Below are 72,089 nucleotides of genomic sequence, written 5' to 3'. Positions count from 1 at the left end.
GGGTGGTTCCTACTACTTCATGACACTGATCGATGACTACAGTAGAAGGATATGGATATACTTCCTAAAGACTAAACATGAGGCTTTTAGTAAGTTCAAAGAATGGCATGTAATGGTCAAGAAAGAAACGGGGAGGACGGTGAAGAAGTTGAGATCAGACAGAGGTGGAGAGTTCACATCAACAAGTGAATTCGAAAAGTCACAAGACCAAGAGGCAGAAACCCCCACCACATACATCATAGCAAAATGGAGTAGCAGAGCGCAAGATGTGCATCATCTACGAAATGGGTAGGTGTATGATGAAAGGGAAAGATTTGCCAAAGACTTTTTGGGCTGAAGCATGTAACACGGTAGTTGACATTCTAAATCATAGCTACACGAAGGCTTTGAACGGGATGACTCCACTATAGGCCTTTTCTGGTAAGAATCCTTCAGTTGCACATTTCAGAGTTTTTGGATGTGACTGTTTTGTGCATGTCCCTGATGCTAACAGGAACCCATGTCTTGAAGAGGCACAGGGTGATGATAGGTATATGGAGGCTATGTAGTCGGAGTATGGCTCCATAATGAAGAACAACACTTGGGACCTTGTGGATCGACCACCAAAACGCAAGGTAATTGACACCAAGTGGGTGTACAAGAGCAAGTACAAGTTTGACGGCACGTTGGATAAGTACAAGGCTCGGCGACTCGTGGAAAAAGGATTCGCACAGGTACATGGTTTTGATTATCAGGATACTTTTGCTCCCACAGCTCGATTAACCACAATTCGCAATGTTTTGTCCTTAGCAGCATAGGAAAGTTGGCCCATGTTTCAAATGGATGTAAAATCCGCTTTTTTGAATGGAGATCTCAAGGAGGAGGTATACGTGGAATAACCACTAGGTTTTGTGATCCCCGGTTCAGAAGGTAAAGTCTATAAACTAAAGAAGGCACTTTATGGGCTGAAACAGGCCCCACGAGCATGGTACCAGTGGATTGATGCCTACTTTCTGCAAAACAGGTTCAGGAGGAGCCCATCTGATGCAAATTTGTATAACTACAGAGAAGGAGGCAGGTGTATGATCATGGTCCTTTATGTGGACGACCTTGTCATAACAGGAACCATGAAAAGAAGATCTTGCAGACAAAGCATTTGCTAGGAAGACAGACCTCGGATTGATGCATTTTTGTTTGGGGATTGAAGTTTGGCAAGAGCCAAAACAGATCTTCATCTCACAGCTAAAGTATGCTGGAGAAATACTGAAGGCATTTGGCATGGCTGAGTGCAAGACAGTTGGCACCCCTATGGAGGTTGATGTGAAGCTCTCAAATGAGGATTCATCACCACAGGTGGATGAAGCGAAGTACAGAAGGCTTGTGGGTAGTTTGATTTACTTATGCAACACACGACCGAACATCAGCTTTGCGACTGGTGTACTAAGTAGGTTTTCCAATAAGCCCTGGGAGAACCATTAGAGGGCAGGGATGTGGGTGCTGAAATACATCAAAGGCACATTTGATTATGGCATCACCTATACCAAGGGCAACATCTTGACCGGATTCTGTGACTCGGATTGGGTAGGAGACATGGACAGCAACAGATCAGTGACAGGCTAGTGTTTCTCACTTGGATCTAGAGCTGTGTCATGGGTCAGCAAGAAGCAACCCACAGTTGCTCTTTCTTCTACCGAGGCTTAGTACAAATCAGCATGTTTTGCTTCTTATGAGGCAATGTGGTTGAGGAGGATTTTAGGGGACATGGGTGCAGTGCAGAACAAGCCTGCGTAGTTATCATGTGACAATCAGAGTTGCATGGTGATTGCAAAGAACCCTGTGTTCCATGCTCGCATAAAACACAATGAGATTCAATATCACTTTGTACGCGAGCTCATCATGGATGGAGAGGTCGACTTGGTGTATCGTCCGATTACAGAGAATTCTATAGACATCTTCACAAAGGCCCTTGGAAGAGACTGTTGAGATATCGAGCTCCACTCGAGATATGCCAGGGTGACCGTTGTGTACTTATGTCACCGACTTGTTAGCTGCCCTGGAGATGCGGTTGGTACACCACCCACGAATAATAGCTGGATGACAGCTATCCTTATCTACTATAGTTTGTGGCTCAGTTAGTATGCCACCTTAGTTAGTTGAGTTTGGTTTGAGACCCACATATAGGGTTCTTCTATTTCTTTGTACTAGAGTTCTTTTGGCTTACACAACTAAGAAGAGGAAAACTGTTTTTCAGCCTCCACCTTCGTGTGTATTCCCCCATTGTGCATGTGAGAAAGCCTCAAGTGAGACTCCTTCCCTCTCTCCCACAATCTTCACATGGTATCAGAGCCTTGTTCGTGGTAAGGAGCTCAAGAAAGCAAGCCAAGTTCGTGGTGTCCTGGTAAGAGGACCAGTGTTGCTTTCCTATTTCGAGTTTGGAGCAAATCTCTGCAGGTAGCACAGCCAGAAGTGCAGGAGTGCATTGTTTCAGATTGAGACGCCCTTCGCGGTGTGGTGAGAGCGTAGTATATGCTGCGGGTAAGGGCGAAGCCCTTAGTGACTTTATTTTTCTGATTTGAGGCCGTTTCGGGGCCCGTTTTGAAGGCGGAAGTTCTTCGCAGGCACTCAGAAAAAGGCCCTATTTTTTGATGTGCGACCACTGCGCGGCTAGTCGGTGGAAAGGTGCCACAGAAATTGCATCGTATGCCTGTGTGCAGAGATATTGGGAGTTGCAGATTCATGCCTATTGCCTGTTGATGCAAAATCGTCACTAGGAAGTGACTGTGTGGTGAAATACCACTCTCGTCGGTTTTGCAGATCTGCCCGTGTGAGGCAAAAGCTATGTTTTTTGCAGTGACAGAATATTTTGCAGTGTTCTATAATGGCATCTGATTCTCTTTCACAGATTATCACTGAAAAGCTTGACAAGAACAACTTCCAGGCATGGAAGTTTAGAATGACGAATTTGTTGATGGGAAAAGGCTATTGGGAATTCATTACAGGAAATGAAGAAGAACTTGTTCTTCCTAATGTTCCCAATCAATAGGAAATGCAGGCATTCAAAGGATGGCATGAGAGAGCCAGGAAAGTTATGTACTGGCTGTCTATCAGTATTTCAGACTCCATGATTGTGCATATTCAGGATGCAAATACGCCAAAGGAGGCATGGGATACTTTGGCAAAAATGTATAGCACAAATACGCAAGCCAGGAAAATGCAACTCAAACAGGAGTTGCACAATGTGCAGAGAGAAAATTTGAGCATAAATGACTACCACATGAAAGTGAAGAAAATTGCAGATGCACTTGCTTCCATTGGGTCGCCAGTGGATGATTCTGTGACCTTGAATGGTCTAGGAAAGGATTATGCACAGTTCCAGACATCCATTGCCATCCGTGAAAACTTTCCTAATTTTGAGGATTTGATTGCTCTTCTAATTTCTGAAGAGCAGAGAAATGGGGGTGCATCTTCTTCAGCAGGAACTTCAAAAGAAACTATCTTCTACTCAAATGCTGGCAGAGGTAGAGGCAGAGGTAGAGGAGGCCGATCTGCAGGCCGTGGTAGAAATCAGAATATGCAGCAAACGCAAGAAAACCAGTCCTATGCAGGAGGACGTGGTAACTCTAGAGGCAGGGGGAGCCAAAGAGGCCGTGGTGGATGGCAGAGAAGCCAAAATGCAAACAGCAATGTTGAATGCTACTATTGTGGCAAAATGGGTCATATGGCTAAAGACTGCTACAAAAAGCAGAATGACATTATGAGTGGAAAATTGCAGCAAGGCAATTATGCATCCTCTAGTAGACAGGGCGATGACAAAAATGAGCATTTGTTTATGGTGCAGCATATGACAAATTCTGTAACAGGTGCAGAAGAAAGCAATGATGTGTGGTATGTTGACTCGGGTGCGTCAAACCACATGACAGGTCACGCTGAATGGATGCAGGATGCAAGAAAAATGGAAAAACCAGGATTTCTGGAGACTGGTGATGATACTGCACATCCTATTGTGCAGATTGGCAAAATTCCTTTGTCTATGCAGGATGGGAAAAAGAAATACTTGTCTGATGTATTTCATGTCCCGAACATCACCAAGAACCTGGTTTCTGTTGGTCAAATGGTTGAGCAGGGCTTGCAGGTTAGATTTAATCCTCATGGATGCTTTGTTGAGGATATGAAAAATAACGGTCGCTTGATAGCAAAAGGAAAGAAGAAGGGCAGGATGTTTACGTTGGATGCAGACATGCCTGAATTGAGTGCAGCAATGTTTGCACATGGGACCGGTGTAGTTGCAGATATTGATATCTGGCACAAACGCATTGGTCATGTTAATATACAGCGACTAAAATCAATGCAAGCCCAAAATATTGTTGCAGGATTGCCTAAATTCAAGGTTGCAGAAATGCACAAGGTTTGTGAAGCCGGTCAATTTGGGAAACAGGCAAGGAAACCTTTTCCTAGGCATGTTCAAGAGAGTAAAAAGCCATTGGAATTAATCCACTCTGATGTGTGGACTACAAAAGCTGCATCTATTGGAGGCTGTCACTATTTTGTCACATTTATTGATGACTTCAGCAGAAAACTGTGGGTGTATTTTATGAAAAAAAAAAGTGAAGTGTTTGGGCACTTCAAAGCTTTCAAAGCTATGGTTGAAAAAGAAACAGGCCTGCAAATAAAATGCCTAAGGTCAGATGGAGGGGGAGAGTACCTCTCAAATGAGTTTGCAAGGTTCTTGCAGGAGCATGGTATAAAGCAGCAATATTCATGCAGTCATACCCCACAGCAAAATGGAATTGCAGAAAGAAAAAACAGGCATATTGGAGAGGTATCTCGGGCTATGATAAATGAAAAAGATCTACCAGATTATTATTGGGCTGAAGCAGATGCTACAGCAGTCTATATAATGAACAGGACTCCCACTGCAGCAATACATGGCATGACGCCAGAGGAGATGTATACTGGTAGGAAACCAGATATTTCTCATTTGAAGATTTTTGGTTGCATTGCCTATGTCCATGTGCCAGATGAGTTGAGGTCTAAGTTGGATCCAAAAGCTGAGAAGTGCATCTTTATTGGTTATTCTCTACAGCAAAAAGGTATAGATGCTATAACCCTTCTACACGTAAGTTCACAGTGAGCAGAGATGTTGTTTTTGATGAGATGAGCAGCTGGTATAAACCAGTAAATGTGATGATTGATGTAGATGCACAAAATGGTATTGCTGCACAGAATCCACAGCAGCAATCACAAAATATCAGTGGATCTGCAGTGTCCTCTAGCAGTGGTTCACATACTTCACCATGGACAGGTAGATTGAGATCAGGAGAATCTCCTCAAAGCAATGCAGATAGTGGTACGCAGGTATCACGAAAAGGAAAAGAGAAGGTAGATCAGCCCATGTTTGATGTGAATGCAGGTCACTCTTATGTGGATGGTGAATCCAGTGGCTCAGAACAGAGCATTGATGATGAGTTGGGTATTCCTTCTGTTGTTACACCTGGAGTAAGGAAGACCAGGGATGTTTTGAGAGCACCTGGAAGTGAGCCTATTTTGCGCAGGTCTACCAGGGTTAGGTATCCTGTGGATAGGCTGAAATATGATGGATTTACAGCCATTCACTATGCCTATATGGTCAAAGTGATACAGGAACCAGAACCCACTTCTTTTGAGCAAGCCATGGGAAATGAAAAATGGGAGAAAGCCATGGATGAAGAAATGGATGCCTTGGATGCTAATGCTACATGGGAATTGGTGCCTTTGCCTAAAGGCAAGAATGCAATTGGTTGTAAGTGGGTTTATAAGATCAAGCACAATGCAGATGGTTCTGTGAATAGATACAAGGCAAGATTAGTTGTCAAGGGGTATGCACAAACATATGGCATTGATTATGAAGAAACTTTCAGCCCGGTTGCAAGGATGGCAACCGTAAGAGCAGCCATTGCTATGGCTGCATCAAAGGGATGGTCTTTACATCAGATGGATGTAAAGAATGTCTTCTTGCATGGTGATTTGCAAGAAGAGGTCTTTATGGAGCAGCCAGCAGGTTATGTTCATGCTACTCATCCTGAGTTTATTTGCAGGTTGAAGAAAGCCTTGTATGGCTTGAAGCAAGCACCTAGAGCATGGTCTGACAAGATAGGACAGTATCTTGTCACTATTGGCTTTCAGATTTCCAAGGCAGATTTCTCACTCTATGTGAGAAAAACAGAGAAAGGGATTATGCTGCTGGTCATTTATGTTGATGATTTGATCATCACAGGTGATAGTGATGAAGATATCCTTCATGTGAAAATGCTATTGAGGCAGAAGTTTGAGATGAAGGATTTGGGAGAGCTGCGTTATTTCTTGGGCATTGAGGTGATTAGATCACCAAGTGGGATACAGCTCTTGCAGAGGCAGTATGGATTGGACATGCTGTCCAAATATGGGATGACAGGCTGTAAGCCTATTTCAGTTCCTTTGGAGCAGAATGTGAAGCTGAGCACAGATGCAGGTGAGCTTCTGGAAGACCCTACTATGTACAGACGCATAGTAGGAAGTTTGATTTACATGACTATTACCAGGCCAGATTTGAGCTATGCTGTTGGGTTGGTAAGTCAGTTTATGCAGGCTCCAAGGAAACCGGATTTGGATGCGGCTAGACGCATATTCAGGTATGTGAAGTCCACATTGCAGTATGGACTATTTTATGAGGCTGGGGTTCAGATACAGTTGCATGGATACACTGATGCTGATTGGGCTGGTAGCATTTCTGATAGACGATCTACCAGTGGATATGTGTTCTCTTTTGGGAGTGTTGCAGTCACTTGGAGCAGCAAGAAACAGCCTACAATTGCCTTGTCGAGCACAGAGGCTGAGTACAGGGGTGCAGCAATGGCTGCATGTGAGTGGCTGTATGTGAGGTAGCTTGGTTGCATAAGCTACTCTATGATATGCATCAGTCTACAGCAGATGGGCCGGTTGTCATTTATTGTGACAACATGAGCAGTATACACTTGGCAAAGAACCCAGTCTTTCATGCCAGAACAAAGCACATTGAGGTGCATTATCACTATGTGCGGGAGAAGGTTTTACTAGGTCTTATTGATCTAGTTTATGTCAGCACAGAGGATTAGGTAGCTGACATATTCACAAAAGCATTGGGCACAGAGAAGCTGCGCAAGTTCAGAGACCTGCTTGGTGTGCAGGATTTGGGATTGAGCTCGAGGGGGAGTGTTGAGATATCGAGCTCCACTCGAGATATGCCAGGGTGACCATTGTGTACTTATGTCACCGACTTGTTAGCTGGAGATGCGGTTGGTACACCGCCCACAGCTATCCTTATCTACTATAGTTTGTGGCTCAGTTAGTATGCCACCTTAGTTAGTTGAGTTTGGTTTGAGACCCACATATAGGGTTCTTCTATTTCTTTGTACTAGAGTTCTTTTGGCTTACACAACTAAGAAGAGGAAAACTGTTTTTCAGCCTCCACCTTCGTGTGTATTCCCCCATTGTGCATGTGAGAAAGCCTCAAGTGAGACTCCTTCCCTCTCTCCCACAATCTTCACAGAGACTTGCTGGAGAGGCATGTTCATCGACTTGGTATTGGGCTGAAAAAGTAAGTTCACTTGTGGGTGGACATTGAGGGGGGGTGTTAGATATCAATGCTCCACTCTTGTGTAACTACCAGGAACCAGCTAACTCTACTTGTAAGCCCCCCATATGAGGAGAAGGCATTTGAGTAGCTCGATTATCCGATAGGTCCTAGTTTGGATACCAGATGGGGGCCATGTGTGGCCCGATGGTTGGACGGCTTTAGATAGAGTTGGCACACTACCAACTAGGCTACATGCAAGTGTGGGAAGACATCCCATGACTGACCGCACTGAGGGTAGATGAAGCATTTTCAGGGGAAGCCCACTCTCGGGTTGCAGGACCCGTTTGGAGCCCCAGATGATCTCGGATGGCTGTGGGTGGAATGGCGTCCATAGGTCAGTTGCTCTATTCTCTGCACCACGGTTCTATCATGTGGTCGGTGGTCTATTTCGAGACGGACCTCCAGTCGGTCGGTTTAGGTGGACTGGGTCAGTCTCCCAATTGAGTCTAATCAACTACGACTGGTGGCTATAGAAGAGCAAGCCCGTGAAGCCCATTATCATCACTAGCTACAACAACCCTGATTCCTTAGCATCTAGAATCCATCCTCTACTGTTTCTAGAAGCTTCTCACATAGGAGCGCACGGCTAAGAGGCAGTGCCATCTATTGTATCAGTTTTACAGTAATCAAATTTTTGATTCTCCATACTATCTGCTTTTCTCTCTTGCATACGAGATCCTGTTATCTATTGAGCACAGACGTTGTATTGTTTTCTTACAGAAATGTCACTTTTGGGCTGCCATTTCTACCTAGTTTTGTAGTAGTGAATGATGAAAGGTTTGTCATTATGTACTGATCGATGAATTCTGCAATGTTGTTTTTGCTGGATCTGTGCACGGTTGGTGCATCTTTAATCGAGATTTGGCCATGGTCATGTTGGCTCCCACAATTTTGGAGTTCAGTAACAAAGAAGTAGTCTTTCACGTCCCCTATAATTGTTGCATCAATTTTAAGGAAATACTTTAACACATTGAATTTGTGAACATAGTATTGTGCAGTTCTAACTGGGATTAGTTGTCTTACTTGCACACTTGTTTGTATTGGCTTGGCCATAGTCAAAGGTGTTTGTAACTCATGTAAGCATTCCACTAATGGTTTCCAAGCCTTTCAGTAGAAGATAGTGTTATGAATAAAGTAGGTGCTCCAAGTTGTCTCAACATTGCAAACATGTTTTTCTTCAAGCAATGTTTGTAGTCCATTGATGTTCACAAGCAAACGAAGTCCTTGTATCCAATGTTTGATTGCAAAAGCTTCTTTATGTTAGTGTTGGCTACAACATCCTTTGCTGTTAGCTCTTTATCTTTTATTTTTCCTTTGCGCATTCTTACCTACATTGAGGAGATAACTTGTCGCACTATTATTTTCATAGTCTTAAAGAAGAGGTTCTCAATTGATATTGCAAACCTCCTGTTCTCGTTTGTAAGTTCCCATTGTGCTATTGTTTGGTATGAAGTATTTTTGGGCATTGTGTATGTTTGTGGATATCCATAAAAAGTGTAGGGAACGCCAATTCCTCAGAATGCTTGTCTTTGAAAATGATGAGTGGTGAGAATCCTTCTAAAGGTGCAACACAAATTGTTTTGTCCTCAAAATTGACAAGTTGTTGTGCTGTGTACATGCTGTGCACTAGAGTGTCGGTGTCTACATCATCCTCCGTGGTTTCTTGTGATAACATTACCTTCAGGATTGGCTTTTCTTTGTAGTGATTGAATGTGCTCCGCCCATACACAATTCAACTGTACGTTTGCATCTTTATAGAGTGGTGACTGCAACAACTCTTGTAGAGAACACATTGTCAAAGTTGGTCTGACAAGGCCACTCATGTAACTGTGCTTGTACTGCACAACTGCTGCAACTACAGGAACAAGGAGTGATCATGGAGCAGATTCAAGTTCCATAGCTATTTCCAAAAAGAGAGCAAAAATAACTCCTACTCCATGTGCAGATCGTTCAAGTGCAGGTTATTTAAAACCAGGCAAAAAATTGGATGGTGATGATTAGAAGGATCGGCAAGAAGAAGATACAAGTCTCGCAAGCTTTTCTATAAGTGTGCCATACTTACATCCTCCAGAGGATAAGGGGTACATTTGGGGATTTTCACAATTCAATGTGGCCACAATGCTTATTGATCGAGCTTCGTTGTTCACAAATCAAAGAAAGCTAGATAAGATATTTGCACGCAAATTGTATGAAGATACGAGGAAAACAAGAACTCCAGTTGCCACTAATATCACTGTTCGTCGTATGGAGAGTCTTTGTACCGAAGCCGATATGGGACTGACATTGAGAAGAGATACATGCTGGCAAAGAATAGATTCTTGGAAAGATGCGGGGTTGAGCCCATTGATGGGCAAAACTTTTGTGAAGCTTGCAGGATCGCACTTGATGAGGGAAGAAAAGGAAACTTGCCACAGATTGAGTGGATGGAAAAGTTTCAACGGGTCATTTGTCATGTATGCATATTTAACGATGACTCGAAGTACATTCTAGAATCAAAAAGGCTGAATTCTGATCCATTTAGGTTGAAAAAAAGCTCTTCTCTTTCTGAGATCCTGATAAAGGCAAGGGAGTTATGGGTGGGCTATGGAAAGCCACAAACAGTGAAGGGCAGGAGACCTACATCTGAGTACATGACAAAGAGGACTCAGTTCTATAGATGCTTGAAAGGTGTTGTAAGCAATACGCAAGGCATACCAAGTAATAAGGTTGAGGCAAAGGACTTGAACACCACTGTTGCAAGATACAAGGATGTTACTTGCATTGTCTTCTGCGAGGACTCAGTGTTTCAGAGCATGGTGGATGTTTGCTAGGCATATGAAACAAGAAAGATATCCTTTGAGGCACTAGAGCACACTACAACTCAGAGGACAGAAATAATGAAACCGATGTCTATTGTTTGGTGGAGAGCATTGAGGTTTGTTCCAGATACAATAATAGAAGAAGTATGCAAGAAGATCCTAAGCGGTGACTGCTTCTTTGGAAAGAAGAGCAAGCATAGCAACTTGGATGAAGTGGTCACTCGAAGGATTTAAAGTGAGGCTGCTCTCTCATCACTATTGCATTTATTGAAATCTGATGATGAGTTAGCTGGCAAGTCAATTAATGTGGATAAGAAGAAAGCACTTAGCCTAGGTCAACTCCTTAATAAGACATGGGCTAGAAAGTGGTTGGCTTCAATGGTTTCAGATGCCACACCAACAAAGGATCTAAGAGCTAAAATGCCAAAGGTTGTTGAGACAGAATATATGGACATCAAGAAAAAGGCCTTGCAGTCCACTGCCCACGGTAGAGCAATTCGTGGTTTAGATGATGGTTCTTCATTCAGCTTCTCCTATGATATCTTGCTATCAGAGAATGATACAAATTTTGCACACATCAATGGCATTGATACAGAGCATTTCATAACAATGAGCGGTCATGCTTGGGAGAAGCCATGTGTATTTTTCATAGATGAATTGTAGTCATAGATAGTTGAACTTGTGCGGTTTATCATAGAAGTCCTATGGCAGATAAGAAAAGATCAACATTGGTCTTGTTCATGATAGAATCACAAAGGGATGCCTTGTATGCGAGTTTGACATCTGCATTTGGGTATTTACTTTCAAAAGTATACCATGGTATAGTCCTACGCAATCATATGACTGTCTTGGAAGGCACTGCCATTCAAGTCTTGCAGCCTTTCTTGATGTGCTTCTTATCCAGCGGTGGTGGCAATCTAATCAAAATTCCTTTAAGGACTCTCCAGCTTCATTACTTTGAGGACAATAAGGTTAAACTTGATGCAACAATGGTGGATTACAGAAAGCCGATGGATTCTGATGCGATACTAGAGATGACAAAGAATTTATTGAATGATGGGTGGGAAGTAGCATTGTATCGAATTGGTTTTGCTGTTGAGAAATTGCTACGCCAAGGTAGAAATGTAAATGTCATTGATACCCCCCATCAGATTGAGTTCTTTGACACATATTACAGTTGCACTACCTTCTTTGAAGAGGAAAATGTCAAAGAAGAGGGTAGTGAGGAAAATGTCGAAGACGAGGGTAGTGAGTTTGAGGGTGATGATTCTAGCTCAGGTGATGATGAGGATGAAAGCTCTGCATCCGATGACTTACGCTAAGAAGAAATATGCACAAAGAATAAGGGTGATCAATTGTCAACTAGAGTCAAGGAGGTTCCACTCATCATACGGGAAGGCTCGCGGTAGCAAGAAGTAGTAGTACAGCACGTCATAGGAAAAGGTAAGGCTAAAGAAGTGGAAATTAAAAGTGAGAAAGGCACCTTTGATCTTGGGTGAAGGACATGCAAGTGGATCAAGCAAGGAAGCCTTACCCAAAGAAGGTATGGATGAGGCAAAGCATGACAAGGAGGAGTTACCAGGAGCCATAGATGGTTCTTCAACCATGACCTTACAGACTCCAGAGCAGTCTACTAGTCAGGAACCTAGTAGCTAGGACCCTACTCACCAAGAACTTGGACATCAGACTTTAGAGCAGCCTACTAGTCAAGTGCTTGGAACTAAAGAGCAAACTATTGAGGACCTTGCTACTGAGACTCCAGTCTTAGAGCAGCTTATTAGTAACGACCCTGGTAGTTAAGGGCGCATTGAGGACATTGGTACTGTCTTAGAGCAGCCTATTAGTTAGGACCATGGTAGTCAAGGGCCTAGCATTGAGGACATTGGTACTAAGGAACATGATGGCTGATGGCTTTGTAATCACAAGTTTTGAACTTCTATGTAAAGCGAATATCTAATAAAAACTTAACTACTTTTTTTATTTCTTTACTCTCATTATTGTGTATAAAGATTGTTTATAAGGTCCATTTTATACTTAATGGTGTATTTTAAAATTTATGTCAATGTATTTTTATAGTTAAGGGTGTTTTTTAATACCAAGTGAGGTGTACATGTACACCACTTACACATAAAAGGATCTCTGTACACTACCTTTCTAAGGGGTTTATGTACACCACCTTTCTAAAAGAAATGGTCATAAAGGTGTGTGCACACCACTTATACATAGAGGTGTTTATTTACACCACCTTTCTAAGAGAATTGGTCATCTATTGATGTTCTTAGGTGATAGTAGCTCAATTCATAAGAAGTTATGAAGATGTTTATGTAGACCACCTCTGTAAGAGATTTGGTTATGCATTGATGTTCTTAGTACTTAATCACCAAATCTTTTGTTTGGAGTTGTCAAATCTAGTTCAAAAAACAACATTACTAGTATATTCAAAATTTTTGGACTGTTTTTTAGTCCATTTCTCAAATTGGACTTTACACAAGTCCAAAAATTTTGAATAGTGTGTTCGCAGCAGGCAGAAAGAAAACAGATGCGACACGACAAAATAGGTTCTGCTTTTAAAGGAGGCTAGGTGGTGGTACTCCATAGAAGCAGGAAGTACAAGTCGGAGGCCATTCTCAGGTGGTGAAGAAGCGGTGTGGATGTCCACCATTTTGAGTATGTCAAGGGGCACCACCACACCTGGTATCCTTATAAGAAAGTTCTTTCATCCGTCATCCTACACAGAGAAGGTTTCAACAACAAGAAGAACAACGAACACAAAGCCAGCTTCTTCCACCACAATCAAGGAAACTTGCCAATTGCAGTCCACCGTTGCGAGGCCTCGACGTTGCTTCAGTGGGCTTGACAACCCTTCAATCTCGATGAACGACCTTGCATGAACGAAAACCCTGGCGCTGTAAAAAAAGACGACTCTCGATGCAACGACAGGATCCATAACAACCAGCTAGCATGCAACTCCAATGTGGAGTGAACACGTGTCATAAACCATGCAAAGCAAGTTGCCAATCAAGACAAGACAAGTGTCACTTACACTTGGCATGCGGTGTTCAAATTAACCAATCACAAAAAATACAAATTCAAAATAAAGAAAATCACGACTTTTCCCTTCACAATATGGGAACACCTTCACTTAAGCCTACCCCCTAGGGGAGGCCAAAAAAATAGTTAACTCCACATCTAATCATCTAATAAACATGGAATTTTTTGCGTTGTAGCTGTAATTTCAAGCTGTAAATGTTTACAATGTTCAATTTTCGACTCAGTAACAATCAAAACAAAGATTTGCGAAAATTGTTGCAAAAAAAGCCTTCCATTCCATTCATAATTACTTGGCCAGCACTAGGACGTTTTTTCAAATTCTGAAATCTTGTGCTTCCACATGGCACAATATGCACCCTTAGATTTTTTAAATTTTGAAAGCCCAAAAGCTTTGAAAGCTTTTGAAAAGCTGCGCGTGGCAGACTAATTCAGCTCTGCTCTCGTCTCCTTTCTTTCTTCCTTTACTTGAGAAAATCTCCACGCTAACTGCTCTCATCTCCTTTCTTTCTTCCTTTACTTGAGAAAATCTCCACTCCAACATGCAGCTCCTTTTGACGTTGCCTGGCTTGCTTGCATGGTGCCTTCCCTTCCCCATGGCGCTACCTCTCAACCTCTCCATCACCCTTCTCCCTTCGCCTCACCTCGCTTCACACCCGCCATCCCTCCGTCACTGCCTCCTTGCCGTCACTGCCTCCTTGCTCACCAGTTGTTGCCTCCTTTGCCGCACCCATTGCCTCTACGACCCCCACCTCCGAATTCTATCGAGTCAGTGAAGGATTGAAAGCAGTTTGGAAGTTGCGTTTGCGAACATGATCGCTCAATAGTGGTCGACACTCAGGCAGAGAAGGGACCCCCACCTCCAAATTCTATCGAGTCCGTGAAGGATTGAAAGCAGTTTGGAAGTTGCATTTGCGAACATGATCGCTCAATAGTGGTCGACACTCAGGCGGAGAAGGGAATGCGGTCGTTGGAATTACGATTTCGTCGGATTTCTTAGATCTTTGCAAGCGATTTGATTGCGACTTGGTAAGCGAAAAGGCCGCACTGGCTATATTTGCATCCACGGAGTAGAATTCCATCTGGAGGCGGAGGAATGCAGAGGAATAAAAAACGAAGTGGGACGAACGAATTCTTTATGCGGCGGTTGGTGCTTTTAGATTTGTTTAGGACAAAGGAGAGATTCTGTGAAGTCCAATAGATTCTGTCGAGGTCCTTTGCTCTACCCTCACGGATTTCGTTCTTTGCTGTGCCTCCAAAGACTCCCCCTTGCAAAAGCAGACCTCCTTTGCCGCACCCATCGCCTCTACGACCCCCACCTACATTCCAGGTACCATTCGTGTTTAATCGAGTCTTACTGGCTTGAATTGTAGTCTTTGAAGTCCTACAAAGAGACACACCCTGAAATAAGCTTTTTCCATTGAATTTCCCGCAGGCATTTGTTTCCTTGGATTGATACATCCTGGGCTTATCGGCACCACTCCCTCACAGGAGCTTCTTGAAATTTGGAATAAACGAGAGAGAGAGTTGGTAGAGAATGGAACCAAGGCTGCCACCTTAGCAGGCGTTTTACATACAAGACATCTGGCATTGCTTCCAATGGAGAAGGGTGCGCTGCTTGCACACGTACTCGCATCTCTTACCCTCTCGATATCCCCAGGATTCACAGTTTATCCTCACGGATTTCCTTCTTTGCCATGCCTCCAAAGACTCCCCCTTGCAACAGCAGACCGCCACGACGGGCTAGTTGGATGCAAGATAGCTGGGGACTCCTCGGCAGCACCAAGAAAGGCCACAGTGCCTGGGGGCACGACACAATTGTGGGCAATGGTTTCTACTAGAAAGTCAGGGTGGAGATGAGGAAGATGAATTGCTCCAAGCCTGTGCCTCAGGTTTCATTATGATAAGCTCAGTTATGCGATGCACTTCGAGCGACCCCCATGTTCAGGGTAGATTAACATGAACATCGTGGCACCGAGCTATATACCTTTGATCGCTAGCTGCATCACGTCTATGCAAGACACGTTCTCATTCCCTATGTTCGGGGTGTGATTCTTTAGTTGCGAACAAAATTTCCAAACTCAATCCGCATCGGACAATCAGCACAACCATATTCATATGCAATTCGCTTGAACAAGTCGCCCTCACCGAGGAGAACCACAAGATCCGTCAAGCTCAGGCCTTTCTCGGTAAATACTACACTGACTTGATCGATGCTGAAGCTCGGTGAAGACAAATGCTATGTAATTAGACATAACAATAAAACAAAGATTTGTCATGTGAATAAGAAAACATTTCAAGTGTGCTTCATTTCTTGTATACCTTCATGACATATACAAGACATATCTTTTTACATTTGCAACGTAGGCTCTGGAGATGTGACTTACGATCAATCAACACAGCTTGTCATCTACACCAATTGCAAACAAGTGATACGGGTAGTTATCTACACGCACATCTAAAGACGAGGTACTTTTATATTCTAATTTACTGTCATTCATAGAAATGAAGTGAACATTTACTAAAAAGACGATTATACACTAGTTGTCCATCATGGCCATTCATTGATATATATTTAGAAGAGTGGCAAAACATGTTCTCTAAATCCTTGCTCACGTTGATCACTTCGAGTGCCTTGCCCTTGTCCCTGTCTTCAGGCACCTTTGAGGAGGAAGGTTGCTTCTTATCTTGCCAGTGTTTCGGCCTTGGAGAAGAGAATCGGTGATGCTGCTTGCTCCACGGCAGTTCTTTCTGAAGCACTGGTTCTCCTGCTGCCTCATGCAATTGTTCTTTTTCCAGCATTGGTTCGACTCCTCTTTCCTTATGCAGGTCTTCGTTTTGAGGCGCTGATTCGTTTCCTGTTGCCCCGTGCAGTTTTTCTTCACGAACCTCTCATGCAGTTCTTCGTTTTGAGGCGCTGGTTCATCTCCTGTCGCCTGGTGCAGTTTTTATTTTCGAACCTTTGGCTCATCTCCTGATATTGTGGCTTTTTCTTCTCCTCCTACTGTCCGTTCTTCATGTGCTTCGGGCAACAAAGCAACCCTTAACTCATTGTATTTAGGGGATGGCATATTGATGCATACAAACTCAAATTCGACCCAGCAACTTCAGAAACATCTGGCCACCACATGACCGCAGTGCTTCCCGGAAACAAGAGAGACGGATTTTAAGGGTCAGGGTTGAAACATAGTACCTTATCCTGCTTCACCCAATCGATGAATGCATCTTTCTTCATCTCTTTTCTTTCAGCGTCTCTAAGATCACCAAAATCAACCGTTTCGGTTGATGACGGCGCCTCCCTGGTCTTCTTCTTCTCCCCCCTCCCCATCGGTGTCTCTGCCTCAGATCTCAGCCCTGATTCGCACCGCTTCTCGCAGCCAACGATTCAGCTCTATCTCCTCCAGTTTCCAACCTGTTTTCAGTCTCAGTTTTCAGCATCGAGCCCCCTCAGATCCTACCTGTTCTCAAGCATTGACGGTCATGACACTGGGATCACCCTGTGTGATAACAGATCCGTTGGACACAAACAGAAGGTCGAGGATCGCTTAGTTACCTGGTTTCGTGGCCATTCCTTTTTCACTCTACATCCACCCCATTGCAAGAAGGTTTTTGTACCATGAATTGCCCAATCCAAATGCTCACTATCGACGAAACGGACGAACGAAATCCTTGCTCACGTTGATCACTTCGAGCGCCTTGCCCTTGTCCCCGTCTTCAGGCACCTTTGAGGAGGAAGGTTGCTTCTTATCCTGCCAATGTTTCGGCCTCGGAGAAGAGAATATGTATTTTTGTTCCCCTCTTTCTTGTTGTTTTTCTATCTTGTTTCGCAAGCCCTCTTCCCCTATTGTTGCCCCCTAGCCCGAGTCATCAAAGCCTTCTCCAAATTGAACCGGAGTTTAGATATAGAGCTCTAGGACCAAGCGTAGCCAAGAAAACCGCCAAACGCTTTCCCGTAAGTCGAGCGGCGATGCTGCTTGCTCCACAGCGCGGGTGGGCCGAGGGGAAAGCCGTGGCTTTCGCTTTTAGGCATAGCGATTCAAGGTGAGTAGCATCCAATTCCTCATCCATACAACAGATACCCATCCTTGCCAATCGAATTGAATAACAGAGTCCCATGAGGCGGGGCGAGAAGTAGTTGCACTGCGGGGACGATGGGCTCACTCTGTAATTTGATCCTATAATTCAGAGCTACGTGGATGATTTTCCTCTGCGTAGCCCCTCACCTTTCCGTTGCATATATATATTTCTATCTATTTCTGTATATACATCGATCACTACAGATATACATTCGGCTTGAGCGCTTTATTCACCCACTTCATTCTGTAAAATTGTAACTACAACTGCTCGAAGATGATTACCTTGATGGTTTGAACATCTTTGATCGTTGGATTGTGTATAGCTTTTGTGCTTGAATTTATCATCTTTAGGAAATTGCATATATGCTAACCAACATATCCAAACATGCAGAACATGAGGAATGCATATTGACTAATCATGATTGTTTTTCAGATTCCAACATTCCAGCAAAGAAATAGGCGACTTCTCGTCGAGCTGTGGACGTCACAAAGGATACTCCACGTAAGTAGAATGTACGGTCATTTCAATTCTGAAATGTTTCTGCATCGCCTGTTGCTCTGGTCCGCATTAATGCGCTACACCTCCAACACTGGAGGTGACTATTCGAAATGGGGGGATGGCACGTTCCCCTATGATATATAATTTTTGGAGAGACATGTGCCAGCTCTCCACCATACATTACGTATGGTTTTTTTTTTTTTACTCCTCATCTTGAGCACGCACACTTCTTCGCACATTCTGTTTCCGCAAGGGAACATTACATTTGCTTGGTTCGACCAACATACTAATCATGTCTGCAACACTTCTGTTTTCGAGATGTTTGCACCCTCCAAACGAGTGTCTTCTCCTAAAGGTACGCACAACAAAATTTATTTGCTTGATTCAAGTTATTTTATCAATTCTTTCACCTTCTAAAGATAGAGGTTCAGTCCATTTTGTTTTTCCTGTTGCGTTTAGACAAAACCACGTGAGTGAAATTGTAGCAAAGTTTCGGATGGTTTTTATTATTAATCCCTGTAGGTGTTTAAACCCGAACATAAGACATCGATTCATGTCACGATGTAGAAATGACCACCGGAAACTCCTTTGAACATGACCATTCGTCAACGCTCAGAGCAGCCAGAGGTGGAGCTATTTAACTTGATATAACATCAAGAAAGATGTCCTTGAGGCCAGCTACGTCATCGTGGTTGACCATCGCATATAGATACAAGCAACGGGTTAGTAATTGCGTGGCTATTTTCTCTAGCCTTCAAATCTACGGTGTCTGTGGCATAACCACGCTACTGTCTGCAAACCAAAGGATCGTTTCTTCGCAAGGCATAGGCATCTCGAGCCACAGCGCCGCACTCGGAAACATGATACTTTTGGATGCCTGCGAGAATATGGGCATGCAAGTGACTTACTCCAAATGCCAAAGTTGCACACGAGATGCCCAACGGAGCAGATACATTGTGCGGTTGATGCCACAGTACTCTCGGCAGTTGCTTAAAACAAACCACCTCCACACGCAACTGCTAAGCATCACGGGTACAACGTATCCTTGGAGTTGCTGAGGGACACGACGCGCGATCAAGGAACGGCTATACTCAAACAATTCATGGAACAATTTGGAGGGACGCACGATGCGACGCATGATGACAATGGAGAAGCTTACGTATATTTTCGACAGGGACTTATACGAGGAGCGCTTCGGTATTGGAAACGATCCTTTAACGCCAACAGAGAAAAACCAGGGCAAGTAGATAAATGCATTCTATTATGGACGTCAAACGAAAAAAAAAAGACCGAAAACCTCGATGTTAATGTTTACGCAGGTACGACATTGAAAGACGCGAGCCTCGAGATGAAGGAGGAGCCTCCACTGAAGCGCCCATGCAAGGGAATCGTGCGAGCCTTGTCGTCTACTGCATCACGTGCAAACCCAACAACAGAAAATACATAGGGAGCACGACGGACCTGCCGCGGAGGATCAAACAGCACAATAAAAAACCACCGGCGAAAATGAAAGAGGACTTGCAGCGTTACAAGCCCTTCAAAGAAAATTTTGAAATCAAAGTTTTGGAAACAACAGACACTGTAGACAAAGCACGAACTTTAGAGCAGTACTACATAAGGAGCCACAACACAGTAGGTCCATTAGGTTACAACACGCTCGAGGGCCATCCGGCTAGAGCGCGGAAGTACTATTTTCTAAAGCGTAGGAACATAATTTGACCCAAAAAATAAACATTTGTGCCTTCGAAAAAAGGGATCCAATGAAGTTGCAAATGGTGCTGGAACTTTTGTCGTACATGCAATGCAGCTTTGGGTTTGGATTATTCCTGTCACAGTTGCATGCTTCTGTCTCAATTTGGTTTTGATTTATTATTTATACATTTCTGAAATACATCTCCCCGTCGTTCGCTCGAAGTGGAATGACAATAGATTTGCTTATAGTGCAAAGAATAGGAATTTGTCTTCCTCCAAGAAAAAGAAAAACTACGTTTTACTGTCGACATGAACAACATCAAGTGCAAGCAAGACTGGATGATAACGAAATCTCTAGAAAAGGTTGCATGCAATTAAACATCAATCTTCTGCATCATTTCTGACAACGTCACTCATGTGAACCTCAACAAGATAGCAAAAGAGAGAAGTATTCATCAACAGCCCAGCTGGCCAAGCAATCTAGTTTGCTATTACAGAAGAAGCATAGGCCACAAGGGCTAAAAAACAAAAGGCATTCCATTACAAGGTTCTAACTTAGCTTTTCGCTCGGCCCAGAGGGCTCACAAAATATGAATACCATTACGATTGTGCAATGCATTCACAAGAGGTAAGAAGGCGGGTAGCCTTGGGACAGTAGAGCTCGTGGATGGGCTCTAGCCGCTACCTCTACTCTCCCTCCACTCAGCCGCCCATGCTTCACTCTCTCCTTCCTACCTCTCTCCCTCGAATCTCCCTCTCCCTCCCCTGCTTCAACTTTGCATCCCCATCCCTCCCCCTCTGTGCCTCGTATATTCGTGTAGGGCGGCAGTTGGAACTTTCTAGATTCTTTATGTTCTAGAATTCTCCACTAATCGGCATAGGTTAATTGGCTTCCTCCTTAGTGCGTCTCCCATCGCATAGGTTAATCGGGCATTGCGCCATTTCGATTAATACTAATGCCCGATTAAAATTCATTGCTCAATGTTAATGTTAAAATTCACTATGTTCTAGAATTCTCCACTGATCATGTTACTGTTCAAATTCACTATGTTCTAGAATTCTCCACTGGCTTCCTCCTTAATTCGTCTCCCATGGCATAGGTTAATGCCCGATTAAAATTCATCGCTCAATGTTAATGTGTCCTATTTGAAGTTGTGTATGTTTGGAGACAAAACAATGGATATGGAGCTTGAATCAGAATTTCATTACACAGGTAGAGCATCATGATAGCATCGCGGCTTCGAAGGCCGGCTACAAAATGCAGACACTTCTTCTCCTCCATTCCTACCAGCCGTGGAACTGTTTCCGAGGGGCACGTGTTCAGTCTGGAGCATGCTTTTCATCAGAAAGACGTGGCTGCATACTCAGAGCTGTCTGGTGATCGCAATCCCATTCACACGGAGGAAGCAGCGGCACGGTCTGCAGGGTTCAAGGGCTGCGTCGTCCACGGCATGCTTTGTGCAAGCCTTTTTCCTGCTGTCATAGGATCCAATCTGGTGAGTGTGAAAAATATCGTCATTTCACTCGGTTTAGTATTGCTATAACTGAGGTCAGAAATGATGCCTGTTGACTGTTGGGTTTACGATGGACTAGCCTGGGGTGATATTCGAGACGAAAAGATTAAGATTCAAAGAACCTGCACTTGTTGGTGAATGCCTAGAAGCTGAAGCGAAGGTTCTTCACGTACATAAAGAAAAAGATAGTCTCAGGTCTCTCTTTACGACTTGGCCTGTTAAACGAAAGGAAAAATGTGGCAAGCTGTATACCTTGTTGTTAACTGGTAGCGGGAATTTTGTAAGGACAGAAGGGAAAAGACGAGATAAAAGTAGCGAAGGGAAAGGCAGAGGGAATGAGTAGCGAAGGGGAAGACAGAGGGAATGAGGAAAGGAGGCATTAGGGAGAGGAATAGAGAAAGAAAACGAGAGCGGGAGAGAGGGACGTTGTAGGGCTCCCTTTCACCCGGTAAATTAGACCCTTTCTTGCTAAATAGCCCCAAGAGCTAACCCTACCAACTTAGCTTACTTTCCTCCTCCATTAAAGCCATCACTACCCAAATAATACGCCCTTTATGGCACCTGACGTAAGCATGAAGCAGTAGCTTGATGCCGTGCATCCCAATCTCCAACCCAATCTGAATGATAGAACCCACCAGGCTCACTCGTAGTGCAATATGTGATCCCATAACTGGATGTACCTTTGATATACCTCAAAAACCTTGGGTCCTTTGATCTTATCACAAGGTACTTCTACTATCTGCCGGCTATCTCTAGACTTGAGCCCACGTGCCACCTCGAGCGTAGTAGACTCTCTGTCCAGAATGGTTCTCTCTACCTTACTGCCTGTACTCAACCTAGGTAGGCAGCCCTTCAAGCTTAGTCTGCAGCTCTTCCTGCTCCTGGTCCTCCGGGAATAGGCTCCAAGAGTAGGTCTTCTGCTGCTCCTTGCTGCTTGTATTTTGCTGCTCCAGAGAATGATCTGTGAGGGCTGAATGGCCCCCTTTTATAGGCCCAGGGCCTGCTTGCAGTAGCCGACTTTTCGAGACCAGAATGGCCGACTTTGTCTGCCCCAAAAAAGCTGACTGGTTGGCTGCCCCTACCAGCCCAACCAGGGCCCTATATAAGGGTCTTTACTGGCCCTTTGCAAGCCTTTGTTCCAGGGCATAAAACCCTCCATTTATTGCAGGGTCCAGCCCCTCCTGTTGTGCCCTCTTCTAGGCATGGTAGGCTGGCTGGAACCAGCCCTACTAGCCCTATACCTGGCCGACCAGCCTGCTGGTCACCCCCTCCATGTTGCGCCACATTCAAGGCCTGTTCCAGGTTGTTTTCCTGCCCACACCCATTGCCACTGGCTCGCCATACAAGCGCCTACCTCCTGGGATATCTTCGCCCTTTGGTGCTGCTCCAAACATGCCTCTGACAGCAGGCTGAACCTCCATAGCCAACGTCCCATCCATGAGCTTCATTTGTTGCAGCCACCATGGCTCCACCAGGTTCTTCTTTCTTTCTCTGATCTCTGCCCCCATGGCAGCCATAGCGCTGCCCATGTGGCCTTCTCTCAGGACCCAAGTCCACCTTCCCCATGCTCTCCTCATATGAGGGCTTACAGATGGGGAGGTGACCTTTGCAACACTCGCGGCTCAGATTTGTCCTGATCTCCATTGGGTTGGTGCTTCCTTACATTCCTCCATCTGGAATCTTCTTGAAATACTTCTCTTGACAAATGAAGATGCTATCCTTTTTCTGCCAAACTTCTATTCCAAGAAAGTAGTGAAGAAGTCCCGATTCTGTTATCTCGAACTCTTGCATCAAGAGTCCTTTAACCTCCTATGATCAACAGTGACAATCAAGTCATCTACATAAAGGATGATAATCATGGTCTTACCTCCTTCTGCGAAGAGTAGAGGTTCGCATTAGATGAGCTACGCGATGAGCCAAAGCCTACAGACTCTCTTGGATTCCAGAAGTCTTCAAGTTGCTCAACATAAACTTCCTCCCGAAGCTCTCCATTTAAGACATTTGAAAGATTGGCCACTGACGGTGGGCAGCCAAAGCTATGACCGTGTATATGGTAGTCATCTTGGCTGTAGGACCCAACTGTTAGAAATCAACCAACAGAGGGTACGCACAACGGAAGACTGATAGAATAGCCCAAGAGCTCACACTGTGTGTGTGGAGTGGAATCACAAACTTCTTTACTTAATGTGCATCACATATATGTGCAGATCAAAAAATAGACAGTAGACATGGCCAGATCTAGAATCCACCAAAACAATATATTTCCGTGCAAAACTATACAACAAAAGAGATAGATTCAGAGTCCCACCAATGGTGTGGTCCTTTGATCTTACCAAACAGTGTGTGTGGAGTGGAATCACAAACTTGTTTACTTAATGTGCATCACATATATGTGCAGATCAGGAAATAGACAGTAGACAGAGCGAGATATAGAATCCACCAAAACAATATATTTCCGTCCAAAACTATGAACACAACAAAAGAGATATATTCAGAGTCCCACCAATGATGTGGTCCTCTGATCTTACCAAAGGTCCTTCTCTATCTGCTAGTCTCTTCTAGAACCCTGAGTCTGCGTACTCCACCTCGACCGTAGTAGCCTCTCTGTCCAGAATGACCTCAGCTCCTTGCTGCCCTAGAAGACAGCCAAACTGTCAGCCTTGCACTTGAGCTAAGTCTGCAGCAACACTAGCACTCCTTCAGCTTTTGGATGTAGCCCCCAAGGGAGGTGCTCTGCTCCTCCTTTCTACTTTGCTGGAAGCTGCACTATTGGATGCTATTGTGAGGCACAATGCCTCTGTCAATAGACCCATCTAGCTTCCTTTTTACCTTGAAAACCCACTTGGTACCAATGGCATGTTTACCTGGTGGCAAATCCACAACATCCCAAGTCTGATTTTTTTCTATGGACTGCAACTCATTGTGCATGGCATGCATCCAATGCACATTATCCTTCGCTTCTTCAAAAGAGTCAGGCTCCTCTTCATCAAGAAGAGTCCTTGCATAAGCTGTCTCAATCGAAAGAGTAATGCACTATGAGTCCTGCCAGGCAATGGGGCCTCAAGCCTACTCTCCCTGAGAGTCTGTAGCAACCAATTCGGGACTGTTTTGGCTGCGTGTATCTCTTGTTGGGGTTAAGGCCCTGTGCCACCTCATGTACACCTTTTTGTTACAGGTTACAGTGTGAACACGGTTCACTCCGAACCAGTTCCACCCAAGTGTCTATCCTAATATATTCTTGAGGGTTGTGGTGTGCCCTCGCTTCTCGATTCACACCCACCACTCTTGTGGTCTTGGTCTTGCTCTCCTCCACTCGCTTTCACTTCAACTGGTATCAGAGCTTTGGCTCATCATCTCTATCCTGCGTCCTCACCCTCAGCCCAGAAGTTCCCCGTCTGCTTCCCGTATCAGACTGGTGGCTTCGTTCGTACAACGTCAAGGCCCGTACAGCGTCAAGGTCCGTACGTTCCGTACAACGTGCACGACGAGGAAGTTCTGATACGGACGCTACAGCGTCAAGGTCTGTACGTTCCGTACAACGTGCACGACGAGGAAGTTTTGATACGGACGCGTTTTATTCTGACTGCCTACGCGTTCTTTTTTTTCGTTGGGTCGCGTTCCGCTGCTGTTCTACGCCCTTCGTGGGCCGTGACCTCGCTAATCTCGTGCGTGGGAACATCCTTCTTCGAGGTATTTAAGACGTGGTTCGCAGGTACACTTGACATTTGTCAAGTGGGCAGCTGGATTGTGTGACATTTGGTCACATTGGGCAGAAATTTGAGGATTTGGTGCACATCGTGGTGCATTCTCGGAAATTGCAGAAATTGCATGCAAGAAATTTGGGGCTTTTGACGCTAGAGTGCTTGTACGCACTTGTGGATGCCTATTCGACGAAATTTCTCTTCAATAGATGCCAAAACAAGGGGCTTTTGCTCAAATTGGTGTCATTGGCTGTTGTAGACAGTTTTGGAAGGGGATTCACATGTCTATGTGTCAAATGCATTGACAAAAGAGGAGATTTTGCAATCAGGTTAGTTTTGGGTAAATGCTTCTTGTTGTGGACAGCGCATTTGTACACTCTTGGAGAGTGTGAAAACTCAGTTCAGTTCTGAGTTTAGCCTTGTGACAGTGTTCATATGCCTATTTGAGGTGGGAGAGTTTGCCCAAACACGTGCTAAACAATCTGGGATATTTGTGTCACTTGATCATTCATTCTACAGTGACATTTGGTCACTTGTCAAGGCTCGGGGACCTTTGTAACAGTTTTTGTACAAGTGCAGGCCAATTTTGGAAGAGATTTGGGGACTTTTAGAGTTTTTTCTTTTACTGTTTTTTTTTACAGTTTTGGAGAGTGGACAACATTGCATTTAGTCACAGCACGTGACTTTGAGGCTCTCTGTGCCTTAGGTGTATTTATTTGCTTCTATTTGGGCTTATCATCATGTCTTCAATCAACGAAGGCAACTATTGGAACATCGAGAAGTTGGAGGGGAATGCAAATTTCTCTTATTGGAAGAAGCAAATATACAATGTGTTGGTCCAGAAAGATCAAAATATGCCTATCAAGTATAAAGGGATCAAGCCCGATGAAGTTAGTGACCTTCAGTGGGAAACCATGAATGAGAAGGCCAAGAATACCATTCTTTTGACCATCTCTAAGAAGATCTACTTCAATGTAGAGAATGAAGCCACCGCTTACAGCATATGGAAAAAACTTGAGTCCCTTTTCGAGAGTCAGAGTGCAGCTAGTAAAGTGTTTTGGTTGAAGAGGCTCATGAAACTAAGCATGAAAGAGGGGACAGCCCTCTCACTTCACCTCAATGAGTTTCACTCTATATTCAGCCAACTCACAAATCAGAAAATGAATTTTGATGATGAGGTGAAGGCCATTTTTCTCTTGAGTACCCTCCCTGACAGTTGGGATACTTTTGCTACAGCCATAAGCAATTCAGCCCCTGCCTTGACATGATTGTCATGCCAAGATGTGGAAAGCGTTCTTCTGCAGGAAGAGGTGAGGCGTAAGAATAGCAGTGAAAATAAGAATGCAAGTGCATTGGCTGTGGGCAGAGGTAGGCAGCAAAATAGAGGGGAAAACCAAAATAAAGGAAAATCTCGCAGTCAGTCCCGTCCTAGGAAGGACCTTGAATGTCACTACTGCCATTAGAAGGGGCATATTAAAAGGGACTGTTTTCAGCTGAAAAACAAAGGCAAGGATAAGGAAAGAAAAGAAGAGGACAAAGATGCGAAAAGAGATGCCAAAGACACCAAGGGCAAGGCTAAACTTGAGGAGCTCAATGCAATGATTAGCAGTGATGAAGATAATGACGATGTCATACTTGTTGCCTCCTCTGGTTATAGTTCTTTTCTTGTGGCCAATGATGGCTGGTATGCACAGGATTGGCTATTAGACTCAGGTGCATCCGATCTTGTTACTCTTCATGAGCAGTGGTTTGCTTCGTATGATGCAGGGAAAAAAGGATGCGTGAAACTTGGGAATGATTATGCCTGTGACGTTGTTGGCATTGGGGATGTGCATCTAAAATTCCCAAATGGTTCTGAATTTGTATTGCACAATGTGAGACATGTGCCACAGCTCAGGAAGAGCTTGATATCCACTGGGCAGCTTGATGATGCAGGGTATCTCACCCAATTTGGTCATTCTATGTGGAAGGTGCTTAAGGGAAATATGGTTGTGGCCAAGGGCTGCAAATCAGGCACCTTGTATCCATTGTATGTTGAGGGTGTTGATGCTAATGTAATCCATGTGACCGAGCAGCCACACACTTCATTGTGGCATAGCCGGTTGGGCCATATAAGCTAGAAAGGAATGAAAGTATTGTCTTCTTTGGGTTACTTGCCGAGACTTAATTTTTCTGATTTTTCAGCATGTGATCATTGTATTTATGGCAAACATAAGCAATCAGCCCATAAAAAGGCTGGAAATGTTAAGCAAGAAGTCCTAACTTTGGTATATACAGATGTATGTGAAATGCCCAACCTTTCTTTGGGCGGTGCCAAGTATTTTGTCACTTTTATTGATGATGCATCCAGGAAGATATGGGTCTATCCCATTAAGCATAAGAGTGATGTGTTCAAAGTCTTCAAGACTTGGTTGGCACTTGTTGAGAATCAGACAGGAAAGAAGCTTAAATGCCTCAGGTCTGATAATGGAGGGGAATACCTCTCAAGGGAATTTACTACATTTTGTGATGAGAAGGGGATAAAGAGGGAGTTGCCCGCTCCCTACAATCCTCCACAAAATGGCGTGGCTAAAAGGGCAAATAGGACCATTCAAGAGAGGACTCTTAGCATGCTCTCACAAGCAGGATTGACCCATGGTTTTTGGGCAGAAGCTGTTAAGACAGCAGTACATCTCATCAATAGGTCACCCAACAGGGCCTTGGATTTGAAGGTACTTGAGGAGGTGTGGTCAGGAAAGCCACCCTCTTACAAACATCTCAGGGTGTTTGGCTGCCAGGCCTTTATGCATGTCAGAAGGGAAATACGCAGCAAATTAGACCCAAGTCACGCAAGTGTATCTTTCTTGGGTATGGTGACAATGGAGAGATGGGTTACAGGTTGTGGGACCCTGAATCTCACAAGATTGTGAGGAGCAATGATGTGATTTTTCGAGAAGATAGGATGCAAAAACAGCCTATCAATACCATTGGAGTGAGAAGAGTCATTTTTGAGGAGGAAGGACCTCCAGGACAACCACAAAATGCCAATCAAAATGCTGTCCAAAATGGTCAAAATCAGCAGCCACATCCGGCTTTTAATGCTCCATATTATCCTCCACAGGAAGAGCCACAAATGCAGCCTGAGATTCTGCAAGATGTGCTTCCAGAGCAGGCTGTACAGCCCCAAAATATGCTGGAACAGCAAGCAAATCAGCCACCTAATCAAGATGGTTGGGTTAGGCGGAGCACCAGGGTGTCCCGGATGCCTGACAGGTTTGTTCCAGGGGTGAATGCACTTGATGATTACATCATGGTGACAGATTGTGGTGAACCCTCGTGCTTTAAAGGAGCCATGAAGAGGGAGGACGCAAAGAATTGGCAGAAAGCCATGGTTTCAGAGATGCAATCTCTTGAGAAGAATCAGACATGGAATCTAGTGCAGTTGCCTGCAGGCCAGAAAGTCCTACCATGCAAGTGGGTTTATAGGTTGAAGATCACTCCAGGGGATGTTAAGCCCAAGTACAAAGCAAGATTAGTTACTAAGGGGTTCAAGCAGGAAAAGGGAGTTGATTTTGATGAAATCTTTTCTCCTGTAGTCAAGATGACTACATTGAGGACTGTTTTAGCTTTGGTTGCTTGTCAGGACATGGATCTTGTCCAAATGGACGTGAAGACGGCCTTCCTTCATGGAGACCTTCACGAAGATATTTATATGCAGCAACCAAAGGATATCAAGTCAAGGGAAAAGAAGGGCTTGTATGCAAATTGTAGAAGAGTCTTTATGGGCTCAAGCAGGCACCCAGAGAGTGGTATCACAAGTTTGATGCTTTCATGAAAGCACAAGGATTCAGACGGTCTGATCATGATCATTGTCTCTACACTAAGAAGGCAAGAGATGGTAGTCTTCTTATACTCATTCTTTATGTGGATGATATGCTTATTGCTGGGAAGTTCATCTATTGATATGAATGCTTTGAAGGCAAAACTGCACAAAACCCTTCGACATGAAGGATCTTGGTGATGCAAATCACATTCTTGGTATGCGGATTGTGAGGAACAGGTCAAAGTGTTTACGCTATCTTTCTCAAAAAGAGTACATTGGCAAAGTCCTGGAGAGGTTCAATATGGATAAGGGGAAGGCTTTGAGCACACCCTTGCCACCATATTTGAAACTCAGCCAAAAGGACAGCCCTCAGTCAAATGATGAAAGGGCTCAGATGGCCAAGGTTCCTTATGCTTCTGCATGTGGCAGTCTGATGTATGCCATGGTTGCTACTAGACCAGATATTGCTTTTGCAGTGGGAGTGGTGTTGGAGAAGTCACCGCCCCATCTGTAAGCCCCCATATGAGGAGAGCATGGGCAGGATGCAGTCACGGAAGAAGCGACCTGGATGGCAAGGGTTGCAGGCAGGATCTCGACCTGCAGCAAGCCCTGAACAAGGCGCATTGACAGCAGCAGAAACAGCAGTACTTTGGGGCCTGGAAACAAACCTGGCAGGCCAGCACAGCAGGCTGGAACAGGCCTCACATGGAGGCAGACAGTGGCGCAGGGTCACGCAGCAAAGAGGGGGATCAGAGGCTGGACTGGACCCTATATTTATAGGGCATCTGCCCTTGAAAGGTGGGCCAAAGGCCCTTGTAATGTGTGCCCCAAAAGGGCCGCCCACAGTCCCATAAATAGGGAGCTGTGGGTCGGTTTTGGTCGGCCAGGGGCAGGTGGCTGAACCGACCAGCAGTCGGCCCTTTCTAGGGCTGCTGGGTCGGTTGGCTGGCCAGGCCCTTGAGGGCTATATAAGGGGGCCATTCAGGCCTCATTTCACATCACTTGCAGCAGCAGATCCAGAGCAGAAAGGAGCAGCAGGTAGCCACCCTCTGGACCTACATTCAGGAAGATAGAGAGGTGCTAGCAGGGCTGCAGACTTAGCCAGGAGGCTGCCCACCTAGACTGGTTTCCAGACAGCAAGGTGGAGAGGATCATTCTAGACAGAAAGTTTACTTACGCTCGAGGTGGAGCACGCGGACTCTAGTCTAGAGATAGCCAGCAGATAGGAGGAGGACCTTGTGGTAAGATCAGAGGACCACACCATTGGTGGGACTCTGGATCTGTCTATTTTATATTGTGTCCATATTTATGGACGGAAATATATTATTTGGTGGTTTCTTTATCTAGTTTGGTTCATTGTCTATTGATGAGTCTGCACACCTATTGAATGCACATAAGTAAAGAAGTTTGTGATTCCACACCCACACTGCACAACACTGTGTGAGCTCCTGGGCATTATTTCCGCTGCGTGTACCCTCTGTTGGGTATTTTCTAACAAGTGGTCAGTAGATATATGGCTAACCCCGGTAAGAGGCATTGGGAGGCAATTAAGGGTATATTGAGATACCTTAAGGGTCTCAAGATGTGTCATATGTTTTGGCAAGCAAGATGCAGAAGTGCATGGATACACAGATTTAGATTATGCAGGGCATGCAGACAACCGTAAGTCCACCATGGGCTACGTGTTTACTTTCACAGGTGGTGCTATTTCATGGATATCCAGGTTACAGAGATGCACAGCATTGTCTACCACGGAGGCAGAGTATATTGCAGCCACTGGGGCTTGCAAGGAGGCCATATGGCTTTCACGTCTGGTGGGAGACTTGGGTTTTTCAGGGGATATTCCTTCTTTGCATTGTGATAGCCAGAGTGCTATTATGTTGGCAAAGAATCCGGTCTTTCATCAGAAGAGCAAGCACATTGATGTTAAGTACCACTTTATTCGTGAGGTATTGCATGACAAGTTGTTAGAACTTGTCAAAATCCATACTGATGATAACCCTGCGGATCTTTTCACCAAGATCTTGCCAGCAGAGCGGTTTGCACATTGCAGGGCACTGATGGGTGTTGGATAGGCCATATCTCATGTTTTGGCCTTGTACATTCTATATGTACTTGCTGTAATTTCTGATTTTTTGAGGCACATTGCCTTCAGTTGGGAGGTTGTTGGGGTTAAGGCCCTGTTCCACCTCATGTACACCTTTTTGTTACAGGTTACAGTGTGAACACGGTTCACTCCGAACCAGTTCCACCCAAGTGTCTATCCTAATATATTCTTGAGGGTTGTGGTGTGACCTCGCTTCTCGATTCACACCCACCACTCTTGTGGTCTTGGTCTTGCTCTCCTCCACTCGCTTTCGCTTCATCTCTTGAATCTCTTGCCTGACAACTTCATCCACACCCTGTGGAGGTACAGATTTAGCTAGGAGGAGGTTGCTGTAAATTCTGATTTTTAGTGGGGGAACCAAATGCTATAGGAAGCATCCCCTCAAACACATCTTCAGTAGAAGTTGGAATCTGAAATTCAGCATGTGTATGTGCTGAATTTTCAGAGAATATAACATCTCTACTCACAAAAATCTTGCTTGTAGCAAGATTGTAGAGACGATAGCCTTTGCTTTGTGAACTATACCCCACAAAAATGCATTTAAGTGCCTTATCTGACAACTTGTGTCGAAATTCCACAGGCACGTGGGCATATGTAACACAACCAAAAACTCTGAAATGGTCTACTGAAGGCTTTCTCCCATGCCATGCCTCATAGGAAGTGATTGTATTAGAGGGTTACTTTTTACTTAGGCTAAAAGTTAGTAGAAAGGCCTTTATTGGCTTGTAAGTGTTTTCTTCTTTTTTTAGGGGATACCATAAGTTGCCACGTGGCATCCTAGGAGGTAATCCCATAAGCAATATTGCTTTGTACTTACCCTGGGCCATACCTATATAAGGGCTCTAGTTGTACTTGGCATGACATTCATGACTTGTACTTCATTACTGAAATAGAATATACAGCAAGAGTTCAATACTCAGCTGAATTCTAAAACGGATTGACTTCCTCCTATCCTTGTGCAGCCCCTCACAAGTCTCTATTGAAGATCCAGCCCATGATCTTCCTCTCCTACCCTTTTTCTAAACATAAGGTACCACACTACTTAACTCTCCTGCAAATTCTACTAAACTTAGTAGTATTTACTGTTAGTTAGGAGCAGTCTTGTTGCATTGGTATCAGAGCACATTTCGTGGGAATTTGTGGGAAATTCTTTGTCCCATCACTTTGAAATTTGGAGCATCTACTCTTGAGCCTAGGGCCTACCTCTCTGCAAAAATTCAGCGCCCGAAGTGCTCTCTGTTGTGAGCTGCCACATGGAAGGCTCTGAGAAACCCTGATTTTCGAAGTGCTCAGAATTTGGGGCTTCTTACATCAGTGGAAAGCCCTTGCTTCCCTGATCATTTCTATGTGTGAGATTCTTAAAGGGATGGAGGATTGAGTCAACATTGAGGGTTTTTTCTCTTTGGGGCAAGAATGTGAAGAAATTAACGATTTGAGGCTTCGTTGCACCAAAATAAGTCAGATATGGCTTGAACTAATCGCACTAAGCTCCAATGTCTGCCCTCTAAGTTTGGTGGAGATCCGAGCTTCGATGGAGGAGTTATGAAGGAATTCGACTCCTGGCTAAGAAGATCTGCGATGATCTAGGAGCTGACTATTCCGGTTTTTGATTTGCCTTCCTCCAAGGGTTCGCCTCTACTTTTGGAACTCCCACACCTAGTCCCAGTAAGTTACAGGTCTGTTGTGTGGGATCTTTCTCGATTTTCTTGTTTGGAATTGACGCGTACGCTGCCTAGTAAACGATTTGTCTACATATCTCTTCAAAATTATTCGTGGCTGTTGCTGAGGTGTTGTTCTAAATGCTGGAACCACTCCACAAAGCTTCGTGTCAAATGAAGAAGGATTACACTGGAGTTTAGCGACATGGACAGTGACCTAACTGTTCACTGGCAGTTTGGTATAGTAATATATTGTCGAACGGTGCTTCTGTCTATAGCTTAGTCCTACATAGGTCTCTATACAGATTGGTTTACACAGTGTGCAAAAGGATTGCAACAGTCTGCTACTCCTTGGAAATTGAGCTATTCTTGATTACGGTTTAAGACAGTGCATTTACTCTTGATTCGAGTCATTAAAGATGCTTGTAAAGAGGTCTACGGGTCAAGCTAGTAAGCAGACAATGGGTATCCTTGATTCCATCTTAGAGAAGGAAGCAATTGATGATTAGACTGTAGTTTTTGAACCCAATGATCCTCATGTTGGCAATGTTCAAGGGGATTTGGCAACAACTTCTCAAGTACAAACATCCCTTAACCAAGAGTAGATCATAAAGAGTTGTATGGACCGATAATTAGAGGATTGACCGATAATTAGAGGATTGACCAAAGGATGCAAAACATGTCTACCACTTTTAATAAAAGGTTGGACCAGTTCAAGAGAAGCCAAATTTATGATGGGAAGAGACCTGTGGATCCCCAAATTGATGGAGACTCAGGTTCAGATGATGATGATGATCATCCTATACATGTAACTGAACCGGTTGGTTTTATGGCTTCTGCTCGAAGGACCTATCACTCTAGTGGAGTTACAGCTCATATGGATAAGGATTCAGCACATGGTAAGACTCCTAATAATAACAGTTCAGCAGCTGAAGAGTAGTGTCAAAAATTCCATGAATATAAGTTGCTACCAGCAGACCTTAGGGCAGCAATGACATTCCAGTAATATATACAAACAGTTAGATCTATTGAACCAAAAGGACCTGTTCATACTACTTCGTTCTATATCCAAAGGGTGATCAAGGTAAAATCAGATTTGCTGTTCTTCATCTGGAAGATTATGCCTACTCTTGGTGGAGGCATCTGTAGCAAGAAGGGTTAACTTTTAATGCTTGGGATGAATTCGAGGCTGAAATGCTTAAAACTTTTATATCTCCTTTTACTAGGGATCAATATATTTGTAAGCGGTATGATCTTACTCACCAAGGATCAGTGAAAATTTATATCAAACAGTTTTGGAAATTGGCTCTGTTTGTTCATGGTATTGATGAAAGAGTTAGAATGCTCAAGTTCATCCATGGTCCGCACCCTAGTATTGCTTCAGATGTTGCAGCTCAAAAGCCCAATTCTCTTAAAGAGGCCATGCAGTTGGCAGAACTTTATGAACCCACATACAATGGGAAGGAGAAGACTTTGGGTATTGGTCACTTTGGAACTAAACCTATGGTCAAAGGGGTTTCCAATGATGAAAGCAAACTTCCTGCACCTGTTACAACTTCTTCTATTTCTAGGTTCCCCATAGTGTATGGCAGTGGCATGGGACAACCTAAGGCTTACAAGGCTGCAGATGTAAAGTCATCCTTTAAACCCACTCCAAAGGATGATCTGAGTGATAAAAGGAACAAGTTGGTTAAGCAGTTATCTCAAGCAATTATTGATGACATGAAGAAGAAGAATTTGTGCTACCTTTGTGGTGAGAAGTGGACCCCTGAACATAGGAATGTGTGCAAAGCAAAAATAGGAGCAAAGTTGAGCTTGATTCTAGAGATTGATGAGGATTTATCTCCTAATACTTCTGCACCAGACTTTGAATTTCATGAATATCAGGACTTTGTGAATGAAGGCCTTGATGATGATGAGGATCATAATTCCAAAAAGGGGACCACCTTTCCCTTTGATCGAGGTGGGTTATCCATGTTTGACACCATGCTTATGGATGATAGTTTACCAAGGTGCTCAAATAGATCTAGACAATGGAACATTGAAGTTGTTGAAGGTGATGAGGATGAGATAAGAAATTCTGATGGAAATGATGCTGTTGATGACGATGAAGTGTATTGGGATACACGATCAATTTTGTACAGCATATCTCTTGATGTTTTTATGGACTGCAAGGGCTCTTAAACCCTTAGGTTAAAAGGAACAATCAATAACAGACCAGTCTACATTTTGGTTGACAGTGGGAGCACTCATAACTTCATTAATGCAAAGACACTTCAAACAATGAGGTTATGCCCATCCACTTTGGATCATGGGATCAAAGTTGAGGTGGCTAATGGTCAGCATTCCCACAGTAAGCAATATTGTCAGGCTGCTCAAGTGCAACTTTCTCAAGACTATACTTTTCATGGAGATCTATTTGTCTTGGAAATGGGACCTATTGACATTGTCCTTGGTTGTCAATGGTTGAGAACCTTGGGAGAATTCTCTATGGACCTTAACAGACTGTATATGAAGTTTATGCATGAAGGTAAGAACATCACTTTGATGGGTCACCAATCTCCTAAATTGTCCTTAATTTCTGCAAGAAGAATGACGAGAGACCTCAAAAGTGTTTGTGGAGTCTATGCTATTCAGTTGACCAAGTCTCAAGAGGGTAATGGGTTGTTGGTGGAGGATAAAGACATGCAGTCCTATTACAGCAATACTCTGATGTATTTGCTGATCTTCCCAACCATCTCCCTCCCATGAGAGATGTGGATCATGCAATTGTGTTGGAGCCAGGATCTAAGCCAATCAACAAAGCTCCATATAGACCTTCTAGAGCTGTGCATGAAGTATTGCCAACATCTCTTGGTCATAAATGTGGAAACTTGACTCCTTGTCATCCAATTTCCGACTTTCAAAGGCAATAACTCCATGACTCTGCTTTAGGACAGCTCCAATGCCCCTTCCACTAACATTATAAAAGGTTGAGAGAAATCGGGACATACCAAGATAGGCGCTGAAGTTAATGCCTCCTTTAATGCTTCAAAGCTCTCATTGGCACTGTCAGACCACTGGAAAGCATTCTTTTTTAGAACATCAATGAGAGGAGCTGCCAATTTGGCAAAATGCCTTATAAACCTTCTATAAAATGATGCTAGACCCAGGAACCCTCTCAGCTGGGTGATATTCTGAGGTATAGGCCAATCCTTCACACACTTTACCTTGCCGGGATCCAGCTTAATGCCACTACTACTGACAATATGGCCCAAATATTCCACTTCTTCAGCCATGAAAGTGCATTTACTTGATTTGGCATACAACTGGTGTGTCCTCAATAGTTCCAATACTTGCTAGACATGCAATAAATGCTCTTCTTTCGTTTTGCTGTAGATCAATATATCATCAAAGAATACCAACACAAATTTATAGAGGAAAGGCTGCAATACCTTGTTCATTAGGGCCTGGAAAGTTGCAGGTGCATTGGTTAGGCCAAATGCCATCACTTTGAATTGATAAAGCCCACGTTCTGTCCTGAAGGCAGTTTTATGTTCATCTCCCTCCTTCATCCTTATTTGATGATAGCCTGACCTTAAGTCAATCTTTGTGAAGTACTTTGCCCCTCTAAGCTCATCTAGTAGATCATCAATTCTAGGGATAGGAAACCTATTCTTAACTGTCATTTTGTTCAAATCCCTGTAATCAATACACATTCTAAATGAGCCATCCTTCTTCTTAACCAATAACATAGGAGAGGCAAAGGGTGACTGACTATGTGTAATAAATTCCTTGTCAAGAAGTTCCTTTATTTGCCTTGCCACCTCTTCCCTTGTATTTGACTGAGAAACTTCATTGTTCAGCTGATATGACCAGAATTGAGCTGTTCAGGTTTACAAGGAGCATTGTATGTCTAGGTTACAGCCTTTTCAAATTTGAGGACAAATTTCTATTTGAGGAGGGAGGATTGTAACATAGGGTTACTTTTTACTTAGGCTAAAAGTTAGTAGAAAGGCCTTTATTAGCTTGCAAGTGTTTTTTTCTTTTTTTAGGGGATACCATAAGTTGCCATGTGGCATCCTAGGAGGTAATCCCTCAAGCAATGTACTACCCTGGGCCATACCTATATAAGGGCTCTAGTTGTACTTGGCAAGACATTCATGACTTGTACTTTATTACTGAAATATAATATACAACAAGAGTTCAATACTTAGCTGAATTCTAAAAAGGATTGACTTCCTCCTGTCCTTGTGCAGACCTCACAAGTCTCTATTGAAGATCCAACCCATGATCTTCCTCTCCTACCCTTTTTCTAAACATAAGGTACTACACTACTTAACTCTCTTGCAAATTCTACTAAACTTAGTAGTGTTTATTGTTAGTTAGGAGCAGTCTTGTTGCAGTGATTGTCTTCAAAGCCTTTGTGGGAGCCCGATTCAAAATATAGTTGGCACACATGAGGCCTTCAAGCCAAAATCTGTGAGGCAACTTCTTATTTGTAAGCATGTATCTATCCATCTCCATAGCAGTGCAATTCTTCTGCTTAACTTTGCCATTTTGTTGAGGTGTAAGCCTCACTGTAAGCTGATGCGTGATACCTTTCTCCTTCAAAAATGCCTCAAATTCATGAGAGATATACTCTCCTTCTCAATCTGTGCGAAGTGTCTGCATCTTGAGTTGTGTCTCATTCTAACCATAGCCACAAAGTGTTTGAAATGCCTAAACATTTATGATTTTGCCTTGAGACCATAGACCCAAGTGTAGTTGGTGAAGTCATCTATGAATATAACAAAATAAAGATAACCCCCAAAAGCAGGTGTTCTCATGGGACCGCAGACATCACTGTGAATAAGCTGTAATTTTCGTGTAGCTTTCACTGCACCATTCTTCTTGAAAGGAAGTCTAGCATCTTGCCAAGGATGCAACCCTCACATGCATGAGGAGGAGGTGACTCAGGCAATGCATCAACCATATCATGCCTCTGAAGTGTCATTAAGCTGCCATAGCTCATGTGCCTTGGCATGCCATAACTCTGCATTCTGCATCGCAGCAGCGGATAATGCAAGATCGGATCTTTTTCCATATAGATCAAGCTGAAAAGGACTCCGATACAAAGTGCTAGACAACATCAAAGCATAGTCATTCTCTTTGTCTCCGAGTGCACACTTATCATCATAAAAAAACAACCTGAAATCCTCCTCTATTGAGAGAGGACACTGAAAGCAAATTCTTCTTTATGCCTGGCACATAGAGTACATCTGAAATTCTGAAATCTGTGCCATCAGTGGATGTGAGAATAATGTCTCCCACTCCACACACTGAATAAGAATTATTATTTGCACAAGTCACCTTATTTTTGGTGGGTGGAGGATGCAGAGATACAAAAAGACTCTTCTTGGAAGTGATGTGCTTTGAAGCACCACTGTTAAAATACCAAGTATACAGTCTCATTGACATTGAGAGAGCATGCTTCCTTTGAAGGATCATAGCTGCAAGTCAAAAAAGCATAAGGATCATCATCATTAGTGGCTGTAGCATCTGAACTACCCACTGCAAAATCTGAGCTCTTCCACAAAGTTGGCTGTAACATCTCCTCCATCATGAGGAGTTGATGCATCTGACACAGCCATACTTAAATCCCTTTTCTTCTCTTTAGCTGTGCGCTTCTTATATTCTCCAATATAATGACCTGGCTTCTTGTAATAGTGACAAATGCCCTTCTTTTTCTGCTTATCTGCATCACCCTTAGCCTTATAAGAGGGCTGTCCTGAATCAGCTTTATGCTGATGTGCGGGCTGATTGGCATGTGGCTTTTGCTGCCCTTTACCCTTGGGCTTGAACTTGGAAAGCATGGCATGCTCGCCAGCCCGGGTTGCCATATTTCTGCGTGTCTGCTCCTCCTATAACAGAAGTCCTATATTCAGCAATTGTTCCCTCAAGTCCTGAAGCTTTGTGAGGTGGGAATTCATGGAATCTCCCTCATCCATATGCGTATGAAAAAGCTCTCGCTTCAGAAAGGAAACTCTGGCATCATTTCTTGCTGCAAACATACTCTCTAGTATCTCCCAAGCTGCCATTGATGTCTTGCATGACCGATGTGAGGTATAATGAACCTCTTGACAGAAAGAGAAATCACTGAAAGGGCTTGTGCATCTCTAGAGTCCCATCTTTTTTGCTCTGCTGTGGGAGCTCCTAGAGCGGCAGCTCCAACTACTTGTGTTGCATTTTGACCTCTACCCTTGCCTCCAGCTGTAGGAGTGACATGTGTTGCCACTGTATCTGGGCTTGCTTCATCTCCATTGACATAATCCCAAACATGTCTGCCAACTAAGATATTGCGAACCATGAAACTCCACAAGGAGTAGTTGGTGCCATCCAACTTATCCTCTCGTGTGAGAACTCCGAACATCTCATTGGGGTTGTTCTGAGCCATTTTTGCTAGATAAACAACAAACTGACCAAGTAAAGTCCCTTTCTGGGATGTCAAATGCACAAGTAAAACTTGCAAAGAAAATTTGCCCACAGTGACAAATACTGTCATAGCCTATCAAAGGCTCAAAATGCACCTCAATGCTTTGCCGAATGCCAAAAAATCTGCAAATAGAATTTGCAGAAAGTGGCAAAAGTCTGCAAATTGACTCGTACTGAGTCCATAAATGCTTGCAAACTTCCAAAATGCTCTTTTACCTGCAAAATTGCAACCCAAATGCAAAAGTCCCAATTTCTTGCAGGAAATTGCATACAAAAGAGGGCAAATGATATGAAACCTTCAAATGTTGCACAAATTGCACTCTGCCTGCAAAAGCCCCAAATTTCACTGCAAAATTGTAGCGTAATTGCAAAAGCCCCAAATTTTTGAACAACCTGCAAACCAACTGCAATGTCTGCCCACGAATACAGAATGTTCTACGTTTTCTGCAAGATCTGAGACAAACAATGGCTATCTGCAATCAATGCCTGCCAAAAAAAGAACCAATTGCTAGAGTATGCCTGCATGAATGAAACCTGCACAGAAGACTTGAAGTGTACGGTCAGTGTACGGAATGCAGGACAGTACGAATTGTCAGTTCGTACGTTGTATGGACGTCGTACGGTGCTGTACAGAAGCAGTACGGACTTGGAGCAGATGTATGGAATGTAGGTCGTACGGCCCCACAAGTCTGTTGGTGCAGTTGTACGGCAGCACGGACGAAAGATGCAGCTGTACGACGACCTGTACGACCTTGTAGTACGGAATGCGGGCGACTGGCTGACAGTACGGCGATTGGCAGGTACGGACGATGCACAGCAGCTGTACAGCATGGGTACGGGCTGTACGGACGGAGTCGTTGCAGGTTTACGGATGGCAATCAATACAGCCGTACGAGCTGTACGGGCAGGCAGGAGCGGGAGCTGGAGGTTGAGCTTGCGAGCAATGGAGCAGTTGAAGCACGGGCATGAAGAACCTGCTCTGATACCAAATGTGAGAAAGAAAGGAAGCAAGAGCAAGAATGAGCAAAATGGAGAGAGTGAGTTGAACGTAGTTCACTCCCCAAAAGTGTACTGAACTGAAGTGAAGTACAATGAAAGAGATGAGGGTTTTGTCTAAGTGACAAAATCCTATCTAATCACTAACCATATTTAGAGATTAGACCGTGGTTAGGGGGAAAAAACCTCTAAGAGAGAAAAGTGCCCCTAACCCACTTATTACATTACCTGTATGGTTTTGGATTTGTCATGTTGACTAATCATTAGCCGATCCGATATGTGTGTGAAGGGGATGATTTGAGGAGCAGGAAGTCTCGATGGGCTGAGTTGATGCAGGATTTTGATTTTGCGATTCGGTATAGGAAATGTTCTTTGAATAGTGTTCCGGATGCCCTAAGTCAGAGTAAGATGGTGAATGCTTTGTCATTTACCGAGATATCCAATGATCTATTTCAATCCTGGAGAGTGCTTTAGGTGACTGATAGTCATTTCAGTCATCATTGGCAGAAGGTCCAGGATGGCACCGGTATGATTGATCAGGACTCAGGGATTGTGCCACCTATGGTTTAGGCGGCAGGAAGTCAGTGGATGATTTAGAATGGCTTGTTGTTCCGAAATGAAAAATTTGTGTACTAGATGTATCGGATCTTTGATCCAGGATTCTTCGAGAGTGTCATGACGCACCTAGTGTAGGACATCTTGGAGTACACAGGACTTTGTCTCTTGTGAAACATAGTTTTTACTGGCTTAAGATAAGAGAATTTGTGAGAACTATGTTGAAGGTTGCCGTACTTGTTAAGTGACCAAGGCAGAACGCCTTAGAAGCGCGGGGTTGCTACAACCCTTGGACATTCTTGGTAATAAGTGGAAAAGTATTTCCTTGGATTTTATTACGGGGTTGCCACGAACGCGTAAGGGTCATGACTCCATATGGGTTGTGGTGGACCGCTTGACAAAAATGGCTAGATTTATACCTACTAGATCCACTATCATAGCGTCTCAGTTGGCTCACTAGTTTGTTGACCAATTGTTTTGTCTATATGGGTTACGTCTGACATAGTCAGTTGTAGGGACTCTAAGTTTACGAGTGAATTTTGGATGCTTATCTTTGATAAGTTGGATACTACTCCAAGTTTGAGTTCCTCTGAACATGCCCAATCTGATGGTCAGACGGAAGTTGTGAATCAACTTCTAGAGGATATGCATCGCGCATATGTTTTCAAGAGGTAGTCATCATGGGAAGATTGCTTATCCATGGTTGAGTTTGCTTATAATAGTGCAAAGCATTCTAGTATTGGTTTTAGTCCTTTTATGCTTATGTATGGGTTTCAACCTAAATCTCCAGTAATGGTCGGATTGAAGGGAATCAAGAATGATGCTGCAAAGACATTCTTGGAAGATATGCAAGAGATGTTGCAGTTTGCCAAGGAGTCTATTAGAAGTGCCCAAGACAGGGACAGATTCTATGCTAATAGACATTGTTTGCCTAGAGAGTTCTCTATTGAAACGATGGTGTACTTGCGTATTCCCAAGGAATCCAAGAGTCTCAGTGCTGGATACGTTAGGAAGTTATTCCCCAGATATTGTGGTCCATTCAAGGGTATCCGAAGAATTGGCCAAGTTGCATATGAACTCGATTTGCCTTCTAATGTATTCCAGGAGCGATCGTGGTCATATCAGTATGGATCTGTACGGAAGCATCCAGCAGGTTGTACGGAGTTGCAGCAGATGGTTTGGGCTTGGAACAGGTACGGAACAGCAGCAGCAAGATCCTGCCTGTTTGGAGAAGCCTCTAGGCAAGGAAGGAGGGTTGGAACAGGTCGGGGCATGGGCAGGAATGCCTGGGCCAGTGGCTGCCTGCCACGTGGTGAGGCAGGACCTGCAACACCTCAAGAAAGGTGCCCCTACCAGGTCGGTTTACAGAGCCTGGTGGGTCGGCCTATTGCCCCTTCCTGGTCAGCTGTTTTGGGGGGCTCTCAGCTCCTATAAAAGGGGAGAGCCCCTAGGGCTCAGAACACATCACTGTGGCAGCCTTCAAGGAGCAGACTGGAGCAGTGGACCAGCAGGTTTTGGTTGGCCTACATCCAGGAGGACCAAGGGAGATCTGGTACTGCAGACAGCTCAAGGAAGGGCTGCAGCGTTCGCTGTCTTCCAGGGCAGCAAGGTACAGGGATCAGGGGATCCACGAGAGCAGCATTCAAGGAAACAGACTGGAGCAGTGGACCAGCAGCATTTGGGCCTACATACAGGAGGACCATGCGGGAGCTGGGTACTGTAGACAGATCTCAAGTAAGGGCTGCACCCTTGGCTGTCTTCCAGGGCAGCAAGGCACAGGGATCAAGGGATCCACTAGAGCAGCAGTTGAGGAGCAGACTGGAGCAGCACAGCAGCAGCTCTTGGGCCTACATCCAGGAGGACCAAGAGGAGCTGAGTATTGCAGACATAGCTCAAGAAGGGGCTGCAAACCTAGGCTGACATTCAAGGCAGCAAGGTGTAGGGATCAAGCCATGGTGACTAAAGTCTACACAAGTGAGTAGTAGGATAACATTTTGTTAAGGACAGAGGACCAGGTGGGACTCTGGACTATTTTGTATTGTGTCCATTGGACGGAGACATATCTTTTGTTGGTGCTATATCTCTCTTCGAGCATTGTCTATTTGCTGGCTTGCACATATGTATGTTCAGCGAAAGTAAAGAAGTTTTGGATTCCATAGTCAAACACTTCTGTGTGAATTCTTGGGCTACCTATCAGTCTTCCTCTGGTGATTTCTAACAGCTCGCAATCCCCCCCACCTACCCAAAAAAGTAAAAAGAAAAAGAACAAGGTGGGGATTCCATTAAGGCCCTGCCTTTTGGATTGACATTATAAAGTAGCTCCATAAAAATTTCCAATAACTTGTAAAAGGGAAACGAAAAAGCAAGTGAAGGTGAAGGAATATGGGAAATGGTCGATGAGTAAAAGAGAGGAGAGAAAAGAGGTGAAAAAGATGTGTGGTGGATGGACCATTAAATAAAAGTGGGGACGTGCCTATTTTGGCAAGAGTAATATAAAGGTGGTGTTATACAAGAGACAAAGAGAGCTTCTATCTTTAGCGAGAAATACCTAACAAAAAACAAACCATTTAGGATCTCCACAACAAAAGACAAGAACATTTAGGACCTCCACAAGCAAACAAAAACCTTAAACCCTAAACACATTAGAAGCTCTTAAACTACTACTAACACACACTTTAAAGCTCATACTAACCACAATTTGCATGGTCAAATTGACCAAATGAACTAACTTCAAAACTATGGACCTAAAAACGAAGACATCCCTTAGGACCCTTGCAGAGCCCAAAAAATCCGGGTTGACCCAGCAGCAGATCATCCCAACCAGCAGTCTGCCAACCCACATCTGCTCTTGCTGCCGACCTTGACTCATACTAATGCCGACCCCTACCCTGCTGTTGGCTTTGCACTATTGCCAGGCCTATAAATAGGCCTAGCTCTCCTGCCCTGCACTGTTGCTGTGCTGCCATGCTGTCACTTGCTGCTGCAGCTGTTCTTCCACAGGCACAGACATGCGCACAGCTGTACCAGCTATTACTGCTGTAAGCTGGTCTTGCTTTATGGACTCCCCCTTCACTGTATTTCCTCATTCACTCTCCAAGCTCATCCATAACGGGGTAAAGTAGTGCACAACCCTTCTCCACTCTTGTGTTTCTAGTAAAGGTGTATTTTGCTCCCGAGAGAGAGAGAGAGAGAGAGAGAGAGAGAGAGAGAGAGAGATGTGTTCTAATCACTAATATCTTTATGCTGGTATATGTGCATGGCCAAAGAATCGAGTTTAATCTGGAGTGCCACAAGGAGGATAAAGTTTTGGTGATTGAAGGAAAAAGCACGGTTATTGTGCCATCTCTCTTCTGTATTTGAGATTGTACCAAATGTATCTCACATGTTCTCTAAAAATTTTGACCAAGGATACATCTTTGAATCCTGAAATAAATTGCCCATCTTATGTGCTTGGATACTACCCTTTCTTGCTTTTCAATGTATTTATTTTCCAAATGCGTTTGATTAACATGGTATTAATCCCTCATGATGAAAGAATTGAGGACATGCTAAGATTCACATGCCTTTCTTGTCCAATTTTAATATTGTCCTTTTGTAGGGTGTCGTATTCTTGATATGATCAAGGGACAAATGGAAAGGCAATTTGGAACTTGTTCAACACAACAATGAGCAAGGAGTTGGAAGGCACAATTACCGTAACAATGTACGTCTACCTAAACAATTGAAAAATGATGAGGTAGTTGACTAGTATAAAATTTAACTAAAACCATTCTAGTCAATCCAACCCACTAACCTAATGCTAATGAGCAAGTAATCCACTAATAAAAATTCATCCTCAAATTGACATTACATTGCTATGAGATTGATTGATGTTCATCAAAATCCCAATTGAGAAGCTTCAAAGCTCCACTTTCTTTTTTTGCTTCAATATATGCCCTATGTTTGTGGTGGTGCTTTGTTTGTTTTTAGTAGAAACCAACTTTTGTTTTTGTTTAAAAACAAAACGTAATTTTGCTCGATAAAGGGGTGCAAAAGGAGAAGTTGAAAAACAGAAGACTAGTAAGCTATCCTTCGTGGCTACATTGGCCTCCTTGCCTCAATTGCCTAGCACTAGTTGCTTGAGCGATAGGTCCCATTGCCAAAAGAAAACATTGAACTAGACTATCTCTTGTTTACTCTTTACCACGAGTGATTAAACACACAACCCTCAAGTTACAGAATGGCCTAAGGGATTATGCACTCAGTACAAAGCACGTAGACTTAGTACCTTAGCCATAATCTTAGCAAAGTTATTTAATGATGTGGTTTACATTGGTTTCCCTCACACCTAGATCCTTAACACAATTGTTAAGATCTATAAGACAAGGGATCCCATGAGCCTAGGAAACTATATAACCATTATGATCTAACATGTCATGTCCAAGATTTCTCCATCAACACTTGTTGACACTTACGGTAGTTACTTTGTGGAGTATGTGTTCATTTGTGAGCCCCCAAATGAGAAGTGCATGAAGGGGGGGGACCATAGGACAATAGAATTGGGTACATGGACAACAAACAGGCTCACAAGGAGAAAGATTCCTAAGCTCTGAAATGTCTCTGCCGCATCTACCCTCCATAAAGGCTTTCCTCTGCGGCTCACAGATGGAAGATATGTGTAGGGTTCAGCACAAAGAAAGAGACGATGAGATCAACATTGACGTCAAACAACGTACGAACACTTGCAGAGCAAGGTCTATGGAGCTATGTTATGTCAGTTATAATCACGGAAGCTACATGGCAAGGTTGGAAACCAGAGGGGTTGACAATGCTTGACAAATTATGGACCTAGAAGGATAGGGTCTATGGTCACACCTAGGCCTAGGCAATATTGAGGAGGTGCAAATAAAATCTAAGAGAGGGTTCTTATGGTAAGATCCCCTGGGGGACACAATTGATAAGGCCACATGTCAAGCATTAGGCTAGGAGGGAAGATTCTAGAGGGAGCTCAAGAAAAGTGGTATGTAGAGAGAGAAATTTCAGGGATGAAAAGTGATAATGACGGAGCTCACTAGCTAGAACCCGCGGCTGGGAGGTGATCTAGAGAAGCCCTCTTTATTATGAATGTTTCATTGGTATTAGAGCGGTTGATCCTGCTTGTAAGAGTGGGCTAGGGCGGTGTAACAAGCACTGCGTGAAGCGTGGAAGGCAAAGGCTTTGAAAAAAGTAACACATATGTCCAATCGAGTCGAAATAAAGGCAAAGGCTTGAAAAAAGTAACACATATGTCCAATCGAGTCGAAATAACAACAAATCGGCCTGTGTTTATTTGAAACGCTTTGCGCCTGGTTCTCCTCTGGTGGAAGAAAAGTTCCAACGCCAAAACTGTCACGACGAACTTCGCTTTACATCGTCGAGGGAGTAGTTACGTTCAAGTCATTAAGGATTCGCAGCCCAACAGTTTGTTTTGTCACATCCAGGCGTTAAGGATTCGCAGCCCAACAGTTCGTTTTGTCATGACTGTCACGACCCGCCATCGACTTGTGCAAAGCAAAGCATGAGGCGTGGGGCTTACTGCGACGACAACAGAGGAGACGAGATTCTACAATGCCAAATTTTACATAGAGTCTTCAGCTCCAGAAGCTCGTGCACAATTAAGGATCCCAGAATTCAAGTCGCATCCTGAGAAGGGACGAGATCATTGATAACCACGTCACCGTAAGGTCTTTAGACCTTTGAAGAAAAGCCACGTCATCTCCTCTCTTCCGAAGGATAAAGCCATTTTCATTCGAAGGGCCCTCTTTCTAAAAAAGCCTCTCTTTTCTCCAAAGTCTAAGACCTCTTCCTTCCAAGAATATGTGCTCTTTCTTTAGCCTTGCCATAATTAAAAGAAGAGGATCGAAGATCGAGATCGAGGGACACGAAAAAGCGGGATTGAAAGGCGAGAACGAAATCAAAAAATTCTTGTTGATTTCTATATAAATCCAAAACCTCAAACAAATACTAGGGAAGTGGCCCATCATATTTTTCTCTTGATAAAGCCTTTTGCTTTATAATATCTAGAAAATTCTAAAATGATGAGTTCAGAAAGAGAGGAGACGATCAGGGACAGAGAAGAGAAGAAAGGGCTAGAAAAAGAAAAGCGATCATGGAAGAGGAAACACAGGATGAAGCACATAATGAAATTCACGATAGTATGGAAATGTAGGACGTTGATTATAGTGATTATGAAATTCCTTATTTAGAATTTATTAAACTAGAAACTCGAACTCAAAATATAGAAAAGCAAGTAGGGACGATTAATGATACATTAAAAGCCCTAATTGAAGCCATGCCCAAGTTATCCGATAACTCCCATGGTGCAATCACTGACTCCTCCTAGTCAAGTTGAGAGGGTTACTTCTCGACTCAAAGAAACCTCAAACATACTTAAGAAGTTGAAACCATCAATTTTCAATAGTGAAGAAAAAGAACACAACAAGGACACGATTAATACGTTCTTGCAAAAATGGCAAGACTTCCAGTGACTCAGGAATACCCCTCCTGAAAGTCAAGTCGTGGAGCGAGTCTTTCAATTGGAAATAAGGCTTATAAATGGTGGATGGACCTCAGAGAAAATGATATAACTCCTAGGTATTGGGCTGAATTTGAACACGCTTTTTTAAAAGAGTTTTTACCTTAAAAATGAGTTAGAAACAGCTTGGGAGGCTTAAGACAATTATACTATGGGTAAGAACACTCTAGTCTAATACATAGTGAACTATAGGGAGGCAGTCCTTAAGCTGAAAGGAATTGATGAATTCCAAAAGATAAGGGGCTTTGTGAGAGGTTTGAAAGACACCTATAAGATCGAGGTGAGAATAAATTCTCCGAAGACCTTTGAAGAAGCAATTGAGTAACCCAAATATACAACGACATGACGGGGAAATCTAAAGCTATAACTTTTGGAACAAACATGGTTTGTTCCTAAGTTTAACAAATTTCCCAATTTGAAAAGGAAGGGGCACTTCAAGAAGGAGGTTTCTTAGGCACCACCTAAGAAACCTCAAACACAAATATATTCTCTTGTGAAGAATACAAATCTTAAAATCTTGCATATTTTTCAAGGTGTATACCTTTTATTTTGTGGGAGGGGGGACATGAAATTTTCATATTTTTTCCTTGCATATTTGAAAAATTTTAAGGAAATCCATGCATATTATATATGGACCTCGTCCCCCCATACCTTGGATTTTGGATGAGGGTAGTAATATATTACACATTGAGTTGGCGCCCCAGGCAACTATCGTGACAACGTCTTGTAACATGCCTTTTGGATTCACTCAACATTGATCTGCCATTCGTTTTCTGAATGATGATGGATTAAATCACTTGAACTTAGCAAACTCCTTTGAGATAATGTTAACTCTAGATCCTACATCGACAATGAAACTAGAGATAGTTTGCTTTCTGATATTCATTGAGATAATTGATACTTGGTCATCTTCCACTGGAGTATCAATGACCGGTATGGTTACTAGGGATTCCACATTCTTGGTTGGCTTATCATCGCCTTGGAGATATTATAGAAAAAGATTACGAAAATATGGAAAAAACTATAATAGTTCAACTAAGGTTAAACCGAAGTTCATTCCTTGGAAAACTTCCCATGCCTTTGCCATGTGAAGAGATGGCTGTAACTTCCATTTTGGGTGCTCCTTGTGTCTTTCTTGTAGAGGCTTCATCAAGACTTAGAAGGTCTACAAGATGCACTTGGAAGGTCTACAAGAGTAAGTGGACCACCTGAGCAATTTTCTCCTTCTTTCAATTATGTTCATTTGACTAATTCTGGTGAATGAGAAACGTATTATTGCAGGGAGAATCCAAAAAGGAGTGGGAGCGAGGCATGAAAAATGAAATGGACTCTTTGCTACAAAACTAGACTTGGGATTTGGTTTGCTTACCTATGGGAAAAATAGCATTGCGGAATAAATGAGTTTATAGTATGAAGGAATAAGATGGAGGAAAAAGGAGGTACAAGTGTTAGGAGCAATGAGATAGTGGAGCAACAATTCAAGAAGCAAAATGTGTAAAATACACAATACAAAAAGCAAACAGAATGGAAGAGACAAAGAGACCCCAATATACGTGCTTCACCTAGTGTGGGCTATGTCCATGGAGGAACAGCCAATCCTGCATCCTGCTTATCTAGCAAAAGCTAGAAGATACAAGATACAAGTAATATATCCATTGCCTTCCTGCTATGTGAGCCACACCCTTATCTTACAATGTTGACCACACAACTCATAAGCAACTCATGCACCAAGTGTCATGTATTTTTACCTTTGGGGGTACTGCCCCTAAACCCCTACTAAGGGGGGCCTAATGCATGTCGTGCCCCCCCTAAGGAACCTCTGGTGACATCCTAGGGGGGGTGTCGCCCCCCCTACCCCCTGTTCATGGAATGGTATAAGCATACCTAGTCCAAAGCATGGCAAAAGAACAATCTTTGAGAAAAAAGATCAGGCTCCACATACAACAACAAGGCAAGGCTTGTAGTAAAGGGGTTTGCAAAGAACAATGGTATAGAATTTCATGAAATATTATCTTTTGTGTTTAAAATGACTTCAATCACAACTATTTTGAGTCTTGTGTGTTGTAGAAGACTTGCATCTTGAACAATTAGATGTGGAAACAACTTTTCTTTATGGGGATCTAGAGGAAGATATTTATATGCGGCAACACAAGATGTGAGATAGGGTTTTAGTAGATGTCATTCTGACCATTGTGTTTACGGTGGAATAGGGTTTTAGTAGATGTCATTCAGACCATTGTGTTTATTCTCAGAAACTAGACAATGGCAGATACGTGATCTTGTTATTGTATGTTGATGACATGCTAACTACAAGCTCTAGCATGTAGGATATAAATGTGCTCAAGAGGAAGTTGGCAAATACATTTTCAATGAAGGATTTGGGCGTTTCAAAGCAAATCCTTGGCATGAGAATATCAAGACATTGGAAAAATTTCAAATTGACATAACCTCAGAGTGAGTACATTGAAAAGGGTTTGAAATGGAGAATGCAAAACCTGTTTATACACCTTTGACTAATAATTTCAGATTATGCAAGGATATGCATCCCAAGACATGGGAGGAGATTGACTATATGTCAAGGGTTCCATATGCATCAGCAATTGGTAGCTTGATGTATGCAATGGAATGCACAAGGCCAGATATTGCACATACAGCTGGATTTGTGAGCAGATTTTTGAATAATCTAGGTAAAGAACATTGGATGGTTGTAAAGTGGTTTCTTAGATATTTGAGAGCTACAACTGCTTATGCTTTACTTTTTAGAAGTTCAAACATTTCTCTACAAGGATATGTTGATTTAGATATGGCAAATGATAAAGATGAAAGAAGGAGCAGCACCGGGTATGTTTTCATTGTAGATGGAGCAACAATAAGCCGGGTTTCAAAGTTTCAAATGGTTTTTGTGCTTTCTACAATAGAAGAAACATATGTTGCGGTTACAAAGGCTAGTAAATAGATGATTGATTGCAAAGGTTTATGGAGGAAATTGAGAAGAAGAAAGAAATTCTAGCTTGTATAGTGATAGCCAGAGTGCTATTCATCTCGCAAAGAATTCACCCTTCTATTCAAGAACCAAACATATACATCTCAAATATCATTTCATCCCATCTACATTGGGGATGGTCAGTTGAAGCTGGTAAAGGTACACTCTATCTATAGAATCTTGCAGACATGCTGACTAAGGTGGTAAGTAGTGAGAAGTCAAGATCTCTCTCAATTTTAATGTCACCCTCAAGAATCAGGAACAATATGTGAGATAGCCAGATCCAAATAATTTCAGTGAGTGTAGTAATGGTGAAGTTGCTACTATGATCAGTATCCAAGTGGAGATTGTTGTATGTGGAGCCTGATCTTTTCTTTTGGAGGTTGTTTTTTGGCCGTGATTTGGACGTAGACATGTTTATACCCATTCTATGAAGTGGATTTGTAGGGGGGGCAATGCCCTCCCCCTAGGACTATTGTCGGGGATTCCAATGGGGCCAATGACATGCATTAGCCCCTCCTTGACGGCCCCAAAGCCAAAAAAACATGAAAATTGGTGCATGCATTGCATGATAAAAAATGGTAAGATAAGGGTGTGGCTCACATAATGGGAGAGCAGTGGATATACTACTTGTATCTTGTATCCTCTCGCTTGTAGGATAAGAGAAACACAGGACTAGCTGTTTCTCAGTTGATGTAGCCCATACTGGGTGAACCATGTATATCTTTCTCTTCCATTTTGTCCACTTTATATATAGTGTATTCTATGCATTCCGCTTCTCATATTATTGCTCTATTATTGCATTGTTCCCAATAGAGGTGGGGACTTTTATTGCCTTATCAAAAGTTGGATTGGCAAAACGAGTAAGGAGAGATAACTATACACCTAGAGGTCTAGGAATTCTACCCAAATTGGCACTTTGGAGGGTGGAGGTGAGTTGGGGTTGAAGGTAGGTTTCCACATCTTGATAGATAGTGGCAGACTCCTAGGTGGTCGGGGACTATGGATATATCCTACCACTGTGCATGAACAGAGCCACTTCATGGTGAAATTTCATTCAACATTCTGGTGTGAACTTTCACTGTAGGAAGTTTACCTTTGACAGAGCCAGGATATGGTTGAGTTTTTTCAGTATCTCCTTTGCAGAGGTGGTGTTGGGGGGATCACCAAAGATCCTCCTTGCTCTTGGTGAGAGATGCTCCCACACTGACTACTTTGGGGTCGCAGGGGCTTTTAAACAGGCTTTGACTACCTCCTTGGAGAGCTCCCACATAGGTTCCTTTTGACACCTCTGGAAAGGTTCACCCTTTCTTGATCTACTACATTGTATGCTTGGGGGGGGGCTCCATGAGTAGGATGTTTCTGAGCTTGAGCAGCAAAATTCACATCTTTTGCGTTTTGTAATCTGTTCATGTCGTTCTAGAAAAGTGAGAAGTTATCTGGTGCAGACCTAAAGTTTGCCAATAGTCTCTTGAGTCCTTTGTTAGTTGCCCCTTTCTTTAGTTCTTGCATATCTTTATCCTCCAAGTGTAGGGTGAAGCCCGGTATATTGGTTAGATCTATCGTCTTTTCTCTTGTCATTTCTTACATGTCCACATCTTGCTCTCTGGTAGTGTTTGTCTCATGATTGGGTCTTGCCCCTAGATCTCTGTTAGTAGAGTCATCTTCTTTGGCGGGTTCAGGTTGAGTAGCTTTGGAGGTGGCGGCAACCCTATCTCTCCTACCATCTCTAGAGGAGGTCATCATTACTTGAACAGGAGTGGGAGATACACATATGTTATAACTATGTTGTCAATGCATAATTTCTTGACACTCATGCACCATGCATAGACAAAATTGATAAAATGTGAATGCCCCAACAAACAAACAATGTTTTATATTTATCTTACTTAAGAAAAGGTTTGTGCAAAGTTCAATTCCTTCATAACGGATATGGGTATCAAATGGATTTTAGGTTGTCAATATAATCACCAAGATGTTGTCTTCTTTCGACTACTTAGCTCATTCTTATATTCTTATTGTGAGAAGCTCTAACAATTTTTATAACTAACTTGTTGAATTTTTAATGCATGTACTTCACAATGCCAAGTTTTGGCCCTTGCAATGGTCCTATGGGGTCAGGGTGATAGTTTTTGTTAATAAGGTCCATAGTTAGGTACTTAGTTCATTTGGTCAGTTTGACCAAAACCTTGAGCCAACCTTAAGCGAGATTATTATGAGTTAGTTGTGGGTTAGGTGTAGGCTAGTGTGTTAAAAGTTGTTTAGGGTTTTGTAGCATTTCATTTTGGTAGTGTAGTCACTAGTGGATTGGAGGCGTCTCTCCTCCTCCCCTGCTCTGCTTTCTCCTTGGTGATGACTCTTACCTTCCTCTGCATCTCCCTCCTGGCTTCCTCCTCTCTACATCTCTCTCCTTTTCCTTCTCTATGTTGAAGGGTCTCTACATCTCCTTTCAACCTCTCCTCTCTACATGTTGTTCCTTGACACTATCCATGCTGGCAGTGCATTTATTTCTTGTTTGCCTCTGTTCCTACAGACCCTGGTGGATTTTATGTAGCATTCTCATGTGGCTAGCAAGGTTAATAATGAAATTCTCTATTTTGGTGGCATATTGGCTTTGTTGTCATCACGTTCATGGTCCTCTGTAAAGTAATGAATTTCGATGCTACATGTTGGGTCATCTCTCCATCATATGAGCTAGGTGCCTGCGTGATTATGTGGAGTTTATGTTTGCAGTTGATGGAAGACCCTATTCTGAGATAGTGACAAGGATTGTGAGAGTTTGTAAAGACCAACGATATGCAACAGAAGCTCCAGATCTACTCTGTTTTCTCTATTTAGAGTAGGTACTTGAAATCTCCCTCATCTAACAACATTTCTATGCTTTGTTAGATGATTAAAGCGAGAATATAGATATAAAAGGGGATTTGTCATGTCTCTCCGCCTATAGCTGTGCTAATACAACTTTAGGTAGTGATTGGTTCTCGTGTGTGTGATCATGGAAACCTCATTTTCTTTACGTCCATGTGTCTATGTAACTTCATCTTCGCTGTGTTCACAACCCTCTCTCCTTTGCATATGTTTTGTGGTGGTTTGCACTCTATGGATTCCGATATTGATATGGCTGACTACAAAGGTGTGCTTCTCTGCATCCTCTGCATGCGTATTCATGTTGAGAGCAAACATTAGGATGCTATGCGAGTAATGCATATAACATTTGGGAAAGTGCTCTGCTTGGCAGCGAATGCATCTTCAGTTGTTGCTGTGTTCTGGTCATTGTCTATGCTTGACAAAAGGAACATGTTGTTGTCTTGGGATCTCTCTTCTTCGGACACTAATGCTTTTGTATTTTCTAATCATCCACTTGCCTATACGTATGTTGTGTGCCTATTTTCAAAATTTATTTTCACCCAATATCCTTGCAGTTCCTTGTCTTTCTTGCAGTTCGTTTGATTTTATGAGTGCCACATAACTTGTTACTTGATTTTCTTGCAGTTTCTTTCATTTGTAAGTGACAAGAAACTTGTAGTATTATATTTACGTGTTTCTTTGTTGCATGTAAGGTTTCTCTATGCTTTTTGTGTGGTTCCATTTTTAGTCAGATGTTTAGAGGCATAGTAGTGCAGCCCATTCATCATGAGCCTTCCTTTACATCTGTAGGGGTCCTCCTGTTTGTTATGAAGGGCTGTATGGATTTGTGAAGCCTTATTTATTTTGCTTGCTTGTATAGGTAGTTCTATAAACCCCCAATATTTCACCAACATAAAATCGTACCTCTTGTAGGTTTCTTAGAGTCCAATCGTTATCTCTTTTACAAAGATAAGTGAAGGTTGGGAAACCTTTGTACTTGCCAAACTTATATGAAATGGAAATATTTTCACTATTTTCATGGTTATTGTTCAACTTTTGGAGTATTTAATTCCATTATATTTTAAAAGAAGCAAAGGTTGTATGCTCTTTATTAATGTCGAAAGCAATTTGTAACAGTTATGTTTTTTGTATAATGATCACTGCATTTACTTCAAAATGAAGTGAGTTTTGAATTATCTGTTAAGAGAAATTCAAAAGATTTTCAATATATTTCTGTATTCTTTACTTTGAACAGAAACTAGAATGACAACAATGTTGTCTGCTATCTCTGCATAATTTAGAACTGCGTAGAGGCATACTAGTTTAAAAAATTAGCATTGGGATGTTTGATTTTAAGCATTTTGAATTTTTTAAATAATGGAAGAAGTTAACAATTCGAGTATGGGTAATAGTAAATTTTACTTTATCAATACTTGCAATTCCAAATGAAATAAGGTAGCAAATAGGATAGGCATTTAATATATTTGCAAGTACAAATGCAAAAAATGTTGTAAGAAATCTCATCAACATGTGTGTAGAGGTTGCAAAATTATGGCTCAATTGTGTTTAATTGACACATGTATGGTAGAAATTGGAAGTTAAATGAATATATATCTGCAATTGCATATGAAACCTGTTAGATATGCTCAATTCCCCACCCTCCTGGTAACCACCAGTGGTCCAAGGTGCTCAAGTTGTAAGGCCCCCATATGAGGAGAAACCATGTGTGAGCTCGGGACACTAGATGGATCCTGACTTGCATGTCAGATGAGATCTATCAATGAGACCGTTGATGGTAGAAAGATGATCTATGTGAGTCTAGCCTGAGTGTTGCACATTCAAACTAGGGCCACAAAGAGGACAAGCATGGTCCCCTGTTGTTTTAAGTCCTACATATATGCATGCACAAATAGGTCATTAGACATGCATAGATCACACCACAATAAAGCATAAAGGTATCAATAGGCATTCAAAAGCACGTACCTGTGCACTCCCCATATCCTGTATAGTCATGTATGGTCCACATCAAAATTCCCTTGATGAAAATATCTGTGGCCGAGGCTTTAGAAATATTAAATACACGTATGCCCCTCCATACGGTTTGTAGCTCCTCAATCAAGGGTGCCATGTGACATCCATATTTTTGGCCTTGTACTTCCCCTGCACAAGTAGGGCAAGCATGAGGCGTCCCTTCTTTATTGTTAACCATGGCAAGATATTATAGTTCAGCAAAGACTATGGGCCATGTCGACCAAGATGTAGAGCGTAAGTCCAAAGGGTTCACGCCATCCATTTCGAGCTCGAGATGTAAATTGTGTGGCTCCCTCACAAAGTCCAACCACATGTTGTCTATGTGCTTCCAAGAAGCACAATCTGCAGGGATCCTCAAAGTGTCATCGGTGGACTGGTGTGTAGCATGCCGCATCATTAAATGTGCAATGGACTTGCATCTGAACATGTGCACTATATTTTGGGGGTGATAGGAAAATGTCTCAAGACCTTCACTGGGATCATCTCCCCCAGAAAGTCTTGTCTGTAGCACTGTGCTCCACACTCCAAGAAATTAACCAAATCGCCATACTCATGATGAATCAAAATACAATCATTAGGGCAAGCCTAGATGGTGTCATAATCCATCCCAACCATCACCAATATCTTCTTCAGTTTGTATCTAGAATTGGTCATGGTATTTGGGACATGCACCATCTTCTGGAGCAACCTATTACAATTTGCATATCCAAGAAACCTTGTGAATGAGATGTTAATTAAAACAATTAGGAACGAGATACTTGTTAAATTACACGGCACAGTGGAATAGAAACTAAAAAAAGAATAGAGAATACACAGCAAACTAGAGATAAATAAAAATTTCCTTCAATACTGATGTAGTATAGATGATGGCTCCATCCACCTGTGCACTCCCACAATGGAGCTTAGATGGTGATCTAGACAGATACTAGGTAAAGAGCTACTAGTTGGAAGATCTCTGCTGGAAGGTCTGATCTGATTTGAAGTGATCTGATGCAATGGACTGGGGAGGTTGCCTCTTTATAGCTATGAGGGCGGTAGTCAGATCAACGTAGTCAGTGGAACCGACCAGTCAACCTAGTCGGTGAAGCCGACTAGTCAACCTAGTCGGTGGAACCGAATAGTCATCCATGGAATATTCAAGGAATATTTCCTATACCGTCACCTCGGGGGCTCTCGCCCCCAAATCCCCAACAGGGGGGTCGCTGGCCCCCAAGCCCCAACAAGAATAAGGGGCTCCCACGCAATCACCTTTCTACCATCAATGGTCTCATTGATAGACCTCATCTGACATGCAAGTCATCCAATGTCCCGGGCTCACACATGGCTTCTCCTCATATGGGGGCCTTACAACTTGAGCACCTTGGACCATTGGTGGTTACCAGGAGGGTGGGGCATTGAGCATATCTAACACCCCCCCTCAATGTCCACCTGTGAACTAGCTTCTCGGCCCAATGCCGACTCTCTGAAGATGACCTTGAAGCTAATCCTTCCCAAGTGCCTTGGTGAAGATATCTGCTCTATTTTTCTCTGTTGGATAGTAGACCAATTCCACTATCCCATCCTCAATCAAATCATGAATCTCTATATGTTTTGTGCGTGCATGAAACACTGGAAATTTAGCAATGGCCATGCAACTTTGATTGTCGCACCTCAGCACAGTTGCCTCATCCTCTTACATTCCCATGTGCCATAAGATCCTCCTTAGCCACATTGCTTTACAAGTAGCAAAACATGCTACCTTGTACTCAGACTCGGTAGAAGACAATGCCACTGTTGGTTGTTTCTTACTGATCCAAGAGAAGATACCTGAACCTAAAGAGAAACAATATCCAGAAACTGATTTCTTGGAATCAACATCTCTAGCCCAATTTGAGTCATAATGACTAGCCAAAGAAGTGCCCATACCATAAGTGAGGCCATAATCAAGAGTGCCCTTCACATACCTGAGCACCCGCATCCCTGCATTCCAATAATTCTCTTGGGGCTTATTAGAGAACCTACTCAAAATGCCAATAGCACCTAGTTTTGCATAGGTAGATGAGACTGCCGACCAACTTCTTGTACCTCCCGATGTTTGCTAGTGGTGAGGCATCCTCCATAGATAGCCTCACATTTACCTCCATAGGTGTAGCTATCTCCTTGCACTCGGACATACCAAATTCCTTCAAGATCTCCCTTGCATATTTTTGCTAAGAGATGAAGATCTTGCCTGGCTCTTTCCAGACTTCAATCCCCAAATAGTAGTGCATCAAGCCTAAGTCTATCATCTCAAACTCTTTGCTCAACGCCTTTCTAGTCTGCTAGATCATGTCTTCGTAGTAGTCATTTGTAATAAGGAGATCATCCACATATAGAACAATAATAGCAGATTTTCCACCTTTCTTGTACACATACAAGTTAGCATCTGAGCACATCTTTTGAAGTTCAATTTATGAAAGAATTTGTCTATCCATTGGTACCATGCTCTTGGGGCCCGTTTCAGCCCCATACAGAGCCTTCTTTAGTTCTCAGAATGGGGGGCCTCAAACCCAAGTGGATGAGCTACATACACCTCCTCCTTGAGGTCACCATTCAAGAATGCTAATTTAACATCCATTTGATAAACTGGCCACTTTTTATGAGCAGCCACCGATAGTATTGTGCGAATAGTGGTCATTCTAGCAGTCGGAGTGAAGGATTCCTGAAAATCAAACCCTTCAACCTGTGAAAATCCTTGTGCAACCAATCTGGCTTTGTACTTTTACAAAGTCCCATTGGCCTTGTTCTTTACCTTCCAAACCCACTTGGTGCCAATTACCTTTCTGTTAGGTGGTCGATCTCTAGCTCCCAAGTTTCATTCTTTATGATGTTGCCGTATTCTACTTGCATAATGTTTTTCCAATCTCGGTCTGCAAGTGCTTCCTCCAAACTTGCAGGCTCCTTTACTTCTGTAATAATCTCAGCCATCAAGGCCATATTGACTACGTGAGCAGAAGCCATCCTTTGCTCCTCGATTCTCTAAGACCACCTTGGTCCATTTGCATATTGCTCAACAGACATAGGCATTTGGTTATCATGGTCATAGAGCTCCCTTACCCATCGCAGCAATGGCTTTTCCGGTGGTGTAACAACAGGTTGGTGACATATACCTTCATCATCTTATATTTCCTTCTCCTTTATAGCTCGTGGGACAGGTCCATAGTGAATTACCTCTTCGCTTGATGATAAAGTGGAAGAGCTCTTCTTTGCCTCCACTGCATGTGGTTGCTCCCTAAACACCACATTGCGGCTTGCTATGATCTTCTTTGCCTCTCGGTCATACAACTTATAGGCTTTCTTCTCATTATAATAGCCTAAGAAGATACATTTGGTGCCTTTTGGCTGTAGCTTGTTTCTCTCTTTGTCTAGTACATGCGCATAGCATTCACACCCAAATGTTCTGAAGTGGGAGACAGATGGCTTCTCACTGCTGTAAGCCTCATGTGGTGTTTTACCTTTGAGTGCCTTTGTATAGCTGCGATTAAGGATGTAAACTATAGTATTGACAGCCTCAGCCCAAAAGTGGTTTGGCAGCAGTCCAGCACCTTTCAACATACACCTCCCCATCTCCATGGTGGTTCGCATTTGGCATTCAACAATCAAATTTTGCTGAGGCCTATGTGGTGTCGTCGTTTGTTGCTTGATCCCTTTGCTCTTGCAAAAATCTCCAATCTGTAGAAACAAACTCACCACCACCATCCAATCTGATTTTCTTCACTTTTCTCCCTATTTCATTTTCAATAAGATGTAGTCATTCTTTCAATTTCCCAAAAGCTTGAGCCTTTTCGTGAAGAAAGTACACCCACATCTTTCTTTCTGTATTGCTTGACCATCATGCAAGCTTCATATGGTTCTTTTATTTTTGTTATTGCAGGTAAGTGAGCAACCATACCTTGCTTCTGCATCTCCTTCAGCACTGCAAATCCGATGTGGCCAAATCTTTCATGCCAAAGTCTGCTTGTGCCCACTCCAGTGGTGGCTGTAAGAGCACTTAGCTCATACAGGTTGTTCCTCCTTACTCGTGTGCCAACAAGATTGCAAGCACTATCTAGAATTTTCGCTCCTGTCTTGTTGAACCTCACCTCATGTTCAAGGTCAGTTATGAAAGAAGCTGATAGTAAATTTCTCTTTATTTGTGGAACATATAGCACATTAGATAGTTTCTTCACATCATTTATAGAAACAAATGAAACCATACCTATACTGTCAACAGGGCATTTTGTATTATTTCCAACCGTCACAGTGATGGGTTCCTATGGAGGTTGCATGGAACAATATAGACCCTTCTTGAAGGTCATGTGACGGGAGGCACCGCTATCCAACACCCATGAATCAGTGATTGACGCTTCTTGAACTGAGGAACACTCTTCTTCAATGGTAGAAATAGATCCAACTCTGCTTCCACTGTGTTAGCTGTCTCTTTCCCCTTATCTATCTTTTCATTTGCTTTCTTAACCTGGCAATCTACAATCACATGAAACTTCTTCTTGCCACCCTTCTTCTTTTTGTCACCACTAGTAGAGGACTCACCTTTGGTGGAAGAACCACCTTTGCCTTTCGCAGTGGCAGAGAATGCAGCATCCCCATTGCCACCTCCATCTCGAGCTTTAAGCCTCAATTCCTCCTCCATAAGTAAAGGACATAACTCCTCAAATGACAATGGTTTGGGTCTAACCTGAGTGTTAAGCGCTATTACTAGTCCATCAAACCTTGGTGGACATATCGCAGACACCGCCGAGTAAACTCTTCGCTAGTCTTTTGTATCCCAGCACTAGCCATCTGGTCACACAGATTTTTGATTCGGGTTATGAATGCCTTTGCTGTCTCTCCTTCATTAAACTTCTCAACTAGCGAGCTGATTCTCCAGGTTTTGGATCCTTGTCTGATTTCGCGTCTCATACTGTCTCTTCAATATGTTCCAGGCCACAGTTGCCTTAGATGTATGCTGAATCAAGGTCGAAACACTATCAGTAGTACTTGTAACCAGGGAACATAGAGCATCCACATTCTTGTGTTTCCAAGCTTGTAGAAGGTCAGCATTAGGAGGTATCATACTCCTTGGATTTGCTGGGTCAAGGGTTCCTTGTGGTTCTGGGACAGTCCCCAGTACTGTCTCCAAAAGCTCATATGAATCCAGAATAGCATTAATTTTAAATTTCCATAGAGTGTAGTTCGTACCATCTAGCTTGCCTTCAATGAAGGCTGGTGGGTGAATCCTCAACACCTGGATTGTTGGTGCAAGAGCAGCTACTAAACTCGAGCTGCTTCCTGTTGAGCCACTTCCTATTGCCATCACTCCGTATGCTATTAAAGCTCTCGCCCCTCTTCTATTCTTCGATCCTTAGAGCCACCTGGGCTCTGATAGCATGTTAAATTACACGATGCAGTGGAATAGAAATTGAACAAAGAATAGAGAGTACACAGTAAATTGGAGATGAACAAAATTTTCCTTCAATATGATGTAATATAGATGATGGCTCCATCCACCCATGCGCTCCCACAGTGGAGCTTAGATGGTGATCTAGAAAGATACTAGGTGAAGAGCTACTAGGTGGAAGATCTCTATTGGAAGATCTAATATGATCTGAACTGATCTGATGCAATGGACTAGGGAGGTCATCTCTTTATATAGCTATGAGGGCGGTAGTCAGATCAACGTAGTCGGTTGAACCACCCAGTCAACCTAGTCGATGAAGCCGACCAGTTAACCTAGTTGGTGGAACCAACTAGTCATCCATGGAATATTCGGGGAATATTTCCTATACCATTGCCTCAGGGGCTCTCGCCCACGAACCCTCACCAAGGGCCCCCCCAAGCCCTAACAAGAATAAGGGGCTCCCACACAATCACCTTTCTACTATCAACGGTCTCATTGATAGACCTCATATGACATGCAAGTTAGGATCAACCATCTAGTGTTCCAGGCTCACACATGGCTTCTCCTCATATGGGGGCCTTACAACTTGAGCACCTTAGACCATTGCCATACTAGGAGGGTGGGGCATTGAGCATATCTAACACCCCCCCAGCTGGCCCCCAGGCCCCAACAAGAATAAGGGGCTCCCACACAATCACCTTTCTACCATCAATGGTCTCATTGATAGACCTCATCTGACATGCAAGTCAAGATCCATCCAGTTTCTCAGGCTCACACATGGCTTCTCCTGATATGGGGGCCTTCCAACTTGAGCACCTTGGACCATTGGTGGTTACCAGGAGGGTGGGGCATTGAGCATATCTAACAATACTAAGTTCAAGGCTCCAAACCTCATCAAGTCTGAGACACTTGTGTCTGACCATCCATACTTTGCTTGCAAATTCAAGATCGAGAGGCAAGCTTGTAGGTTTGTCATCCTTGCACCATCATACAAGCCTGTTTATGTCAAATCTTGCATCATAGTCTCATGCCCAAACATCTCACCCCCATCTCTCGTAATGCCTCCAAAAATAGAATCCATCATGTCTGCCATACCCTCGTCCTCCTCTAGAGGATCATCCTCAAGATTATCTTGCTCGAACTGTGGTGGTGGTGGACGTGCTCCCTCGCTGCTCTCCTCATCCTGTATAATGATACAAGGTTAGTGTGTGGTTTACCAATGATGCACTAGCATGACAACCAATATCCTCTTCTGGTGATGCCTCTCCATACATCTACAAGTGGCACATGACAATATGGCATTGATGATGAACTGCTTGCTTGCACTGCATGGAAGGAAAAGGAAATCTCTCATGAAGCCACTCCAAACGTTCGGGAGGTGGCCCCCTATCCGATGAGCTGTCACTAGTCATCCTCTCCACTTGAACATATCCAAAACCATCCCCCCCAATCAAGTCAAACATCCAAACACCCAAACACCCAAATCCCCCATATTCCCTCAAACCCCTTTACTGCCCTCCAAATCCCCTCTCTTTCCCCAAACACCCCGGGGCCTAAATCCCCTCAAAATCCCTTCAAACACCCACTCACCCTCCAAAATCTCTCAAGCCCCCCAAAAACCCTAAACCCTAAATCCCCAGAATCCCATGTTTTGTCGGTATGGGTGTCGGTATATATGGACTCCCATACTGACGTCCATATCGATGCTCTACTTTTATATACCCACATTTATAATGACACCCATACCGATAGACTTTGGGGACCAAAAACCAACGCTATTCGTCCTGTGATGCCATTTGATTTTTCGTGCGTTCTCCTCTCTTGCTTTTGCTTTCAGCTCGTGATCGGACTCCTTGTCTCCTCCCTCCCCCTCCCACCTCTCCCATCCTCTCCTAAATTCTCCCTTTGCACCTACAAGACTTGGTGCAACTCCCTCTCCATCTCAAGGTAAGAACTCTTCTCTTCCACTTCTATTTCAAGTTTGTTTGGTTTCTTTGTCTTTATTTCTTCCTCTCCTCTTGTTTCCCTTCCTCTAATTTTCCTTCCTTTCTCTAAAGTTTCTCTCCTCCTTTCCTCTTCTTTCTCTCAAGGAAGAAACAATCCTGAAACAATACATGAAAAACAATCATGAAAGAGAAGAGTATGAAAGATTTACCTATTGCTTTCGTGCATTTTCCTTGTTTATAGGCTTCTCTTTGTGTTCTCAATCCGTACCCTTTGGAATGTTGCTTCTCAAACTCCTCCTTTCACTAATTAGTTTTCTAAAAAATGGTACGTTTTCTCTCTTTTATAGGGCAATAAACACGAAACACCTCCTCTTCCGAGTGGGATCATCCGGTGCCAGGACACATACTTTCTAGGGAAGAACGTGCTTCCTCTCTTTCCTGTTTTTCTTTTCATGATACATTGGCCTACAGCTAGCACCTGCAGTGATGGGCATTCTCTTTTCCCTCTTTTTCCCATCTTTTTTTCTCTCCTCTTTTCTCTTGCCCCCATCTCTTTCCCTCCTCTCTTTTGCTCTTCTCTTTTCCCTCTTTCCCCCCTCTCTCTTCCTCTCTTTCTCCCCTCTCTTTTCCTCTCTTTTCCCTTCTGTCTTTCTCTCTTATTTTCTCTTCTCTTATTTCGGATCCTCTCTTTGTCTCTTTCTCCCCTCTTTTCCCCCTCTCTTTCCTCTTCTATTCTCTCTCTTTCTCCCCTCTTTTTTCCTCTTTCTCTTTTCTATCTCTTTTTCTCCTCTCTTTTTCTTCACTCCTCTCTTTTCCCCTTTCTATTTTTTTATTTCCCCCTCTTATTTTCACTCCTCTTTCCTCTCTTTTCTCCTCTCTTTCCCCTTCTCTCTTTTCCTTTGTCTCTTTCCTATCTCTTTCTCTCCTCTCTTTTCCCTTTTCTCTTATTTTATTTCCCTCTCTTTTCTCTCCCCTCTTTTATCCTCTCTTTTCCCTCCCCTCTTTTCTCCTCTCTTTTCCCTCTTTCTCCCCTCTCTTTTCCTCCCTTTCCCTCCACTCTTTTCCCTCTTTCTCCCCTCTATTTTCCACTTTTTCTTTCCTATCTCTTTCTCTCTTCTCTTTTCCTTGACTTCTCGCTTATCCCCTTTCTCTTATTTTCTTTTCCTCTCTTTCCCCTTTGCTCTTTTCTCTCTTTCCCCTCTTTCTCCCCTCTCTTTTCCTCTTCCTCTCTTTTCCCCTCTCCCCCCTCTCTTTTCCTCTCATTCCCTCCTCTGATTCTCTCTTTTCTCCTCTCGTCTTCTTTCTTTTCCATCTCCTCTTTTTCTCTCCTCTCTTAAGTTCTCTCCTCTATTTTCCTCTTTCTCTTTTTGGCTTTCCTATCTCTTTCCCTCCTCTCTTTTCCTCTCATTCTCCCCTCTCTTTTCCTCTCTTTCCCTCTGCTCTTTCTTTCCTCTCTTTTCCTTCGGACATAGATGCGCCCCAGGGCATGATGCCACATATACCTCCCCATCCTTTATATCATAATGCTGATGGCACAGCTGCTCCAAGTATGATGTCATACCCTCTTCACTAGGGGCCATTGGGAGTAGAAGAGAGAGAGCGATGAAAAGGGAATGACGAGAAGGGAGTGACGAGGAGTAGCAGATTGGAAGGAGGGGAACAACAAGAAGGGAATGACGAGAGAGCAATAGGAAAGGAACGAGTAATAGACCAGGAGGGAATGACAAGAGATATAGCAGGGGAGTGGTGTAAGGCAAGGAAGAGAGGAGGGGAGACTTTAACGATTGAAGAAGGATGAAGCAAAGAAGGGAAAAGGAAAGAATCAAATGTACAAAAGATGAGGAGGATAAAGAGGAATAAAGTAATGCTACCCCACCCATGCACTTTGGGTTGTTTCAAAGTGTAAGCATGTGGGTGGGGTAGCACAAAACAACCTACGAGATCTTTGCAAGCTTTGGACAGACCGCTTTGAGCCACAAATTAATGAGGAGACTGTCAAAGACATCATGGTTTGTGTAGACATCTTTTGGACCATGGGTACATCGTCCAAGAAGAGTTTCAGTATATATTTGAAGACATGCAAGATCAAGTCCCAATTGACCCCCCATCTAGCCATGAGGAGGAGGATGGTATGAGTGATAGTAATGCAGAGCAGTAGATCCCTCCTCTCTTTAGCATATGCATGAAATGTCTCTTTTGGAGATAGATTTTGTTTATGAATACTCTTTTGGAGAAATTTTTTGTATATGAATACTCTTTGGAGATAAATTTTGTATATGAACACTCCTTTGGACCCAAATTTTGTATATGAACATTCTTTTGGACCCAAGTTTTGTATCTAAAAACTCTTTTGGATACATATGGTAATGTATTTTATGGAGATATATGATAAAGTCTTTTAATAAGTAAATTGTCTTTTCATAGTTTTAGTAAACTGAACTTGAGTTTTAAGTAGTAAAGTGTAAGTATTTATTGCTTTTTACACTTCTTACCCGTTCTTGTGTTTGTGTTTCTTTTCTTGTTTGTGTCTGTGTTTGTCCAATCCCCCCAAATTATACATTTCATCACATCGCATGTCTGGAGAGCACTTACCCTGTGATCATGGGACCCCTCATAGAAGGAGATGTCATGGGCTCTACTCTCCAGAGGACTTTGATTCCACTTAGTTGACTCCTTAGGGGACTACCCCTGGGTGAGTATAGAAGGGCATTCAAGATTCGAGCCAAGGAATGGTTTAAAGAGAAGGAGAAAGAAGGAGTCCACATCTATTAGGAAAGGGTAGCGGCACATCATGTGAGTATACCCTATTCCTCTTCATTTTATCATTTGACTATCACCATTGTCTTAAAATTGACGCTTTTAGTTTTCCTAACTTGTTTCATTCTTAGGGAGGCACGTTTGACCCATCTAGAGATCCGGATAGAGAGACTGGATCTAAAGAAGAAGCAGTTAGGCTCGTAGAAGAGGAGGATGAGGGATCAGGTGCACGTAGAGAGATCGAGGGCGAGGAGGACGAGGAGGACAAGAAGGGTGCACATAGAGAGATCGAGGGTGAGGAGGGCAAGCAGGGCAAGGAGGATGAGGAGGAGTAATAGTAGGATAGAACATTTAGTCGTTCAATATTTCGGCACTTTTGCTCTTTTGTAATGCATTACTTTGAAGGATTTGCCATTTTGGAGTTTGGCACTTTTATTATTTTGTAGCGCATTACTTTGATAGATTTGCCATTTTGGAGTTTGGAACTTTTTCCATTTTGTAGCACATTACTTCAGTAGATTTGCCATTACTTTGTAGACCTTCTTTGCAAAATTGTAACATGTACACCTCCTCATTCGTAACATTTAATCATGATTCTAATGGGAAAAAAAATCTATGGGGTAGGATGGGGATTCTATGGGGCAAGATGGGACTAAAACAAGCTCCATCCTGCCCCACAGAATTTGTTTTTAGCTTATGGGTGGAAGCACATTAACCCGCTACACTTTTTGTACTTTTAAGCATAGACAAGATAGCATGAGTTGGAAGCACACACATTTGAGAATGATTCATATTCATTTGATATTTTTATTTTATAAAATAATGTTTAAGAGAATGCGAATAGTCATAACAAGGCATGGCCTTGCTCTCAAGTGAATCCAAGTGAAGTTGAATGATAGTTGGGAGCCTTAGTGAGAGTAGCTCAAAAAGTGCAAATTCTATAACGGGCAACGTGCTTGCACAACCTGATCATCATGGCTGGGAAGGGAAGGAGTGGTCAGCATGGGCTCCACAACTTTAGGGAGGGAAGGAAGCATAAGAGAGAATAGGTTCGAGAGAAGCCAGAGCCACCTCCAACTCTAGCTCTGAGCATGACTACCAATACAAAAAAGAAATATGCTCTTACGAGAGAACCTCTAGCTCTAGCTCCGAAGAAGGCTTCCAAACAAAAAGAGGAAGGAGGTGTAGGAGAGAACAAGTAGAAGACAACAACCCTCCAAAGAGGAGGAGAGTGGACATGCAAGCCTCTTCTACTATTGGTTCATCCTTTTTCTATACCTATAGTGTTTTTTTCCCTCTATGTCTCGTCTCCACATAATTTACTATGTCTTCAAGGTGGTGGAAAGCTCCCAAACCAGAGTATCCAAAGAAAAGGAGGTTGTGCCTTATGAAGGAGGCTTTTCATGCTAAATACGGACTTAGTTTGATGGGAATGGATCCAGAAACCATAAAAGAGGTGAGAGGGATTGGTTGGGCATGTTTAAAACTCCTAGAGATCTGTCCATGTATAGAATTAAGTGTAGCAGTGTTTATCTCGAAGCATATAGGGATTTTCTTCTTTTCCACAATTAGGTGTAGCCAAAATAATGCGCTTCTAATATAGAGGTCACAGTGGCTTTTGCGAGGGTGTACGAAAAATAGTTTAGGCCAGTTGTGATCGAGCAAGGTAATTCAGTAGATTTTGCATGGGCAGTTTTTGAAGAGTAGCACGTTGAGGAATTAAAGAAAAGTGGCTATTTTGAGAGCCACACCATTGAGTGGAAGAGAAATAATGAAGGAAATTTTGCAATCCATGATGATGAGGAATATTACTTTCAGGATGACTTTCGTGGAACATATGAGAAGGGGTGTCTTGAAGAAACCCCCATATCAAGGAGACAAATTACAGGGAATGGAAAACAGGGTTCGTATGCTTGTTTGCCACCCACATGCAGAGGAAAAAATTATTTCTTTGATTGATTACTTGGATGCTGAACTTAAAAGTATTGCACAAGAGTTGGAGGGGGCAAACACTTCATTAACAAATGTAGAGGTTAGGAAGAGGAGTTGGGAAAGTGTAAGTGCAATTGTGAAGCAACTTAGAGTAGAGAAGGAGTAAGTGGACATTGAATTGTGATCCTTGCAGCCGGACTCTACAGATACAAAGAGGATGTTTGAGCTGCAATTGACAATGGAACATCTCTCTAAGACCTTGGTGCACTTGGACACCCGACATGCTGAGAAAGACTTGTTTGATGCCCAAGCATGTGCATCTAACTTTAACTGTCACTAGTCCCACTTTCAGTTGCATTTGTATATATTCATTCAATAATTCTAAGACTTGGTCCATGTAGTATCATGTTTGCGGGCTGTAGTTGACCTGCACTTAGAGCATTTGTTAGAGTTGGGAGGCCAGCATGCTTTGGCTTTGCAGATGCTACATCATGTAGTAGAGGGCCAAATCAATGTTGTAGGGTGGTGCATAGGTTGTGGGGTGTCCCTTGAGCATGACAACCCCATGATATTGGTTGCCATGCAAACATAGCTAGCATGCTCTATGCTTTGCCACAACTTGCTCCATGGGCTCATCATGCAAGGCTTCCAATTGCACCTATGCAATTGATGATGCTATGAAGATAATGGTTGGGATATTTGTGGACAATGATACCAAAAATCCTCCTGTTGGTATGCAATCTGCAACAACAACTATTGGCAAGGATCTATTTGGTAAGAATCATGGTGGAAGGTTGAATGTCTCAAGTTTGCTAATAGACCTCAACCTTTACTAGAAGGCCATTCAGTTTGCACACTCGTACTGCTGCAGGTCTCCCTTATATCATGAGACATAGCACCAGTTTTATCCCTTGACCTATCCACTCACAGGCCACACTACCTGAAAGACCACTCAGTCCCCTACTTCTCACTCCTTAAGCGCTCGCTCCACCCCTCACTCTAGCTCTGCTACTCTATCCCACCGTGCACATCCTTTAGACTTTATTTTGCTCGAGGACCCATCCTATAGAGTGAACAACATTGGGGAGGTTATACAAGATGATGATGGGAGGCGATCACAAAATACATGAGGAGGTTGGTGAGCACACACTTCCCCAAGGATATATTCAAACCTTGGAACCAATAGGACAATAGAGCCAAGGAGGCCATCATAGATGCCCTCAAGAGACACTTTCCAAATGCTAAGGGGTATGAGTTTGATCGAAATGCCATGCTTACATGCATGGGGTAGCTCCTTAAGTCTTATAGATATGAACTAAGGGAGGCTATTAAGGAGGTTAAGTGCACAAGCCAAGGTAGGTGGACCCAAAAGATTGGAAGAGAGCAAAGAAGGAGCACAAGGAGAATCCAGACATGTTTAAGCCATAGTAGAGGGTGGCAAGGATACCCCTGGAGATTGTAGGTCCTTTGCACCTTGGGAGCAGTGGTAGACTCACCAACGAGGCATGGGTGGTATGTATATATTTATCTTCTACTAAATATCTAATATGTTCAATCGTTCAAATGTTTTGTCATTCATATCTAACTAATTGAGTTTGGATCCACAAGAATCTATGATTAGAAGGCCTCTAGACAAGGAGTAGTATAGAAGGGAATTCAAGATTGGAGCCAAGGAATGGTTTAAAGAGAAGGAGAAAGAAGGAGTCCACATCTATTAGGAAAGGGTAGCGGCACATCATGTGAGTATACCCTATTCCTCTTCATTTTATCATTTGACTATCACCATTGTCTTAAAATTGACGCTCTTAGTTTTTCTAACTTGTTTCATTCTTAGGGAGGCATGTTTGACCCATCTAGAGATCCAGACGGAGAGACTGGATCTAAAGAAGAAGCGGTTAGGCTCATAGAAGAGGAGGGTCAGGGATCAGGTGCACGCAGAGGGATCGAGGGCGAGGAGGACGAGGAGGACAAGAAGGGTGCACATAGAGAGATCGAGGGCAAGGAGGGCAAGGAGGGTGAGGAGGATGAGGAGGAGCAATAGTAGGATAGGACATTTAGTCGTTCAATATTTCGGCACTTTTGCTCTTTTGTAGTGCATTACTTTGAGGGATTTACCATTTTGGAGTTTGGCACTTTTATTATTTTGTAGCGCATTACTTCGATAGATTTGCCATTTTGGAGTTTGGCACTTTTTCCATTTTGTAGCACATTACTTCAGTAGATTTGCCATTACTTTGTAGACCTTCTTTGCAAAATTGTAACATGTACATCTCCTCATTTGTAACATTTAATCATGATTCTAATGGGAAAAAAAATCTATGGGGTAGGATGGGGATTGTTTCTATGGGGCAGGATGGGACTAAAACAAGCTCCATCCTACCCCACAGAATTTGTTTTTAGCTTATGGGTGGAAGCACATTAACCCGCTACACTTTTTGTACTTTTAAGCATAGACAAGATAGCATGATTTGAAAGCACACACATTTGAGAATGATTCATATTTATTTGGTATTTTTATTTTATAAAATAATGTTTAAGAGTACGGGAATAGTCATAACAAGGCATGGCCTTGCTCTCAAGTGAATCCAAGTGAAGTTGAATGACAGTTGGGAGCCTTAGTGAGAGTAGCTCAAAAAGTGCAAATTCTATAACGGGCAACGTGCTTGCACAACCTGATCATCATGGCTGGGAAGGGAAGGAGTGGTGAGCATGGGCTCCACAACTTTAGGGAGGGAAGGAAGCATAAGAGAGAATAGGTTCAAGAGAAGCCAGAGAGCCAGCTCCAGCTCTAGCTCTGAGCATGACTACCAGCAAAAAAGAAATATGCTCTTACGAGAGAACCTCCAGCTCTAGCTCTGAAGAAGGCTTCCAAACAGAAAGAGGAAGGAGGTGTAGGAGAGAACAAGTAGAAGACAACAACCCTCCAAAGAGGAGGAGAGTGGACATGCAAGCCTCTTCTACTACTGGTTCATCCTATTTCTATACCTACAGGTTTTTTTTCCTCTATGTCTCGTCTCCACATAATTTATTATGTCTTCAAGGTGGTGGAAAGCTCCCAAACCAGAGTATCCAAAGAAAAGGAGGTTGTGCCTTATGAAGGAGGCTTTTCATGCTAAATACAGACTTAGTTTGATGGGAATGGATCCAGAAACCGTAAAGGAGGCGAGAGGGATTGGTCGGGCATGTTTAAAACTCCTAGAGATTTGTCCATGTACAGAATTAAGTGTAGCAGTGTTCATCTCAAAGCATATAGGGATTTTCTTCTTTTCCACAATAAGCTATAGCCAAAATAATGCCCTTCTAATATAGAGGTCACAGTGGCCTTTGCGAGGCCTTTGTGATCGAGCAAGGTAGTTCAGTAGATTTTGCATGGGTAGTTTTTGCAGAGTAGCATGTCGAGGAATTAAAGAAAAGTGGCTATTTTGAGAGCCACACCATTGAGTGGAAGAGAAATAATGAAGGAAATTTGGCAATCCATGATGATGAGGAATATTACTTTTAGGATCACTTTCGTGGAACATATGAGAAGGGGTGTCTTGAAGAAACCCCCATATCAAGGAGACAAATTACAGGGAATGGGAAAACAGGGGTCGTATGCTTGTTTGCCACCCACATGCAGAGGAAAAAATTATTTCTTTGATTGATCACTTGGATGCTAAACTTAAAACTATTGCACAAGAGTTGGAGGGGGCAAACACTTCATTAACAAATGTAGAGGTTAGGAAGAGGAGTTGGGAAAGTGTAAGTGCAATTGTGAAGCAACTTAGAGCAAAGAAGGAGTAAGTGGACATTGAATTGTGATCCTTGCAGCCAAACTCTACAGATACAAAGAGGATGTTTGAGCTGCAATTGACAATGGAACATCTCTCTAAGACCTTGGTGCACTTGGACACTGGACATGCTGAGAAAGACTTGTTTGATGCCCAAGCGTGTGCATCTAACTTTAACTGTCACTAGTCCCACTTTCAGTTGCATTTGTATATATTCATTCAATAGTTCTAAGACTTGGTCCATGTAGTATCATGTTTGCGAGTTGTGGTTGACCTGCACTTAGAGCATTTGTCAGAGTTGGGAGGCCAGTGTGCTTTGGCTTTGCAGATGCTACATCAATGTAGTAGAGGGCCAAATCAATGTTGTAGGGTGGTGCATAGGTTGTGGGGTGTCCCTTGAGCATGAAAACCCCATGATATTGGTTGCCATGCAAACATAGCTAGCATGCTCTATGCTTTGCCACAACTTGCTCCATGGGCTCATCATGCAAGGCTTCCAATTGCACCTATGCAATTGATGATGCTGTGAAGACAATGGTTGGGATATTTGCAGACAATGATACCAAAAATCCTCCTGTTGGTATGCAATCTGCAACAACAACTATTGGCAAGGATCTATTTGGTAAGAATCATGGTGGAAGGTTGAATGTCTCAAGTTTTCTAATAGACCTCAAATTCAACATACCTACGTTTTGAGTACATTTGTGATATTACCTCACTTGTGTGCTAGCATATCTATTAACATATTTGTTAAAATATCTGTTAGCATGTTAGTTAGTGAAAGTGTGTTATTAGCAGGTGTGCTACACCTACCATTATAGCATTCGAGAATGCAAAGCTATGATCTTAGGCTTGAATGGCCTTCTAGTAAAGGTTGTTGAGTCGTATCATGGAGATTATGCAAACGTGATGGAAAAACGTAAAGAGTCCAAGGGACAAACCGTGTTTATTCATAGAGATGTTGTTGCCTTCTTGGACTTTTGTGTGTCATGTTTTGAAGTGTTTATTTAAAGCAAATCCAGAAGAACAAAAGTAAACAAAATCCTCCACGCATGCTTTCCACAACATTTTGAAAAGATAACAGTTCTGGCTCAGGAAGACTGTTATAATGATGGACTCATGGTGAATATAAATGGAGAGTTGTTGAATGAGAAGCCAATTATCTTGAAGGACTTGCCAACTATTTGGAACCAGTTCACGCACTTGTCAGCAATAGCCAACAATATTATTTTGGATGACTCCTTATATAAGATTTGTAGAAACCCATATGGAACATGGAGAATACTTCCAAAGTTTGAGATGCAAGGTCTTGAAGAAATGTGCTCCTATTTGATGGACACACTGTGGCTATTTGTCTGGCTTCAAAT

General features: G+C 43.0%; 1 protein-coding gene across 3 annotated transcripts; it reads left to right on the top strand.

Moving 5' to 3' along the window:
- Positions 1–20,789: 20,789 nt before the first annotated feature.
- LOC147891574 (3-hydroxyacyl-[acyl-carrier-protein] dehydratase FERN, mitochondrial-like) lies at positions 20,790–52,706 on the top strand. 3 transcript variants are annotated; one of them, XM_087388925.1, is made up of 3 exons: positions 20,790–20,822; positions 20,936–21,218; positions 21,316–21,656. In XM_087388925.1, exons 2-3 carry the CDS (start codon positions 20,946–20,948, stop codon positions 21,577–21,579), a joined length of 537 nt encoding a protein of 178 aa, XP_087245051.1. In that variant the 5' UTR covers positions 20,790–20,822; positions 20,936–20,945; the 3' UTR covers positions 21,580–21,656. The 3 variants fall into 3 exon arrangements, with proteins under 3 accessions (XP_087245051.1, XP_087245053.1, XP_087245052.1); XM_087388927.1 differs by lacking the exon at positions 20,790–20,822 and adding an exon at positions 43,775–43,941 and having other exon boundaries at positions 20,882–21,218; positions 21,316–21,431; XM_087388926.1 differs by lacking the exons at positions 20,790–20,822; positions 21,316–21,656 and adding an exon at positions 52,578–52,706 and having other exon boundaries at positions 20,882–21,218.
- The last annotated feature ends 19,383 nt before the right edge of the window (positions 52,707–72,089 follow it).

The sequence above is a fragment of the Dipteris shenzhenensis genome, chromosome 17 (genome assembly GCF_047967505.1).
Source record: "Dipteris shenzhenensis isolate YYH24624 ecotype China chromosome 17, Dip_SZ_1.0, whole genome shotgun sequence".
In the NCBI taxonomy this organism is placed as follows: domain Eukaryota; kingdom Viridiplantae; phylum Streptophyta; class Polypodiopsida; order Gleicheniales; family Dipteridaceae; genus Dipteris; species Dipteris shenzhenensis.
The sequence above is the reverse complement of the archived record's forward strand: the minus strand, read 5'-3'. Positions and strand labels throughout refer to the sequence as shown.

What these genes read in the sequence shown, in the direction of transcription:
- LOC147891574 (XM_087388925.1), top strand. Translation starts at nt 20,946, where the DNA reads ATGATAGCATCGCGGCTTCGAAGGCCGGCTACAAAATGCAGACACTTC. An exon ending in CTGTCATAGGATCCAATCTG is followed by an intron (nt 21,219 to 21,315) that starts GTGAGTGTGAAA and finishes ACGATGGACTAG; the next exon opens with CCTGGGGTGATATTCGAGAC.